Raw genomic sequence first — 72,089 nt, 5'->3', positions numbered from 1 at the left:
TGAACTTTTGAATAGTCTTGAACTTCAATGATCTGTGAAATGCTGGTTGTGTATCCTATGAATGTGAAATTTTGCACATTGATTCTAGACATATTGAAGTTTATTGTGGCTTTGGTTTGAGGTCTTTATCATGTACCAATTCTGTTTTAGGCTTGTGCTAAGTTGATGTAGCATTTGGTGCCTCATTTGAGCTTGTTTGTGCTTGCTTTGACTTGATGAATTTGATTACCATGCTTAAACTTGTCCAAATGCCTTGATTTTTGGTGTGTTGATCATGTGGTATGTTCTGTTTAGCCATGATTTTTCTTGAGATTAATTGAACCATTTTGGAATTAATGTGCATTTTTTCATTCTGTTGCTTCAATGTGCTTCCAACTTGCATGCCTTGCCTTATTTGGTTTATGAAATGAATTTGGTGAATGCTATTGACATGAGACCTTTTGGATTGTGTTCTTAATTGATTAAGGTTGATTCATGTTGAATTTCATGTTCTGTTTTGGATTATTTCTCCATCTTTGACCCTAGGCCTTGCCCTAGTGGTTTGTTGCTTATGTTTGAGCTTTGTTTTCAGGTTAAGAAGTACATGGCCATGATGGAATTGATTCACTTGCTTGAGCTGGATTATTTGGTTGATGTTGACTAATCTTGACTTGTTTTGTAGGTTGATGGTTAGCTCATTTAAGTTTGAGCTTGTGCCTTGCACATTGTTGCATTGCTTGTTTGACTATGTCTGTTGACTGTTGACTATTGGTTGTCTGTTTGACTTTTTGACTTGTATACTGATTGAGTTAGATTTTTTTTACAGGTACATAAGTTTCTTAAGTTCTTTTGAACTTGCTTTTGCTTTTGCTTGGTTGCTTAAGCATTAAGGTATAACTCTCTGACTTCATGTAGTCTGGAAGACCTGTCCTGTTACTTGGGCAGGCACCTGTCTGAAGCCCTCCTTAAGAGGCAATGCTTGTGTTTGTTTATCTTTGTGCCAAGCAGGAAAAGTCCTTTGATAAGGCAATTGGCAGATAAAAGAGATGTGCAATCCATCTCCTGCTATTCAGTGAGTCATCCACTTTGCTCACACACCTTGTGTTGATGCATTGTGGATATTAACCCAAGATCTTTGTTGTGTCAGTCATATGTGGATAGAAGAGTTCCAACTTTCTGAACTCCCACACTTTCATTTGTCTGAAGCTCTCCCAGGCCAGGGATAAGAGCTGTGAGGTTTTACCCTCACTTACCATTTCATCTGCTTCACCCTAACTCTCAATGTTAGGGTTAAGAGCTAACTACACCCGATTCCAGTTGGCTTGTGTTGCACAGCCTAACCTTGTGTGAGCCCACTTTGTTTGTATATAGTGTGTGCTAATTGTGTGTATGTTTGCTTTGCTTGTGCTGTTTAGGATAGCTTGCTGCCTGTGCAAGTTAGGTAGAAACCTCAACCTAGGACCATGGTGGATTACATGATAACTATTAGGCTCGAGTCAGTCTCCCTTCTAGTTTGTCATTTCCCAGTCTCTGGTTAGGAGAAAGTTTCTCCCCTGTTAAGGGGAACTACGTTGCCCTGATCCTCATACCAGATGAGGTACGTAGGCAGGAGGTCGTGCGAGATCTCTCCGGGCACCCTTTTTCTTTTTGTGTGTGTTTGCTTGACAGTTACTAGGCTCGAGTGCCAGACTCCTTAGTAACTTGTTTTGTTGGTTAACCTTTTTGTGTGTGTTAGGATATGGATGTAAGACCAGCGATTAGCAGTCCGTATCCCATTGGTGTTTGTTTGTATGGAGTCCGACGTAAGTCCAGCGATTGGCAGTTGGTTTCCTGTGTGTGTGTTGGTTCGGAGTCTGATGTAAGTCCAGCGATTGGCATTCGGTTTCCATGTTCGCCTGTTTGTGTGGAGTCTGACGTAAGCCCAGCGATTGGCAGTCGGTTTCCCGTGTGTTTTTTTCGGCGTGCGTGAGCCGAACTACGGTAGCTCTGATTCTCATTCCAGATGAGATAGGTAGGCATAGGATGCGATATCCTAGCGAGCCCGTTCCCTTCTTCTTCCACCTGTGTTGTTTCCAGTGTGTGTGTGCATTCTTTGAGCAGTGTTGAGCAACCTTATTCTTTCTTTTTGAGCGTGGATCCCGTCGAGTACGACGGATGCGTAGGGGTGCTAATACCTTCCCTTCGCATAACTGACTCCCGATCCCATCTCTCTTTGGTCGCGAGACCATGTCTTTTCCAGGTTTACTTCGAGCGTTTCCTTTCCCTCTTTTGGGATAAATAACGCACGGTGGCGGCTCTGTTTGTTTTGTTTTTGCCCACCGGTTGTTTTTCGCGGATGCGACAAATGCCTGAGTCAGCTATCCTGCTAGTGGAATACCAAATAAAATGAGAACACCGCGGCGATACCTGTTATGCAAGACATGTTAATGGATATGCAAATGCAATGACATGTTTATCAATTCCAAAAGGTATTCTACCCCTTGATTCCAGTCTCACATCAGATAAATAGTGTAAGAAGATCGAGTTGTGGATAAACTTCTGAGACCAAGATGCAATAAAGAAAAATCGTCATACAACTGAGTTCAAGGAAAAGGGCCTTAGCCAACAGTACATCAAAAGAGGGTCTCCACAACAAGCCTGTGGATCATCACTACAAAGCAACAAAGAAACACAACAAGTAAAAAGAGGAACAAAAATCAGGAATCAGCCTCCTGTATACAACCCATAAGGACTGCTCTTAACTTCAACCAGCAGTGCCACCGTGTCAGGATGATCTGGAGATTCTTTCAAACGTCGGATAAGAAAATTCCTCTTGTGAATAATCCCATCCAGTTCTTTGATGTGCTCTATGTAATAATCCCCATCATCCTCCCCGAATACCTCTTCAAGTCTAGATTTCTTCAAACCCGCCAGCACTTTGAGTTCTTCAATTTGCTCTTGAGCCTTGTCGAGTTGATCTGTCATGTAACCATTGGTTGTACGGGCACACAGGAGCTCATTGTTCTTCTCCTTCAGTAGAGTCTTCAACTTCTCCATCTGACCAGTTAGTTGGGCCACCATCTCGTCCTCTTTTGCCTTCCGAGAAGCTGAAAATGCATCACATTGTCCTTGCCACCCAGCTAACTTACCACGGGCATCTGTTAACTGCTGCTTGACTCGCCTCAACTCAGAACTGGATGACCCCAAGGCTTTGTCAGTTTTCCTGAAGAAGTTCACCTCCACAGCCAATTTCTTTTCCGCTTCCTCTTGCAATCTGACGGCTTCCCCCTTCTGATATTCTGCCTCATGGTATAGATGCATAAAGTCTTGCAACTTCGCACTCAACTCTGAGTTTTCAGTTTGAAGTTCCTCCATGGTATCCTTCAATTTGTCATACTCCTCTCGGCTCACCATTGTTGACTGCTCAGGAGTAGGTGGATACAAAGGTTCTTCAATAGGAAACGACAGACTAAACTCTTCGACTCTTCCCCGAAGCCAATCTTCATATTGAGGATAAGTCCTACAATCCCCCTTTCCAAGCACAGTCCTTCCTCTCTTGATTACCTTGAGCCAGGCCTCAGCTGCATTATGGGATACAGTCAGATCAGATGAAGAATGGAAAAACAGAGATTCTTCCACATCTTTTTCCAAAGGCGTAATTTTTAAAGCATACCCAAACTGTCTGACTGCTAGAGAAGGATTATAGTTGATTCCTCCTCTTCTTCCTACCAACGGCACATTCGGGAAGTTCCCGCAACTGTGAATAATATCCGCCTGAAGCAAGTTCCGGTCAGACCACCAAGAAATATCTTTAGCTCTTATCCCCATCAACCTCTTTGACCAACTCAACGAGTCCTTGAAATCAACGAACGCTCCCGACTTGGGTAGGTGAGAACTGAACCACTTATGAAACAAGGGTGCACAACAATTCACCAATCCTCCTTTTCTATTCTCATTCCTGTGATGCACTGAATGAAAGAAATCTCCCAGCAAGGTCGGCACTGGATTTCCCAACATGAAGAGGCGTATTGCGTCTACGTCCACAAATTTTGCAACATTAGGGAACAGGACAATCCCATATACACAAAGAGCCAACACAGCATTGAAACACCTCCAATCACCATCTTCAAGCTTCTTCCTGGCTTCTCCCACTAAGAAACTCAAATGAAAACCACTGACTCCTCCTTTCTGACACATATTAGACTCCAAGACTGATTTCCCCAAATATGTGGCTGAAGCAACCATGCTGAAATCAGGCAGAAACTTGAAACTGTAGAATAGCAACTGCGGCTTGATAGGAACTCTGAGAAAACTGGCAACCTCCTCCAAAGTAGGGACCAAAATATAATCCGGGAACGTAAAACACCTCAATGGAGGGTCATAGAACTGCAGCAATGTAAAGAGAGCATCGTGTTGATCTTTGGAGAGAACCGTAACGAAACTTAGAATCAACCCGTAATCCTTCTGGAATCCTTCTAGAGAATCATGATCCATTAACTTCATCAGCTGTTGAATAGGATCCAAACAAACCACAGGAAATTTGTAGGCGACATGTCTCTTTCTGCCAATATCCATCTTAGGAGAACCAGAAAACCCCAACTAGAATCAAGAAGAAGATATAAACCCCTAGAAATAGATAAACATGTGTTAAATGATATGAATTCAAAATAATGTGATGCAATGCAGTGACATGGGAATCGGAATTGCTGTATCTGCTTGAACAACTGTCAGGTTGCACTGTCTGAAGAGAAAACCACTGAGGAATATTTAAGAGATCAAAGCTCTGCTCTAACAAGAATACCAGAAAACCGGGTTGGTTGAAAGTTAAGGTTTCCTGAATTTTGCCCGCCCCTCACTGGTAGGTTCTAAGAAAAGAAGTTTGTCAGCTTCTAGCCCTTCAGTCGAGAATAATACGTTTACCGCTGAAGGTTTGGCATTATTACGAGACAAAAGACCTCCACTGACTCCCCTCAACAGGACATCCTAAAAGCAAGTTCCTAGCCTTGGGTCCTCGGGTTGAGCAGCGAAAATGCGCCCACCAGAGCTAACATAATCGCGTCTCGGAGGAGTGCCTCGACTGAGTCCTCGGGAAATGGTCACCAGAGTCAACGATTTCTAAAGGAACACCCTGTCGTTACGGAACACCCGTAGGACAGAATATATCCAAAAGAAACCTCATCTGGGTGTGGGTCTTCATGAACGACTTAACGTAGCAACATGCTACGCAAGCCTCATGACTATCCACTCCAAAACCTGTGTGTACGCTCAAGCCTGGGTAGTGGGCTTATCTCTCATAGAACAACCCATCCCAACAAACAACCAACCCCACAGATACAACAGATACAACAATCATATGTACACAATGCAATAAGATAAAGCAGATAAATGCTGAAAGTAAATAACTGTACAAAAGAATAAACACCCCACAAACAAGAAACTCACAAAAGCTAGGAGGGACTCGCATAGGGAAACCGGGTCCCCAGCAGAGTCGCCAGCTGTCGCAACATGCGAAAAAAACAACCGGCGAAAAAAGAACAGAAGAGTCGCCACCGTTCGTTATTTATCCCAAAGGAGGGAAAGGAAACGATCCAAGAAAACCTGAAGAAAGGAAAAGACAAGGTCTCGCAACCAAATCTAGGGCCCGGGAGTCAATTATGCAAAGGGAAGGTATTAGCACCCCTACGCATCCGTAGTACTCTATGGGATCCACTCTTGTTGTTCTAGTCTGAAGGGTGTAGGTATATCTAAAGTACTATCTGCTAAAAGAAGGTCGAAAGAAAATGATGACTCACAAGGATGTCGCATCCACTGCCTACGTATCTCATCTGAGTATGAGAATCGGAGTCTTCGTAGCTCGGCTACCTATGGGCGAAAGAGAAGTGTGCTCGATAAGACATCGTGTCTTATGCCTACGTATCTCATCTGGAATAAGAACCAGAGCAAAACGTAGTTCAGCTAACTAGGGGAACAAGGGTCTCGATTGCAACTAGGGCAAGAGAAAGGGAAGGTCTCGATCGCAACGAGGGCGAGAGAAAAGAATCGCAGCAAGGGCGAAAGCAAACAAGGATTACTTGTTAGTCGTCAGTCAAACTCGGCAAGACATCGCATCTCGTGCCTACGTATCTCATCTGAACATGAGAACCAGAGTTGTCGTAGTTCGGCTACATAGGGGTTAAGGATTGACATCTGAACATGGACTTACAAAAGAGGACACCAGCTATGTCAAAGGAAAGTGGGCAATGTGTTGAACGTCCTAGCAGTAGGCGTCGCAGCTCGCTGAATCGAGTCTTAGGCAGTTACCTCTTTGCAATAGAACGGATTGACATGCCACAAGATCGGAGACGCACTGAAGGTCTAAAAGTAGGGAAGCTCTGCCCTAGAGTTGTCATGCAATGTGGACCTATGTGTTAGGATTTACAGAGGGGAACATCTACCTAATATTAGCATGCAAAGAAAAAGGGAATTCTACCTATGTTATTGTCATACGGTGAACTGACTTTGGTGTTTTTGCTTTGGAAAGCAAATGTCGCGGATAGCAAGAGTCGCCACCGACTTTTCTTTTATCCAATAAGGAAAGGCGGAAAAGAACAGGAAAAACCTTGATTAGATTTTGGGTTCGGGAGGTACATTATACAAAGGGAAGGTGTTAGCACCCTTTGTATCCATGGTTATCCATGGGCTCTTAATTGCTTAATCACTTATGTTTTTTTTTCTTGTCCGAAAAAGTGTTTGAGAACTGTTTAGAAAATGTTTTGAAAGGAGAGCTTAACTTTGTAATGATTCTTGTACGAATGTATACAAAGTATTTATCTCGTTTAATTTTGAAAGCTGTTTAGAAAAATATAACTTGGTAATGATTCGAGTATGAATGTATACCAAGTGGTGATTTTCTAATAGATGTTTTGCAAAGTGTGAGGTGTGAAAAGTATTGTAAGTTGTGAGTCAGCATTTAAGAGTCGTACCTAACCAAGGTTTTTATAGGTATTTCCTATCCTTAGGAGGGTAAGACTGTCCTTACTATTGAGAAATAAGTAGTCTTATCCTTTGGATGTAAAGGGACATCGTAGGGTCATCGATTGGTCATTGGAGGCAACATTTGTAAGGATACCTTAGCATTCGAAGGGACAATCATCATGAACTCGTAGGCTACAACGAAGGGTCATCGAGGGACAAAACCATGTATTCGAAGGCAACATTCGAGGGACTATGATTTATCTTATAGGGACATGATGATTTAATCGAAGGGTCTTTGCTAAGTGTACCCTCACATTCGCGGGACATGACCGTAATACCGTAAGGCAACAAAGAGAGGGCCAAGATCATATATTCAAAGGCAACAATTTATAATCAGTTAAGTAATTAGGATGAATCTCCACAAGGGTATCCCATAAATAAAGTGGAATACCTAGCAACCTACCTTCTCCGGGAGTATGTGAGCCCTCACAAAATTCAGCAAACAGGTCAGAATACCAAATGGGGTGCGGTCAATAGTTGCACCGAACAAAGGAATCGCAGCAGTAATAATGTCAGGCAAATAATACATAGCTATGATAGAACATGTCAGATAAGCGCAGAACAGAACGGAAACAAAACAGCGACTGGCATGTTCGCTACTGCCTCGCCTAGCGAAGGCTTGGCGAACACTCGCTACATGTTCGCTTAGCGATGTGCTAGCGAACGGCTGCGGGTTTTGATTTTAATAACAGTACGATTTCAGCAAGCTCCAAACCCTATGGCATCCATTACAGAAATTATACGGTTAAACATTCAAGACATCCAAGCACACTTAAATCCACATGCAAAAACTAAGATATATTTATAAATTCAATCATTATGTCACATGTAAATTGGGAGCATAAAGCGGTAGTGGTAAGGCAAACCTGTTTGCAATTGAATTGCAACGTTGAATTGGCAGATCACTCTTAGGGTTGGTGTCGGGTTGAGTTGGGCGGAGGTAACCTTTGTGCAGATGAGTTTCCTTCGGGGTTTCCTTTAGGGTTGCTCTGAATTCTCTTGGTTAGCCTCCAGGGTTTGCTGTCTGTCTCCGTTTCTGTCCACCGTCTGTCTTCTGTCCCCTTTTTTCTGAATGAGGTCTTGGTATTTATAATAGTTTTTGTGACCTAATGGGCTCAGAATGAAGCCCAAAATTTCTGGTATTCGCAAGCTTCGCTAGGCGAGTGGTGCAGCGAAGAGCTCGCTAGGCGAAGGATTTTGCTCGCCTAGCGAGCAAGCCAGTTTAAGTCATTTTCCGGATTTGGCCACTTGTGTGCTGGGTCTTTATTCCTTTAAGATCAATGTCTTGAAAAATGAGTTGGAGTGCCTTGAAAAATGTCTTGCAAGATTAACGGGCAAATTTTGGGGTATGACAGTTATCATACAAAGGGTTCTACCTAATGGGTGCTACCTAAACGGAACAAGAGTCGACGGATGGAGCAAGGAGAGGAGCCACGGATGAGGGTAGATGGCGAGGCCTGAGGCAATCGACTTACAGGTAGATGGCGATGCCTGAGGCAATAGACTTACAAGAGGATGGTGATGCCTGAGGCAATCGACTTACAAGAGGATGGATGAATGTGTGCTGGTTCTGTTAAGTTTTGAAAATGATTACTCGATGTTGGATCAAGCATTTGATCTTGTTTTGAAATGATTATTGGATGTTCGTTTTAATTCTTGTATTAACAGATGAATAAAGAATGAAAAAACGGAGCATTAAACAATGCATGGGAAGTATGAACATGTTAAACAATCAAGCAATAATAAGCATGGATGAAAGAAACAAATGCAACAGGTAATAGATGAATCAGACAGATGAAAATATGCACAAGAAGGGCCATTGAAATAATTAAATCAGGAAATGAGGTAAGGATCAAATAAAATCAAGATAAAAGGCCTATAATACATGGCCTATGAGATGAACAAAGGAGGATCAAAAGATCTCTTCAATTGCCATAAGTAATCCCTAAGTCAAACATTGATCATAAAGAAATCAACTGAAAATTCAAGCCAATTTAATAAATATCAAATAAATAGCAAATTAATCAAGAAAATTATGAAAAATTAAACTAAGTAAGGTGGGGTCAGGACATCATCATCCCCCAAAAAGATTTCAAAAATAATGAAAATTAGTACATGAATTAATTGAAATAAAACATAAGTCAAACTAAAAGTCAACCAACAAAGCTAGGTTAAAAATAAATCAAGAATAAATTGAAAATGTGAAATAAAAATCCAAGAAAAAGTCAGGTTGACCATGGGCAGTGGTCAACCTTCATCCCAAAAATCAAAAGCTAAAAATTATTTTAAGTTATAAAAGTAAAATCAAGAATTTAATGTATGCTAAAATGGACCACTTAGAATGAATAAATTAAAATAAAATATTAATATTAAATAAATGCGAAAATAAAAATTAAATAAAATTAAATAAGGCATCAAAAAATATGGAAAATATTTTTGGGTATTTTTATGAACAAAGAAAATATTTTAAATTAATTAAAATCAAAACAGAAATAAAATGGGAATAAAAAAATGAGTATGAAAAGAGGGGAGAGGGTGCATTGGCATTTGTGGCTGAATTAGAAACAAGTTATACGCTGATGGGCCCTGAAAAGGGGGGCGCTAAAAGCAACAGCGAAGGGCCCATAATCCACAACAATCATTAAATCAAAGCGTGACACTAAATGAACATTTTATTTAAAAACAATCATGTGAACATGCATCAACCGGTCACCTTTATTTTAAAACACTAAAAGACAAAAACACACGGATGGACGAGATTAAAACAAAAGCAAGGGATCCAAGGGCCCTCAAGACGACACGTGATCATCTTCTTCATTGGGCCAGAAAAACCCTAGCCATGCTCATGCAAACGCAGAAAACCGTGGGTTTTTTCCAATTTCAACACCAAAATGCGACCACCATAGTGCATCAAAAAACACGAATGATTGGCTCTAGTATTGTACTGGTGCGTCAGCTTGTTGATGCGGTGTTTTCGCAAGTATACAAACGCGTCAGAGTAATATAAAAGATTGTCAAATCCACAGAGACCAAGTGTCAATCTATTGTTATCTATTGTTATGGTGTTTATCAAAGGCAATCAAAATAGGTGTTTTTAGAGTGTGCAATGAAATGTAAAGTATTGAATAAAGTTTAATTAATAAAGACAGGGTCGAATGTAATTCACATAATCAATTAATAATCCAAGTACTTGCTAATAGAACTACTTATGGGCAATGTTTCCTACTTTGAAAAGAACTAATTTAACGGGAACTGTCGCTTTCGCGTATTCAGAACAGAGTTGTACTCCCTAATCAAACCCTCTTATTGTCACTTATAAATAGGCGCGCATTGCGTTAGAGTAGTAAACCTATTTTTAAGAAATATAGTATCTTGACTAAGTTGAAAAGTATTATAACCTGGATTTCTTAACCAAAAGAGATTCTTACGAACCAAACTCTAAGCTTATAAACGCGTCCGAAAATTGTTTTAAAATCTCTTCTCTTCTTAAGTTAAAATCTCCTAATGAACTAAACAAAGCACTTTCGTTGTTTTTGAAATAGTTAAAAACAATTAAGTTTAGATAGACGTTGGACGGCTTTCGATCTTACCCAACGGAATTGAAGTGCGGGAAAACTTAAGTTGAAAGTTAAAATAGCCCTTAAGTGCTTCTACGAACAATTGTACGGATTATCGGTTCAATCACGATCCTTACATTCTAACCTTATAAATTTAGTTAGACATGGTAAAGTAAAAGTGCATTAATTTAAATAAAAGTAGTGTGAGTGCGGGAAGTAAATAAAAGTAGTGCGAGTGCGAGGAAATAAATAAAAGTAAAGCGAGTGCGAGGAAATAAATAAAAGTAAAGCGAGTGCGAGGAAACAAATAATTTAAAGCGAGTGCGAGGAAATAAATAATTTAAAGCGAGTGCGAGGAAATAAATAAAAGTAAAGCGAGTGCGAGGAAATAAATAATTTAAAGCGAGTGCGAGGAAATAAATAATTTAAAGCGAGTGCGGGGAAATAAATAAGATAAAGACAAGTAATAAAAACCTGCTCCAATCGGAGGGTTGAATAAATTGCAAAGCGGAAATGAAAATGGCGGCAGGATTAACTTCCTTCCAAAGTGCTCCAAACTCAATTACAGACTCGATCACAGACTTGATTACACAATTGTGGTAACACCCCAAGCGAAGCGATTACCACTTTAAAATACTGAATATATGCCTAAGTGAAACAAAGTTTGCTTCTAAGTTTGCCTCTGCTCTAAGTTTGGATGATTGAAAAAGTGATTTCGAGTTTCTATTTATAAGCAAGTAAAAAGATGGAAATGACAAGGATGCCCTTCAACTTGAAAATGGGAGGGAAAACTTTTCCTCTTGTGGCGCCCGCCACAAGGCCATGGCGCCCGCCACAAGGCCAATCTGAGGCGCCTTAGTGGAAGTAGTGGGGAACATGGCAGTTGAGGGAGGTTGAGCTTGGACACGTCATGGCAGGGTCTATGGTGCCAGCCATGGTGGAAGCCACAAGTACAAAATGCTGAATTTTAGGGTTTTTAGCTTTTTTTCGCTCCTTTTCTCGATCGGGGCTCTGATTAAAGTAAAAACCTGAAAACAAAGAAAAACATAGTAATAACACAACAAAATAACAATAAAACAACTAGAATGCATGTGAAATCGGAGTCGAAAATACGGTAAATTTCAGTGTTATCAAACTCTCCCACACTTAAACCTTTGCTTGTCCTCAAGCAAAATATTAAAAAGCTCATAAAAGAAAAATCTGGTGTAAACGAGTGCTTCAGGTAAAAATTCTAAGTTCAAGTCGGGATGCAGTGATAGGTACTAACTGAGTGAACTAAGGGTATCATGATGACACTAATCCGCAAATACGGACATAAACTTCATTCCTATATTAACCAACCCATATTATCCCACAATATCTAGGCCTGCCTCTTCATCTCTTTTTGTGTCCTTTTCATTCAGGCGCAATCACATTAAGCCCGTTATCCGTACATGCTTCATAGTAGAGTGGCATGTTAGTGATTATGATCTAAGCATGGGGTTTCTGGCACATAAATATGTGTAAACCCTTTTATTAGACCCAACTGTAGTTGTGGGGGATCGGATCGTAATCCGCCCTACCGAGTTCAGTGCCAGATACCTCTGAACCAACTAACAGTGGGTAAGTTTTTCTTTTTCTTTTTCTTTTTCTTTTTCTTTTTGTAGCAAATTTTTACAATTCTTTGGTTTAAATGACTTTGTGAGGGTCACCTATACCGGAGTTGCCTTTTTGCTTTCTTTTATTTTTTTTGTTTTGCTGGATCATTCACTTATTTGCATCGGTCCCCTACGTAGAGGATGCGTAGGCCGGAGCTGACTGTTGAGATAAACTATTGAGGACTTATACGGAAATGATGATTAAGGCCATGGTACATGGGGTTTCGGGAGTGGTTCCTATATTTACGAAGTCTATGGTGCTAAAATAATACTGATGTTTCGCAGAGTTCTCCCAAGTCACCGCATCCTTACTCAAAACATGTCTTTAAAACCTGAAAACTTTCGGAATAATACTGTTTTCTTTTGCAAAAAAAAATTGGTGGGGCTAAAGGTATGGGGAGAATAGATTGTACTAAAGATATACTATATTTGGTGACTCGTCAGACTCATGCATTATACTAAAAAGCAAAATAAACAACTAAAAGGAAAATAAAGAAAAGCAAGCTATATAAAAATAGCAAAGAAAAGCGATAAAGGAAAAACGAGAAAGGTAATAAAGAAAAGACGATAGAGTCTCCTCCCACACTTAAATCGAACATTGTCCCCAATGTTTCAAAATAAGATAAGGGAAGAGTTACCTGACAACCTATTGCTGACCACTGGTGCCTTCGCCATCCTGAGGTGGACGACGGGATCGGGTACTCGGCTCAATGCCCAGTGCCTCCATACATTGTTGATCGGGATAACGTGTGGGTGCCATAGGGCGCTGATATAGAGCAATGCAGCGCTCTCTCTGAGCATTATCTCTATAGGCCACGTGCATATCATCGAAATCCTGCATCCTGTAAAAGTTAAGAAAGTGATCCTGAAAATGCAAACCATTCAAATTTTTAGTCTCGAGCAAAATATGATAAAATAAAATAAAAATAAAATTAAATAAATGCGAAAAAGTAAAATGAAAGAAAAACCATGGGTTGCCTCCCACGCAGCGCTTGTTTAACGTCATTAGCTTGACGATTAGAATTTATACACCTGTAGTAGTAGGGATTGGTGGATCAGAGTGTGACTTGAGTAGTATGCTGGAATGTCTCCTCCTTCGTAGAGCTTCAGTCTTTGTCCATTTACAATGAATGGAATACAGGTTTCGTTCTTGATTTCTACGGCTCCGGATCTCAGAATCTTGGATACTTCGAAAGGACCAGTCCATCTTGAACGTAGCTTTCCCGGGAAGAGTCGTAACCTAGAGTTGAAAAGGAGAACAGGATCGCCTACTTTGAAGTTTTTCTTTACTATTCTTTTGTCGTGATAGGCTTTTGTCCTCTCTTTATATATTTTTGCATTCTCGTATGCCGATTGCCTAAGTTCTTCTAATTTATGAATGTCTAGGGTACGCTTTTCTCCAGTGGCAAGGTAGTCTAAATTCAAAGTTTTAATGGCCCAATAGGCTTTATGCTCTAATTCGAACGGTAAGTGACAGGATTTTCCATAGACTAGTTGGTAAGGGGTAGTTCCTATAGGGGTTTTGAAAGCGGTTCTATAGGCCCATAATGCTTCTTGAAGCTTCTGAGACCAGTCTCTCCTAGAAATAGAAACGGTTTTCTCTAGGATTTGTTTTATCTCCCTATTGGATACTTCTACTTGGCCACTAGTTTGTGGATGGTATGGTGTTGCTACTCTATGCCTAACTCCATATTTTCTTAAAAGTTTGTCAAGTTTTCTCGATATGAAGTGTGATCCTCCATCGCTTATGACTAAACGTGGTGTTCCAAATCTAGGGAATATATAGTTTTTAAATAGTTTGATTACTACCCTAGTGTCGTTCGTGGGTGTAGCTATAGCTTCAATCCACTTAGACACATAGTCTACAGCTACTAAGATGTACCTATTTCCTAAGGATGGTGGGAAAGGTCCCATGAAATCTATACCCCATACGTCAAAGAGTTATACTTCCTGAATGTTTCTTAGAGGCATTTCATCATGCCTTGAAATGTTTCCAGTGCGTTGGCATCTATCACATTTGACAATGCAAGCATAGACATCACGCCACATGGTAGGCCAGAATAGGCCAGCTTGAAGAATCTTGGTGTATGTCTTAGAGGTGCTCGCATGTCCACCATAAGGTGCAGAATGACAATGCTCGATAATACTATTTACCTCTTCTTCTAGAACGCAACGGCGAAAAATGCCATCTTTACCCCTTTTGAAAAGGAGCGGTTCGTCCCAATAGAAGTTTTTCACATCGTGGAAGAATTTCTTCTTGTGGTGGTAGTCAAGATCAGGGGGTACTATATTAGAAGCTAGGTAATTAACGAAGTCTGCATACCAAGGTATGTTACTTATTGCTAAGGAATTTTGGGGATGCTCGTGAGGGCTTAGGTTATCATCTTCAATGGTTTCTACTCTAGCTATCAGTCTATCATAGGCGAAATCATCATTTATGGGTACTAGTTCAGGTTTTAGATGTTCTAGCCTAGAAAGGTGATCGGCTACTACATTTTCAGTGCCTTTTTTTATCTCTTATATCTAAATCAAACTCTTGTAGTAATAGAATCCATCGGAGTAACCTGGGCTTGGCATCCTTTTTACTTAATAGGTAACGAATGGCAGCATGATCGGTGTAAACTATAATTTTTGCTCCTACTAGATAAGATCTAAATTTGTCTATAGCGAAAACTACAACGAGTAATTCTTTTTCAGTTGTTGCATAGTTAAGTTGGGCAGCATCTAGGGTTCTACTGGCATAATAAATGGCATGTAATTTTTTATCTTTCCTTTGTCCTAGAACGGCTCCAACTGCATCATCACTAGCATCGCACATTATCTCAAAAGGTTCCGACCAATCAGGCGGTTTCATAATAGGTGCAGAGATTAATGCTTGCTTTAAAATATTAAATGTGTCATTACATTTTTCATCAAAAATGAATTCAGCATCTTTCATTAAAAGTCCAGTTAAAGGTTTAGTTATTTTGGAGAAGTCCTTAATAAAACGCCGGTAGAATCCAGCGTGTCCAAGAAAGCTTCGGACTTCTCTGATGGTTTTTGGGGGTTTTAGGTTTTCTATAACTTCTATTTTAGCTCTATCTACCTCTATACCTTTCTCAGAAACTATATGTCCTAAAACTATTCCTTCGGTCACCATGAAATGACACTTTTCCCAGTTTAGCACGAGGTTCACCTCCACGCATCTCTCCAGTATTTTCTCAAGGTTAGCGAGACAATTGTGGAAATCAAATCTGCAAACCGAGAAATCATCCATAAACCCTTCCATGATACCATCTAGGTAATCTGCAAAGATTGACATCATGCAGCGTTGGAAAGTAGTTGGGGTATTACAGAGGCTGAATGGCATTCGTCTGTAGACAAAAGTTCCATAAGGGCATGTAAAGGTAGTTTTTTCTTGATCTTCGGGGTGGATAGGTATTTGGAAGAATCCAGAGTATCCATCTAGATAGCAGAAGTAAGAGTGTTTGGCCAGACACTCCAACATCTGATCTATAAATGGTAAAGGAAAATGATCCTTCCTGGTTGCTTTATTTAATTTTCTATAATCTATACACATCCGTCATCCTCCTTCTAAATGTTTTGCTATATGTTCGCCTTTATCGTTTTGCACGACTGTGATGCCTCCCTTTTTAGGTACTACATGCACAGGGCTCACCCACTTACTATCAGAGATCTGGTAGATTATACCTGCCTCAAGTAACTTAAGAACTTCCTTTTTAACAACATCACTCATTATAGGGTTTATTCGTCTCTGATGTTCCCTGGAGGGTTTTGAATCTTCTTCGAGCGAAATCTGATGCATGCAAACGGATGGGCTTATACCTTTCAGGTCAGAGATATTATATCCTAAGGCTGAGGGGTATCTTCGTAAAACGTCTAAAAGTTGGTTCGTTTCCTCTTGGCTCAAGGTAGCACTGACTATAACTGGACGGTTCATCTTTTCATCGAGGAACTCATATCTCAGGTTCTTAGGCAATTCCTTAAGTTCTAAGGTTGGTTTCTTAGGGCATGGCATAGGATCTGGGGTAAGGGATAAACATTCGTAAAGGTTATCATCGACGTAGGGTTTCTTAAAGTCATCATCTTCCTTTATGAGAGTTGATGGTAACTTAATTGTTTTTATAATTTCTTTTTGTTCTAATTCTCTAACACATTCATCAATGATATCTAAGGCATAACACGCGTCTCCCATCACAGGTGCCATAAGAAATTTCGAAAGTATAAATTCTATTTTCTCGTCACCTACCTCAAATGTCAACTTTCCTTTCTTGACATCTATTATGGCTCCTGCAGTCGATAAGAATGGTCTACCTAGAAGGATTGGTATATCATTGTCTTCTTTGATGTCCATGACAACAAAATCAGTAGGGATAAATAACTGACATATCCTAATAGGCACATCTTCTAAAATGCCTATTGGATATTTAACAGATCTATCGGCTAACTGAAGTGACATCTTAGTGGGCTGTAATTCTCCTAAGTTTAACCTCTCACAAACCGCTAAAGGCATTAAGTTCACACTAGCTCCTAGGTCTAGAAAAGCTTTTTCAATGACATGATTACCCAAAAGGCAAGGAATGGAGAAATTTCCAGGATCCTTATCTTTCTTTGCTAATTTGTCCTCGGAAATGGCATTACATTCCAAAGGCTTCGGATTGTCAAGTCTACGTTTGTTGGTAAGGATGTCTTTTAGAAACTTTGCATAAGAAGGTATTTGGGTGATGGCTTTTGTGAAAGGGATTTCTACATGAAGTTTTTCTATAACTTTAATAAATTTTTGATACTGTTTATTGATCTGGGTTTGTTTGAGTCTTTGCGGATATGGTATAGGTGGTTTATATGGCGGGGGTGGTACATAAGTTTTATCTTTAGGTTTTTCTCCTTTTTCTTGACCTTCCTGGTTTTCAGGTTCCTCTAGTTCCTTTACTTCGTCCGTGGGTTTGGTATATTCCTTAGAAGTTTTGGGTTCACTCAATCTCGGGTTTGGTGGCTCATCATAAGCGTTCCCACTTTGTAGGGTAATGGCATTGGCCTGTCCTCTCGGATTCTGTTGAGGTTGTCCAGGGAATTGTCCTCCAGGTGTAGTCTGGGGGGCTTGGTTTAAAGCTACCTGAGAGATATGGGTTTCAAGCATCTTAGTATGAGTAACTATTTGGTCAACCTTGGTTCCTAACTGAGTAATCAATTCGTTAACATGAATGTTTTGGTTCATGAACTCCTTGTTTTGTTGGGTTTGAGCAGTGATAAAATTTTCCATAATTTTCTCAAGGCTCGGCTTTGGTGGCACAGGTTGCATAGATTGATTTGATCTTGGGGCTTGATAACTAGGTCTTGGAGGTGCATTATTTTAGATTGGGTTATTGTTTTTATAGGAGAAGTTCGGGTGATTCCTCCATCCAGGGTTATAGGTATTCGAGTATGGGTTCCCTTGGGCGTAGTTCACTTGCTCATAGTGGGTTTCGTTTAATAGATTGCATTCTGCGGATTGGTGTCCTTTGGTTCCACATATCTCACAATCCAACGAAACTACGGCTACAGTATTCAGGTTTATGCACATATGCTCGACCTTGAGGGCTAATGCGTCCATTTTAGCTTGCATCATGTCTATAGAGCTTAGTTCATGCACTCCTCCTTGGGCTTCCTTTTTCTCTACTATCGCTCGTTCGACTCCCCATGATTTCTGGTTTTGAGCCATATCTTCAATGAGGGCACTAGCTTCTGGATAGGGTTTGTTCATCAGAGCACCGCCTGCGGCAGCGTCGATGGTCATCTTCGTGTTATAGTGAAGCCCATTATAGAAGGTTTGAATGATTAACCAATTTTCTAAACCATGATGTGGGCATGCTCGTAACAACTCTTTATATCTCTCCCAAGCTTCGAACAGCGATTCTCCTTGGTTTTGGGTAAATCTAGTTATATGGTTTCGAAGAACGGCGGTCTTACTCGGGGGAAAGTATCTAGCAAGAAAAACTCTTCTAAGGTTATCCCAAGTCATAATGGAATTGGGTGGAAGGGAATCTAACCATGATAGGGCTTTATCTCTGAGGGAAAAAGGGAATAATCTTAAACGTATTGCCTCAGGAGAAGCTCCATTGGTTTTAAAAGTGTCTGCTAATTGAAGAAATATTTTTAAATGTTGGTTTGGGTTCTTAGTAGCGAGACCTGCGAATTGTCTCTGTTGCACTAGTTGCAACAGGGATGGTTTAAGTTCAAAATTATTAGCTGGGATGGTTGGGTTTACTATACTAGAACTAGGTTCTTCATTTGATGGTTGAGCGAAATCTTTAAGAGGTCTTTGGTTTTGATCTTCGGCCATAGCTCTCTTAATTCTATGAAAGAATAAACGTGCGCGAGTGTAACGTTCAGGTTCCGCCAGAGGGTATATTAAGCTTAAACTTCCGGTGCTGCGAGTTCTTCGCATTGACCGGCGGGAAATAGCCTAAGTCTAAACGATATAACAACATGAAAATGAAATTTGACGAAATTGGTCCCCGGCAACGGCGCCAAAAACTTGATGCGGTGTTTTCGCAAGTATACGAACGCGTCAGAGTAATATAAAAGATTGTCAAATCCACAGAGACCAAGTGTCAATCTATTGTTATCTATTGTTATGGTGTTTATCAAAGGCAATCAAAATAGGTGTTTTTAGAGTGTGCAATGAAAAGTAAAGTATTGAATAAAGTTTAATTAATAAAGACAGGGTCGAATGTAATTCACATAATCAATTAATAATCCAAGTACTTGCTAATAGAACTACTTATGGGCAATGTTTCCTACTTTGAAAAGAACTAATTTAACGGGAACTGTCGCTTTCACGTATTCAGAACCGAGTTGTACTCCCTAATCAAACCCTCTTATTGTCACTTATAAAAAGGCGCGCATTGCGTTAGAGTAGTAAACCTATTTTTAAGAAATATAGTATCTTGACTAAGTTGAAAAGTATTATAACCTGGATTTCTTAACCAAAAGAGATTCTTACGAACCAGACTCTAAGCTTATAAACGCGTCCGAAAATAGTTTTAAAATCTCTTCTCTTCTTAAGTTAAAATCTCCTAATGAACTAAACAAAGCACTTTCGCTGTTTTTGAAATAGTTAAAAACAATTAAGTTTAGATAGACGTTGGACGGCTTTCGATCTTACCCAACGGAATTGATGTGCGGGAAAACTTAAGTTGAAAGTTAAAATAGCCCTTAAGTGCTTCTACGAACAATTGTACGGATTATCGGTTCAATCACGATCCTTACATTCTAACCTTATAAATTTAGTTAGACATGGTAAAGTAAAAGTGCATTAATTTAAATAAAAGTAGTGCGAGTGCGGGAAGTAAATAAAAGTAGTGCGAGTGCGAGGAAATAAATAAAAGTAAAGCGAGTGCGAGGAAATAAATAAAAGTAAAGCGAGTGCGAGGAAATAAATAATTTAAAGCGAGTGCGAGGAAATAAATAATTTAAAGCGAGTGCGAGGAAATAAATAAAAGTAAAGCGAGTGCGAGGAAATAAATAATTTAAAGCGAGTGCGAGGAAATAAATAATTTAAAGCGAGTGCGAGGAAATAAATAATTTAAAGCGAGTGCGAGGAAATAAATAATTTAAAGCGAGTGCGAGGAAATAAATAAGATAAAGACAAGTAATAAAAACCTGCTCCAATCGGAGGGTTGAGTAAATTGCAAAGCGGAAATGAAAATGGCGGCAAGATTAACTTCCTTCCAAAGTGCTCCAAACTCGATTACAGACTCGATCACAGACTTGATTACGCAATTGTGGTAACACCCCAATACGAAGCGATTACCACTTTAAAATACTGAATATATGCCTAAGTGAAACAAAGTTTGCTTCTAAGTTTGCCTCTGCTCTAAGTTTGGATGATTGAAAAAGTGATTTCGAGTTTCTATTTATAAGCAAGTAAAAAGATGGAAATGACAAGGATGCCCTTCAACTTGAAAATGGGAGGGAAAACTTTTCCTCTTGTGGCGCCCGCCACAAGGCCATGGCGCCCGCCAAAAGGCCATGGCGCCCGCCACAAGGCCAATCTGAGGCGCCTTAGTGGAAGTAGTGGGGAACGTGGCAGTTGAGGGAGGTTGAGCTTGGACACGTCATGGTAGGGTCTATGGCGCCAGCCATGGTGGAAGCCATAAGTACAAAATGCTGAATTTTAGGGTTTTTAGCTCTTTTTCGCTCCTTTTCTCGATCGGGGCTCTGATTAAAGTAAAAACCTGAAAACAAAGAAAAACATAGTAATAACACAACAAAATAACAATAAAACAACTAGAATGCATGTGAAATCGGAGTCGAAAATACGGTAAATTTCAGTTTATCACTTGTCTTCAAAATAAATGAAGAGCAAAGAGTTAGACCACTGATCAAGAGCTTAGAACAAAACCTGCTTATGCATATGATGCATGCAATGTTTGTGCATATGGTTTGTTTTTTATCAGAGGAATTTTATAGAGATCTATTCGCAAATATTTGAATATATTTAGCTTTTAAGACATATATATGGAATACTCATAGCAATAATATTTGGAAACTTTTTTACACCAAAGAAGTAGTACAATTTTGGTAACCAAATACAATACAAGAGAAAAGGAGAATGAACATCCTATGGAGCCCTAGAAACAATCGTCCAAAGCTTTCGAGATCGAAAGATAAGTTGCACGAAGCCTCTTCACCTCTCTCTCATAAGCTGCTTCCATATCGGCTTTCTCCTTGGCAAGCTGATCATACTTCCTCTTCCAAAATCTAGATGAGTGAGGAAGAAGATAAGTAACCACATCATCAGGCTCATCAATAACTTGATGCTCTAGAAATTCTATCACTACATCCATATCTTTGAGTTGTTGAAGAAGTTCCTCACGCTCACGAACCCATGCACGCGACCGGTCTTCGTCTCTTAACTCCTCTACTCCTTGGTTAGGAAGGGTTGAAGGCCCAACGATAACCATAGGGGTAAGTCTCAGATAATCGTACGGCATGCGATATTCAAGAGCTCTCTTCCTCACCCAAGAGGTGTAGGGTTCCAAAGCAATGCAATTCTTCGGACCAAGCTCATTCCTCCATTTCCTATGAACCTTGCGCCAGGCGCGGACCATCCTAAACTTCAAGTTCTTGGGATATTTACCCTCTTGAAAGAACACACCTTCCAACAAAATATTGTTAGGTTTATCCTTTAAGGGGAACCCAAGCTGATGGCGAGCCAAAACAGGGTTGTAGTTAATTCCACCACATGTACCAAGAAGAGGCACATTGGAGAATTCACCACAAGAATCAATAATCTGAACACCATCATAAACATGGTTATACCAAAAGATATCATCATTAATGAGAGACATAAGTCTCGTAGACCACCGTAGACATCCCTTGTTCTCCTTGAAGGCGAGCGTCTGAGGCAAGTGCGAAATAAACCACTTGTACAACAGAGGTAGACAACACACAATGTAACCACCACCCTTCGCATTCCTCATATGCAGGGAGAAATAAGTGTCACCCAACAGAGTCGGAACGGGATTAAGTGAAGAGAAAATCCTAATAGCATTCACATCCACAAAAATGTCGATATTGGGAAATAACACTAGCCCATAGATGAGAAGTACAAATATGGCTCCAAAGGCGTCCTCACTCATGGCCTTCCCAAACAAGGTAGCTTTGGCAATGAGACAATCAGATGGGAGACCTTGAATTCCACCTTTGGTAGTCATATGAGCAACAACATCAGATACATCTATGTGAAGCATGTCAGCAATCTCTTGAGAAGATGGAATCTTCTCCAAGCCACTAAACAACAACTGATCAAGAATAGGTACACCCACATGATAGGCATACTCCTCAAGTGTAGGCAAAAGCTGGAAATCCGGAAAAGTGAAGCATAGATACAGAGGATCGTAGAACTGCACCAACACACTCATCAGACCTTCATCCACCTTGGTAGAAAGAATAGACAGAAGCTTCCCATGGCGAGCTTTGAACTCCAAAGGCTCTAATACATAAGATGTCAAACTCCTTAACTCTTTCAAGTCGGGTTGTCTGAAACTATACTTCTTTGTATTCCTCCTTTGCTTATCCATGTCTGAAAATTTGCAAATAGACCTCTTAATTTCCTTGAAAATTTTCCTTGTTGATGATATAGATGTGAATGAATGCATGAATGCATGGATGCAACACTCACACTCAAGGATCAAGCAAGTCACTCCACACAAAGGTCACGGGATGACTCAAGTCACCGTCAATATCAATCATCCGTTTTGGTGGATTATGGTTTACACCTTATCAACACCCAAGTTCCATTGATATTGAGAATGTACGAGAACGGATCAACCGCGAATCACGAGTTTGTTGTAAGTCACGAGCATGGAGTCTCGGTTAAGAACCACCCAAAAGGGAGTGTACTATGGTTAAACCTGACAATCATATTCTAAAAAGGGTCCCCATAGTCATCATTGCATCTTTCGGATATTATCGGATAAACGACTACTCGTATTCCAAAAATATTCTCAAGAGAGACTCTTATGAGTGTAGTATCGCGTAACAATCGTATCAAATCTTACACTTGAACGACTTTCGCACCACGTCCTAAAATAGGCCAAGATGGGCTTGGTATCTAAGGTCCTTGGCTTCTAAGGTTTATATTGGGAAGAGTAATGCCTAACCACGACTACTCGTGTGACATTATTGATCCTAACAAGACCTCCACCAAGTGAATGGGCTTGCAAGTCAACTTGTTAAGGAATAACTCCACACAAGTCAACAAGACTATGCCATTATCCTATCATAAGTGCACTTGAGTTCGGGTATAGAACTCATCTCACAAGAAACCACCAAGCATACAAGCAATTAATATATCAAGCAATTCATAAATTACAACCAATACAGTCATCCCAAATTTTGCACAAAAATATGTCACCAATAAATATAAACATACAACACACATAAGCAAAAAGTAGGCTAAACCCACTAGGAAGAAAGATCTCCCCAGCAGAGTCGCCACTTTTCTGTAGCGGGGTATTCGTTACCTTTAGGTTTATTGACTAAACCAAAAGTAAACATACAATTTGAGTCGCTGCCGCACTTTTATTTGTCCAAAGGAAAGGCTAAAAAGCGAACAAAAGCTAAGTAAGAAATTTTATCAAATCAAAAATTAATAAAAATGTCAGAGATCTATGTAAGGGGGTTGGTTATGAAATGGGAAGGTTTTACGCACCCAAAACATCCTTAGTACTCTAAGGTGTCGCAGCCTAAAAAATATAGTATGCGAAAAAACAACCAGCGAGAAAGAAAAGACAGAAGAGTCGCCACCGTGGGTTATTTATCCCAAAGGAGGGAAAGGAAACGCTCGAAGTAAACCTGGAAAAAGGAAAGGAAAAGACAAGCTCTCGCAACCAAATCTTGGGTTCGGGAGTCGATTATGCGAAGGGAAGGTATTAGCACCCCTACGCATCTGTAGTACTCTACGGGATCCACTCTTGTTGTTCTTGTCTAGAGGGTGTGGGTTTATCTAATGTACTATTTACTAAAGGAGGGGTCAAAAGAAAATGACTCGCACGGATGTCACATCCACTGCATACGTATCTCATCTGAATATGAGAATCAGAGTCTTCGTAGCTCGGCTGACCTATTGGTTAAAGAGGAGTGTGCTCGCTAAGACATCGCGTCTTATGCCTACGTATCTCATCTGGAATGAGAATCTGAGCAAGTCGTAGTTCGGCTAACCTATTTGTTTGTTCTGTGTTTTTTTAGATGAACGACGTTACTACGCAATCTACCGGATGCTCGACCTTTGGAGACTTACTCGCCTGTAGTAGAAGGAGTTAACGTGTTCTTAGGAGAAGAAAAATCAATGAGTTTGTTTGTGTTTTAGGAATGCTCATGCAAAAAGGAAGTCCTAGACGGAGGAACCGTGCTACCTTAATTGACATGCAAACGAGAGACTATACGAAGCCTAGCAATCCTATGGGGAGACGACCACACCATACAAAACAAACATGCATAAAGTAAACACGCCAACAAGGGGGCTCAACATACATGGGTAGTGTAAGGGCAAACTGTCATACAACATACGATCATAGGTTTCGATGATGACAAATTACCACCATGGATGAATCGGCATTGTCGATTCCACCTCTACAAAACAAACGCAACATATCACCTATCATATCCTTTTCTATGCTCATCTAAACTGTTATATTTCATACAACATATATGGATAAAATGTGGTCATGACAAAATGCATGAAAACCACAAAAATATGAAATTTTGCAGATTTGCAGGGTTTGAGTCGACCGCAGGGGTCAGCGCATAACTTAGTGCATTTCCCACGGGTCAGCGCATAAAAGGCTTGAGTCGACCGCAGGGGTCAGCGCATGAACCACGGGTCAGCGCACGCCGACCTATGGTCGACGCATACTGTTGTGTTTTTCAGTCTGTCCAAAACTGCAGGCTATGCGTCGACGCATAGACCTGCTATGGTCGACCGTTCGTGCGCAAATTCAGTTTTTAAGTATTTCCCACTCTGTTTGAAAAGCTGTTAAGTGGGTTGGTTGGTTTGTTACTATAAATAGAAGTTTAGTTACTTGTATCAACTAACATTTTGATATTTTGATTCAAGTGTTCAAAGAACAAGAAAAAGTGAAATAGGTGTCCAAGATTCTTCATCTTCATCTTCAACTTCTCACAACACATCAATTACACACAACCATTTTTGAAGTGCTTTGTGATTGGTTAAAGGTGATAACGTTCGAAGCCGAGATTAGGTAATCCGGTTCGGGTTGAAGCTTGTGACAGGTTTTTTCTTGAATAAAACCTTTAGGGTTTTGTCCTCCAAGACTGGTTTGATTTTTGGGGGTTTTTGGACGAATTTCTTCATCAATTTTCAGTTGAGCGAAGGTGATTGAGAAGAGGAAGTCTTCATCAATCTAGTAGCGGATTCAGTGATATTGAAGGGAAGATTTCGGGTTCGATTTGTTGTAATTGAGATCAGCCGGGCCGAGGGTTTAAAGAACTGAGGGTTATTCAACAAAGGGGCTGGAATCGGAGGTCTATCAACAACAATTGAAGGACTTGATTCACCTTGAATCAAGGAACAAGGAGTGGAAGCAACATTCAACGTCTTGAGAATTCTGTTGTATATTTGCTTTGCAATCCTTGTATAAATTGTTATACTCAACAGGTGATATCTAGTAAAGCAATCTCAATTCTAGTTTTAGAATTGAGGGCAGACGTACCCCGAAGCGAGGACGATGGGGGAACTGCCTCATCAAATCTTTGCCTTCTCTATTTTTCAGATATTTGTTTTTTGGCTTAAAAATAAGTGATTTTTGTATAAGCACTTTTATCAAACCTTGATATTAATTGAGTAAGAAGTTAAAACTCTGTTTTTGAATCCAAAGTACAATAGGATATTGTACTAGACTAATTGGAATCACTTACTCAACATAAATATCACTTGGAGTGTTTTCGCACACCAAGTGTTTGATAATTTGCCTAAACCAAAATTATCTTAGTTGTGTATCTAGTTTGGTTTGCTCTTTGAATCATTGGAACTATGAATCCTAGCAAGTGAAACAAATCTTTGATAGTGTGACTAGTGTAGTGATTCTTATTCTACATTATCACTAATCCTTAGGCTTGACGCATATCTGGTTTTCCAATAACAGTTTGTTTTAGACTATATTTTCCTCGGCCGCTTCCGCACTTAAAACAAATTTTCAAAACCAATTTTTAATTGGTAGCGCCGACTCAAGTTTTAATTGGGATCTATTCAACCCCCCCCCCCCCCCTTCTAGATCCGTGCCATAGTCTAACAGGTAGGGCTTTAGTCAAGAGGGGTCATATCAACCTCGACAAATAAGCCATGGAAAGGTAATCAAATGGGCTCTTAACCACTGACATTGAACGTCAGGGTGAGCAGATCAAAAGGGTAATGAGGATAAGACCTCATAGCTCTTAACCCTGGACAGGATGAGCTCATGACAAAGCGTGGGGATTCAGAAAGGTGGAACCCTCTTCACTGACTGACCGCACAAAAGATCTTGGGCTTTTGTTCTGAAGCATCGACACGTAGTGCGAGCATAAAGAATGACACACTGAATAACGGGGGATTGACTACTAATCCCTTTTATCCGTCAATTGCCTCTTCATGGAGGTCTTTAGCACTGATGCCTCTTCTTGGAGGTCTTTGGGCACGAAAGTAAACACACAAAAACATTGCCTCCTATCGAGGTCTTCCAGCTAAGAAAGTGGTAAAATGCGGGAAAGATAAAGGGATCAAGAGATCTACCACACGGATAAAAATCTGAAGTAATAACAACTAAAGAAGCAAGAAACCCGGTGATCTCTCAAGCTAGCACCATCAAAGAAAGCAAGTCAGTAAAGTAATCGGAATAAATCTCCAAATGGTATCCCACAAATAAAATGGAATACCAAGCAAGTTATCTCTTCAAAAGTCATGTGAGCCCTCACAAAAACTCAACAAACAAATTAGAATAACAAGATGGGGTGCAATCAAGAGTTGCATCAAATAAGAATCAAAATGTAACCACATGAATCATGCCATTAAAGTTCACAAAAAAACTCACAAAAAGCAACCAGGGGTAGGAGGCCTAAACCTCTTGTCAAACAAATGCATCAAAAAGGGTATCAAAACTCAAAGTTAGGGGGCATGGATCCACACATCAAGACATGACATACATACTAAAACAGATGCCCGGATGCAATAGAAAACATGTCACAACAAACGCAAAACAGATTAGAGAGCAAACAAAAAAACAGCTATTGTCGCGATCGCTACTGCTTTGCCTAGCGAAGGCTTAGCGAAGCTTCGCTACAGGTTCGCTTAGCGAGGTGCTAGCGAATGCCTGCGGGTTCTGGGTTCTTCTCTGATAACAGTACGATTTCAGAAACCCCAAACTCTATGGTATCCATCTCAGCAACGAAGTGATTAAACATTCAAGGCACTATTCTACACATTCATGCACATCTAAAACCAAATGCAAAACCTAACGATACCCACTCTTCCAAATTCACCCATGATACCTCATACATTCAGAAAATTCAAATCGAAAGCATAGAGTAATGGAAATAGGGCAAACCTGATTAGAGAGATCGAATGAAATTGAATTGCCCGGTTGGGTTTGCAAAGCAATCTTAGGGTTTATATGAGATGGAATTGGTAGAGGTGATGTTACACCCCAAAATTTGCCCTCTATTTTTAACTCTAACCAATTTTTTGTTTCACATTCATTTGCATCATCTTCATAGCATAACATTTTTTCTGTCTTAATATTAGCCGGAATAATTTCTCGGAATTTACAAACAGACTGGTCAAATTAACCTTTTAACTGTGCCTAAAATTAGTCAACGAAAAAATGTCAAGTTTAAGCTTGCAAATGTCGGTAACATTAATCTGCGGTTCACGTGGTTTAATTTGACATGCTAAAAATATTTTTACGACTATTTTTGGTCATATGTTGATCAGTCTGAGCAGTTTAAACGGTCATAATTTTTATTTCAAAATCCGACCAAACGTTGTATTTTTCCGAGTCATTTATTTCGCGCTATTTATGTTGACGTGTTCATTTTATTTTTTCGAGCATTTTGGTGCCCGACTTTTCTTTTTTTTTGAGTCTATTTATTTTTATATTGGGTCTAGAATAAATAAATAGGTTAATTAGTTTTTATTTTAATTTTAACTATTTTAATTATTTAACTTTATTAAGTTTTTAATTTAATATTGGGTTTCAAAATAAACTTAGGCCCATTATCATTAACCTAATTTGTTCCTATATATATTTACTAGCATGACTGATAGAAAGAGGCCGAAAGACAGAACAAAAAAGAGAAACTGAGAGTGGCTGATATATACTATCGTACACACAGTTTGGTAATAGTTTATATATGATATATACTTTATCTATTTTGTTGATATATTTGATTATGTTTTCGGATTGGATCATGTCAATACGCCGTTTTCACATATACGTGTATGAGGCGTGACATTTGTGTTATCCGATCCAGTTGCGATGATCGCAATTTTGCGCTAGCAACGCCGTTGTTTTTTTGAATTCATTTTATATATATATATATATATATATATATATATATATATATATATATATATATATATATATATATATATATATATACATATATTTAGATCTGCACATTTTTTTCATAACTAACTACCCTGATTTTTCCTAAACCCTGACAATTTCGCCACAAACTCTAAATTTCAAACCTAAAACTTTAACCGTGTTGTTTCCTCTAAACTATAAACCTTTTCTTAAACCTTAACAAACCTTATTATTATTTCCTATTTTCGCTCATATTTATGTTATTCATACACTGTAACTGCTTCGCCCTTGTAATATTTTAAGTTTTAACTTGTAATATTTTCAGTTTTACTTTTCGCCATCTTTATTATGTAACTGCACCAAAGCGTTGTAATAATTAGGGTTTTATTTTCTGCCATTGATTTTCTGCCATTTTATTTTTCTGTCATTTATTTTTCTGCCATTTAAATTCCTGCCATTGATCCTATATTAACTGTGTGGTTTAGTAATGTAGGGCGTGAAAATCTACTAAATTAATTATTTAATATTTTTCTATAACCTTTATTTTTTTTTTTGTAAATAAATAATAAATACTAACTATTTTAATAACTTTTTTTTTATTACTTACTTATAATAATAAATCCTTATATATTTTGTAAATAAAATCTAATTGATCATTTTTCTAATTGAATAATAATAATAAACCTATTAATCTAATAATTTGATATTTTCTATAACCTTTATTTATTTTGTAAATAACAAACTTAATATTTTTCATATAACTCTTTTATTTTATAATTTGTACATTAATGTATTTTAAATTCTTTTATTATTACTAATTTATTTTAAACTCATATTTTTCTAACAACTTCTAAAAAAATCTAACTTGTTTAACCTAAAATAATTTCTTTTAAAATTCTAACCTTTTTATTATCACTTTATTATTATTGTTATTTTATTATTGCTTTATTACCATTGTTTATTTATTATTTTATTATTATTTGCTTTTATCTATTCTATTTTTGCTTCATTATTTTCCTTATTTTAATTTTGTTTTATTTATAATATTAGGAACAAATGTATAGGTTGTAAATTTATTCTTTCTCGCCTAATTATTATGTATCTGTCCCATAGCCATGTAATAGTTTAGGAATTTATTTTTCTTGCTTTTATTTTTGTAAATATTTATTGCGTGGTTAGTAATTTAGGGAGTGCAAAAAAACTAACTGTAAATAATTGAACTTAGAAAATTAAATTCAAGACAAATATCTGAAAAATAACACTCACACACGTCAGTCGATCTTTGATCGCCATCTGTACTTCCTAGGGTATTCCTCTTGGTTGCCTTCTTTAAATGGTCAAGTCCCTCGAAAATAGGGGTGTCTTAAGCAAAGTCCCTTCAAACAGAAAAATCATCAAGTCCCTATAAACTTAAAAGATCAAGTCCCTACGAGGTTGCCTACGATATAATGATCTTGTCCCTTCGGTAAATATGATGATAGTACCTACGAGTTGCTAAAGACACCCCTTATGTTGCCTTCATTGACCATACGATGACCCTACGCCCGTCCCTTAAACACATCCAAGGTAATGACTACCTATTCCTTAATAATAGGGACAGTCTTACCATTGAAAGAATATACGAGAACACGAAAGACTTAATCTAGGGTAGGTATCTCATAGTTACTTGCTCACACTTTTCAAAATTACTTTTACACCTCACAATTTCTAAACTAGGCTTTGTATACACCCATACGAGGGCCATTACAAAGTACTTAAAGAAATTTTTCTAATCACACACTACACTCTTGTAAACAAACAAAGTGAGCTAAGTAACTAAGAGCCCACGGATAACCATGGATATAAAGGGTGCTAATACCTTCCCTTTGTATAACCTACCCCCCGAACTCAAAATCTTTTTAAGGTCTTTCCTGTTCTTTTATGTCCTTTCCTTTTGGATAAAATAAAAGTCGGTGGCGACTCTTGCTATCCGCAACATTTAACTAAAGTCAGTTCTCCCACCGTGTTACAGGTGATCCTGTGCAAAGGAGTTTTTTTCTTCAGTGTCTATGGAGGCTGCTCTGAATTCTGTTAGCTCTTCTCTTCTGCTAGGGTTTTGTTCCACTGAAACTTTAGAATTTATAACCTGATTTTCATGGCTTGGTGGGCTCAAATGAGAGGTCCAAGTCCAAGATTCTTCTGTTATATTTTAAAATGTGTGCGCTTCGCCTAGCGAAGAATTTGCTCGCCTAGCGAGCATGACAATTCAGACTCGCTAGGCGAACCACGCTGCTCGCCTAGCGAGCATGACAGCTCATGAACAGACTTTTGCTCCTTCAAGATTAACGTTTTAAATGATGAATAGACCCCATTTGAACATGTTGGAAGTAACTCAAGTCATTCCCTTGTGTTGACTGATCGCCCAGATAGAACCCACAAAGTGTCTTGGATGATATTCAAGCTTCTTGGATCTAATTCCGATTGACATGATGGAATGCAATATGAAATGTTGCATGACCTAAAAATGAATGCATGAATGAGGGGGGGGCAAATTTGAGATGCTACATAAGGGAACCTCTTTTTGCAAATATGTGTTGTATGTTGGTATTTGTGAAAATATGTGCAAAAGATTGGGGGGATGAGAAAAGAATAGATTATATTTACAATTTTGTTGTTTGAATGGATGAACCCATTGCCTACGTACCATCATAAAGGTAGGATCAAAACCTCGTAGTTTGGGGTAAAAATCACAAAGATTGGTGAATTGATTTGATCAAAAGCCTTAAGGTCTTTTGTTATCAATGGGAGAAAACTCAACCTAAACCAACAATCCACCATGTGAGGGGTTAACCCTATAATAAGTATGGAAGACTTATAATCCAATCACTAAGGATAAGGTGAGATTCACATCAACCACTATGATAACTCAAACCTATGACTAATGTTTATGAAAAGGTTTCAATCAAGAGTGGCCATTGGAACCACAAAATCAACTTGAAGTGAGTTGTATTTACAAGTTAGATTTTTTTACAAAAATGAAGTCAAAGTTGGATTAAGATTCATTTACAATGAGCATTAATGAAAAAGGTTTTGAAAAGTCAAAGGCATAAGGCCTAGGTTTCTAATTTGAAACAAAGTCAAAGTTTGAAGAAAAAGATTTTGGCTTGGGTTAAAGTGAGGAGAAGAAGATAAGGGCTAGTCCTAAAGCATACAAAGATAAGAGAGAAGATAAAACCCTTGGAGTTCCTTTTTCTTGAAATCATAGAGATGATTCCAGATGCTCCTTTCTTTTGGACTTAGAAAACACAATCAAGCAATCAAACAATTTGGATTCAAGCTCCTAGGATCTCCATTTAGCTTGTCTCTCTTAACTTGGCTACTCATGACAATGGTCCTTCTTACTATCTCAAGATGGAATCCCTATCACACAAGAGCAAACATCAAAAAGTTCACAACACAATAAGAGGAATGGACAAAGAATAAGTTTTGGAAAGGAAGTCCTTTGAAGTCAACTTTGAGATTTAGCATTCTAAAGGCATGAGACCTAGTTGCTCTTCAACACATTTAGCATTCTAAAGGCATGAGGCCTAGTTGCTCTTGAAATCCTTTAAGCATAGGTATGTCCTAATTCTAAGTCCTTTCTCCTTTTTGTATTAGGTTCACACAAAACAAAAACAAAACAACCACAAGGCAACAATATATTTATACAATAATGAGCACAAATGAGCAAAAGGAAAATGGAATAAACATAAAATATATGCTCAAGTGAGCAAAATGAAAAGCAATATGAATAAGTGAGCAAGAAATAAAGTGCATTAAAGTAAAGGACAGGAAATTAAATGCTCAAATTAAAGTTAGTAATTAGTATGGTTATGTTAGTTTGTCATAAGACAATGTAGCGCTATGTTAAGCAATCGTAAGTGGACTAATATAGTAGTCACACCTATCTGAGGCCGGTCAATAAAATTATAGGCAAATAAACACAAGTTAGAGATCATGCCTAGTAAGCCAAGCTCCAAAAACTTGTCATGCCAAAAGAAAAGAGAAAGGCCTTGTATGGACTTTAGGTTTTTTGCTTGACCAAGAAGAAACCTATCTTGGACACAAAATAACTCACTTGATCTTGGATCAAGTTGAATTTGGTTTGGATCAAAGAATGTTAAACCTCTCATTTGTCAAGACCAACCATAAGACATTAACTCATTGGCCAAATTAAAAAAAAAAGATGAAATGAATGGAAAGAGAAATAAAGTATCAAACTCAATTGATCAAATGTGAACCAAGTCATCATCAACCAATGCTAAACAGAAGAGAAATGAAGATTACAAGTCAACAAGTCAAACATATTTTTTTGGTATTTTTTGAATTAAAAATAAATGCAAAATAAAATAAACAAAATATGGTCAAACCTTAAATTTAATTCAAATCAACTTCAACAAGTCCAATTAAATTCTCATAGGTCTAACATGGTCAAACAAGCTTTGACAAATTTTTTCAACAATTTTTGAAATCATAAACTATTTTAAAACAATTAAAAACAATGAAAAATAACACAATATGAATTAAAATCTCAAATAAATCTCAAATCAATTAAGAAATTGATGAGACTATTTTTCATTGACTTATCATCATCCATAGGTGTTAGGAAAATATTTTTGGATTTTTCAAATATCAAAAAGTATTTTAAAATGAATTAAAACTAATAAAAATCAATTAATTCACAAAAAATATTAAATGAAGTCACAAAAATAATAAAAAATCAGAATATGAAACTATATTTTTCAAGAAAATTTTTGGCATTGGTCTCATATTTTTGTGACTTCAAATAAAATATTTATGAATTTTTGAAAATACAACGAATTAAATGGAATTAATCAGAAAATAAGAAAAATAGAAAAAAACAACGCCCTCAGATGGTTTCATTAATTGACGTGTCAATGATCATGTGGTTCTAAGGCGCGGATACACGAAACACTTTAGTCAAGCGCGTTACACTTTGTATTAAAACAATTCAACATATGTTATGGCCAAGATTAAAATGTTTCATCATGATCCAAGGGCTATGAGGCTACCACGTGGGGATGGTGGTGAAAACCACCATCTTCTCCGGCGATCTAACCAGATCCGGCCACCACGCGCAGGAAATCAAATGGCAATGAAAATGAAAAATGAAGGCATCAAAATGAAGCTAAGGTGATGTACATCACCCCTGTAACCATGGATCATCCTCAAAGTTCCTATTTAGAGAGAAACATGAGCGTAAAGATCATGGTACATGAACTGGAATGGCACGATTTGCAAAATTAAAACCACCACTGGTCTGCCTCATGCATGAGGACTTCAAAAAACAGCACAAACCAAAGAAATTCACATTATATTGCTAGATCTAGATCAAGAAAGTTTGGTGTTCTACCTCTGAAATGAAGCTTCAAACAGCATGAATTCTCCAAGCTCTTGATCTACTTTGCCCTGGAAGTGTGATGGTGATGCAAGGTTAAGGAATTGAGCTTTGAAAATCAACTAATGATGTTGAAATTCAAGCTTGAAAAAGAGAATGAAAACTGAAAATTCCTTTAGTGAGGGTTTGGATTTCAATTCAGCAGCAATTCAGATCTCCACTTGGTTACCATTTGAATGAGAATGCACACTTATTTATAGTTGGAATGTGATGCAAGGCAATGCTTCCCTCGTGTGCATGAAGTTTGAACCCTCCTCTCATGGGCCTGTACAGGCGCATGTAAGGCCCAAGAATGAATAAAAATCCATGCTGAGATCAAATGGAAGTGAATTGGATGTGCACAAGGGACTGCACAAGCTTGCACACCAAGTTATAATGTGAAATGCAAAAATGAACATAAACATAAAGCTCTTCGAAACTCCCTCATGGAAAGTCCAAAAAAACAATGTGAGTAATGGTTGGAAAGCTCTTGAAATAAGGAACAAAAGTCATGTTAGGAAAAAATTCATTTGGCAATTGGAAATTTATGAAAACTGGCTGTGAAGGTTTGGGTACAAAACATGTCTAGATTCCCCTTTGAAAATTTTCACCAAAATCAAGCCTTTTCAAGCCCTTATGTTTCAATGATGCAAGCCTCAAATGGAAAAACCTCCAATATAAAAGTTGTATATCTCTTCAATATGATCAATTTAAACTTAAATTTTGCATCATTTGGATTTTTCATGATAAAGTTATGGGCACTTGAAGTTGGACATTTTTCAAATTCAATGACTTAGGTCCAAAGTGACCTATAATGTTTTGTATTATCACATGTATTTATTTTAGGATTATGAAATTTTGTCCAACATAACATTTGAAGTAGACATCTTAAGCTTTCCAATTCATTTGGTCTCACCTAAAAATCATAAAAATTAAGGAAGTTAGGTCCTTGCGAAGTTGACCCAAAATTAGGGTTTCAGTCAAAATGACCTATAATGTTTTGAAATGAATGATGACCTTCAAAGTTTCAAATGGATTTTTGATGAACATGAAAGTTGTTCATATGGTTATTAATAACATTATTGATCTTGGGGTCATATTCATTTTACAAACACATTAAAATTTGCATCTCAGTGATCTTCAGTTTAGTCAGATGACTTGACTGGTCAACTTCTCAAGGCCAAACTTCAAATCTTGATGAGTAAATGATTGAGGATCCTCAAATAAGCTCATATATGCATAAAATAATTAATTAAATAACTTCCCTTGATTGAATTTGATCATAGGTTGAGGTTGCTTCATAAGCAAGGCACAGTCAAAGCACAGTTGAATTAGGGTTTCCTTGGGAAACAATCCTCAAGCCCTTTGGGTTATCTTGATAAAATTGACAAATTTAGATACTTGGGAGGCATATATGATGATTAGGAGCTTTGTGGACCATTTTCATGCTTTTTCTCATCTTCATCTAGCCACTTCATTGAGCTTAGGAGCCTCCTAGGAGCATAGGAGCACATGATCACTTAAGCTTCAAAACAAAAAGAGTTAGTGACATATTTTTGTGCTTTTGGTTAGTAATCAAAATAAGAAAAACAATAATATACAATACAAGCATGCTTGGTGGTCTCAAACCACTCACGCAAGTCCCAACCCTAAGGTTAAGGAGCCAAACATGTTATGATCCTTGAGGCAATGCACTTATGCAATAACATGATGCCATGAGGGATCTTAGGGTCAAAATTAGGGTCATACGGGTAGATTATGAATGCACCATGGAAATGAATTGAATAATGCCATAAGGCATGAGTAATAAATAAGTATGCTCGCGGAGGATTCGAACCCTCGTACCTACATATTCTCATCGTGCAATGAGAAAATCAGAGCAATCGTAGTTCAGCCCATTAGGGCTGAAAACAAAGAGAGATTTGATTGATTGCCGAAAGGCAGATTGCTTAAGAAGCAGGAATGTGGTACTAGCCAAAGATGGTGATCAACCACAAGGACAAATGAGATATAGCCAGAGTATGGACTCCACGGGGAGATATAGATGAATGTCACAGTCTGAACTAACATAAAGGCAAGGAAACAGATTTCTAGAGTCTGAACCCAATAAGGGAAAAGGAGATATAATGCCAAATTCTAAACTTCAAGTCAATGTCAAAGGTTGCCAGAGTCTGAACTCCATGGGCAAGATGTATAAGCATGCCATAGTCTGAACTATATGAGGCAAAGAGACTGATCTGAAATCCAGAGTCTGAACTCCAAAAGGGCGAAAGAGTATGATGCCAAATTCTGAACTGTAAGGCAATAAAAGAGATAGCCAGAGTCTGAACTCAATAGGCTGGATGAATGAATGCCAAAGTCTGAACTGTAAGGCAGAATAATATGTCAAGGTTTGTACTGTATAGACGGATTCAGAATGGCCAGAGTCTGAACTCAATCAGGCGAGGATGCCAAGATTTGTATCTCATAGGCAAAGGATAAAGCCAAAGTTTGTACTCCATGGGATGAATGCCAAGGTCTGTACCTTATAGGAAGAGAATAGACATGCCATAGTCTGAACTGTATGGGCATAAACAAGGATTTCCAGAGTCTGAACTCAACGTGACAAGAATGTCAAGGTCTGCATCTTATGGACGAAGGATAAAGATTCCAAAGTCTGGACTGTATGGGCAGGATGCCAAGATTTGTACCTTATGGGCAAAGAATAAAGCAAGATTCTGTACTCCATACTCTGAAAGAAGTTGCCAAGGTCTGTACCTTGTAGGCAAGAAACAAAGCCAAAGTCTGTACTCCACAGGTTAAAAGAAGTTACCAAGTCTGCATCTTGAGGGCAAGTAACACAGTATGCCATAGTCTGAACTGATAGGCAATGCTTGAGGAAATTGATTGAGAAATGGGTATGTGACCCCAAGATAATGACCCCAAGAAATGTATGAACATTCAAGAGGAGGGTCTGATACTGAATCCAAGAATTGAGTAATGGTGCTTCACTGTTGAAGTGTTGAATGATTGGTGCTTGCTTGAAGAAGAAGACTTGTCAATTCTATGATTCAAATTGCACTAAAGTCTATGAACCAAGACGAATAACTTGAGCAACTGGGTCATTCGTCCCATACCCAAGAATATTCTAGACAAGGATAGGAATTATCCACTCTCATCATTCTTTATTTCTTAAGGCTCATAATGTGCAACTTGAATCAAAATTAACAAGTTGACAAGATGTCCTTTGTGTTAATCCTATTTATGTTGTATCATTTGTTGTAGAAGAAGACTCGACAATCATGTAATTCAAATTGTGTTAAAGTCTATGAATAGAGGTGAATACAATGAGCCACGAGCCAAACGTCCTACACCCAAAGATATCTAGAATGAGTGTAGGAAAGCTCCAGTTTCATCCCTTCTCTATTGGTTAAGGCTCGTGCCACAAACTTTGAATTATTATTGATGATTTGTCGGTGTGATCTTTTTCTCGTTGCACTAATTCTTTGTGAAGAGAGACTTGTCAATCATATGATTTGAATTGTGCTAAAGTCTACGAATAAGGTGAATACGATGAGCACTAGGTCATTTGTCTCATACCCAAAGATATTCAGAATGGGGGTAGGAGTTCTCCAGTCCCATTCCTTCTCTAGTGCTTAAGGCTCGTACTTCACACTTTGAATTATGATCGACAAATGTTGATACCTTTGTAGTGCTTGAGAAGTAGTTCACTTTGCTAGCTATGCTTGATTGATGTTGACTTGAAGTCTTGATTTTGCATTTGAACCTTGAGGTCTTGAGGTCCTGAGATTTAGCATATCCGCAATAACTTGAGCGTAATGAACTTTCCATATCAAGTGATCAAGGTTCTTTTGATCACTTGAAATATGCCTGGGGCTTACAACATGATTTCAAAGGATTTGGTTGACCAAAGTGTCCTTTGGTCAATGCTAACCGATGGGATTGGAAATAAGTTGAATTATGTATATTAATACACCTATTGACTTGATCAACTAAGTACAAATCAGACAATTCTACTTAAGGTCTTAAACTAAGGGAACACGCATAAGAAATCAAGATTTTAAGCCTAAAGGGAAAAATGGTCATATTCTAAAAAATTGAATTGAAATTCTAATTATAAAATATAACAATTTTAAACCTACCAATCTAATTATTCTAAAAATCTAGAGAATTATGTAATTCTAATTTCTAAATCTATTTATACTAATTAAAAAGGGATTTCTAGTTAGCCAAGGATTAGGTCTTAATCATCTTAATCAAAAATTTTAATGAATTTAGTTAACTAATCAAGATTATGAAATCTTAATTACTAATTAAACCTAATTATCGAATTATAATCTAATTATTGAATTATCTAATTAAACATGTAAACAAAGCAATCAACCTGAATGATGAGACAAAGGCCCAAATGCTGATTGATGTTGAAGGAACAATTGGGCCCAAAATGGCCCATAATTCCCTAAAGCGTAAGTCTAGAGCGGGGGGTTGCAGGAAAGAAGAAGAGGTAAATGGCTCAGTTGGGCAAAGGGCCTAAGGGAAGTTCGTTTGGGTGTTAGGCCCAAACCTAACCACATGCTCAAAACCAAAGAAAAGCCTCCGCTGAAGCCAAAATGGTGCTTCACTCAAAAAGGCTGACCATGCGAACCGAATACTCTCGTCGGAGAATGCGAGACAAAACAACATCACCGGGAAGCGCGAACCGAAATCGTCGCCAGAAAATGTCTTTGATCCCAAAACCGAAACTCCATGAGCAATCTGGAGTAATCATGGTCGAAACTGGAATTAGAGCTCACTCAGAAACCGCATCCATTATCGTCTTCATTACTCGCGTCCAAATGCTTCATCCAAAATCAAGGTCGTTTCCGCATCCAAGCTCGCTCAACATTCGTCTTCAACGAACCTACATCATTGTGGAATCGCGTCGGCGCCGTATTCGATTTGACTTGTCTTAATGCGAATCTGGTGATTCGCCAATGGCTCTATAATGGCAGATCGTGAACGCTCAGAGCAACATGAAGAAGCAAGCGCGAATGGTAGATATTGTTTGTCACGGTGGCTCTTTTGCTTCAGCTCTGATGATGACTCCACCTGTAAGATTTATTTCTCGCCTTTCTTTTTGCAATGTTCTGCTTCTCTTTCTTCAAAGTTCTTCACCTTATGATTTATCAGCGTGTGTTGTTGTGTTATTGTGCGAGGTTGTTGTCAGTGGCGGAGTCAGATAAAAAAAATTAGGATGGCCGCTAACGTAAATAAAGATTATAAATAAAATGTAAATAGTATTTTAAATAAAACATTAAAGTTAAAATAAATACAAAGTTAATTACTAAAAATTTAAATTACATGACTTAAAACTACCTTAAAGTAATGTTTTACGCGTTCCGAGTGACTTGAAATCGTCAATAATTGACTCCGAACTAATGCTTGCACTAATCTCCCTTTCAATATATACTGTCATGTTATCTCCAAGAAACCCATCATCCATCTTGTTTCTCAACTTAGTCTTAATAATTTTCATTGCTGAAAAAGACCTCTCAGTTGTGGTCGTAGAAACGGGAAGAGTCATGATAAGACGAATTATTCTATCAATCAAGAAGTAAGTTTCAGCCTGTCCAGATGCAACCAAACATGAACATAGTTCTTGAATAGTTGATAAATTATTCAAGTTTGATGCTTGACGAGCAACAAAAAGAAAATGTTGGAGTTGAAATTGCAAATTATTCTTCTCTTGATCACTAAAATCCATAGGATAATATTTTTCAACTAAAGAACAAATAGTATCAATGCTAAAAGCTTTATATCCATCCTTAGGAGACAAAGAACAAGAAAGAGTTAACAAATCCATTGCCTGCTCACTGAATCTGCTATTCAACTCTGTAACTGTTTTTCAATGGTAGTGAAAAAGATTTCAACTTTAAAGTAATGTTGAATTGTGACTTGATTCTCTTCAAGACGGGAGCTTCCAAATCTTGTTGCTGAATGAACATCATTAAGATCAGGAATCTCAATACCATGCTTTTCACAAAAAGATACCACTTTAGTAAACAATATATCTCAACCATTTTCTCTCAAACCTTGAATAAGATGTTTTGTTGAACGAACCAAGTTCATAGCATTAACTACATCTTGATTTTTTTTTGTAAGGCTTGCCAAAGCATATCTGTTATTCCCATGATTTCTTTCATCAAGTGCAAAATAAATATAAAATCAAATACCTTCAAGTAATTGTAACAACTATCTGCATCCCCACGTGTAGCATAACTCCCTCTATCTTTTGCAAAAAAAAATTAAACTAAACAAGTTGCTTCATACATGTTTATCAAGCTAGAAATTGAATCGTAATGTGATCCCCAACGAGTATCTCCAGCTCGTTTCAATGTACCAACATGATTTGCACCTTTACCAGTTACAATCTCATCAATCTCTAACAAATAAGCAATTTCTTCTAATTGGGCAGCTTGTAACTCATCATGACGCTTTGTAGAAGAACAAACAACATTCACAACAAAGATCAGCTTCTCAAAAAATTTATGAACAAGTTTGACTTCTCTTGATGATGTAACTAATGCAAGTTACAATCAATGAGAAAAACAATGAACATAGTATGTGTAACACCCTTCTAAAATACCCCAAATATTTAATTAAAAATAATAAACATATAACAATTCAGAGTAATTATGCCATTCAAGGGTGTCACACATAATATTCACACCATTCAACCATATAACGGTCATGCTCTTTTATTAATTCAAAACATAAACATTTGCATAAAACGCAACGGATAGAGATCTCCTCAATCATGTAAAACATGTAACATTCACATGTAAATTATTCAACAAGGTAAATATCCCATCCCGATGTTACATCTATCAGAGCACGACCCACTAAGGAGACTACACTAGACTCCAAGCATTCGCTTCTACTCAACTCATCTCTCGTTACCTGAAAAATAGTTGTAAGGGTGAGTTCCTCAATCAATATAATAAGCATTATAGAATATAATGTCATGTTAAGTAATTTAACACATTAATCACCCTAATCGCAACATACAATCAGTAACAGCACATCAGCTCAACATCATACTCAACACCAATATAAAGCACAAGTATAATCTCAAATCATACTCCATAACAACACAAACACACGTATAATATTGGAATACATCCATTCATATTATACGCCATACATACATTATGCAATGAGACTCCACACATGCGGTACCGACTATTCTTGAACATATAGTTCAAGCTCACCGATCCCTCCAGATACGGCTACTAAGCTCACTAGCCCCACTCATTTGAGACCTAGTGACTCACTCACTAATTCCTCACCATGGGAATTAGCTACAGCCCCGAAGGCTAGACTATGCACACTAATCATCTAGCATGCAAACATCAACAACAAACCCACAATGGTTCACTCACTAATTCCTCACCATGGGAATTAGCTACAGCCCCGAAGGCTATGCTATGCACGCTAATCATCTAGCAATGCAGCATCAACAACAATTCACAATGGACATATGCTCACACTCTAAGCCATACAACAGTCCATTCACAAATACATGCATAATATATACATTCATAGCATTATGCATATCATCATACATCATCAACACATGTATCAACACATCATTATCATGTCAATCAATTAAACACAGTATTAGCACACTCTACTAATACCTATACTGCTCAAAACGGCGGGAAATAATCCCTATTACATCATACGCCAACATAGGCCAACTCTCAATTATGTACACAACATTAAAAAGCCAATTTTTCCACTCTGCAACAGTGTTAACCGGCTAACGTCCTGGGTTAACCGGTTAACGCAGCACAACACGCTTCCTGTCCCAAAACTTAACAGTGTTAACCGGTTAACGCCCTGGGTTAACCGGTTAACGCAGGCAAAAACACATTTTCTGGCAAAACGCAACAGTGTTAACCGGTTAACGCCCTGGGTTAACCGGTTAACGCAGGCAAAACAGTACATTTTCACAATTCAAAACAGTGTTAACCGGTTAACACCCTGGGTTAACCGGTTAACGCAGACAAAACAGCAGTTCCTGCGCTAACACAAGGCAGAATGCAGAATTCTCCGCATTTTCCGCCGTTGGAGGACTTCCGGACCTCCGATTCCGATCCCGTAAGAAGCTATACGTTCGGAATTTCACAACTAACCCAAACACAGATCCAATTACAGTCTAAATACAATTTATCCAATATAATTCTTCAGTATCAACAATCCCAATTAGGGTCAAATTAACGGCTTATCACTACCCATCACATATTATCCCATAATACCCATTAATCGACGATAAACCCCCCTTACCTGAGTTAATCCGGCGAATCTCAAGCTCCAAGCTCTTCTCTTCTCCAACCTTCTTCCTCTTGCTCTGCCTCTTTGCCCTTTTCCTCTTTCACGATCGCTTCTCTGTTTTTCACGTAAAACCTTTTTACTCCAAATGGGCTCTTTTCCTTATTTCCAACATATATATATTTTCCAATAATAATAATAATCCAAAATAATAATAATAAAATTTCCAATTATTTAATTAAATTAATAAGTAAATTATTAACTCAATTTAAATAATTATTTTATTATTATCGGGGTGTTACAACTCTCCCCCACTAAAAGAGTTTTCGTCCTCGAAAACATACCTCAAGCGAACAACTCTGGGTAAGACTCCTTCATCTTACTCTCCAGTTCCCAAGTCACGTTGCCACCTGCTGGTCCTCCCCAAGCTACCTTCACCAAGGCAATCTCTTTACCCCGCAACTGCTTCAACTCTCGATCCTCGATTCTCATAGGTGATGTTTCAACAGTCAGGTTATCTCTCACCTGTACATCATCTACTTGGACTACATGCGACGGATCATGAATGTACCTCCTCAACTGAGACACATGAAAAACCTCATGCAAATTCGCAAGCGACGGCGGTAAAGCGACACGATAGGCTACCTCCCCTATCCTCTCCAAAATCTGATAAGGACCAATAAATCGAGGTGTCAACTTCTTCGACTTCAAAGCTCGACCAACACCAGTTATCGGAGTAACACGAAGAAACACATGATCTCCCTCTTGGAACTCAAGTGACTTCCTCCTCTTATCATGATAACTCTTCTGACGACTCTGAGCAATTCTCATCTTCTCCTGAATCATCTTAATCTTTTCCGTAGTCTGTTGAACAATCTCCGGTCCAACCACAGCGCTCTCACCGGACTCATACCAACATAACGGTGTCCGACATCTCCTACCATACAAAGCTTCAAACGGTGCCATACCAATGCTCGAATGAAAACTATTGTTGTAGGTAAACTCAATCAAAGGTAAATAACAATCCCAAACACCTCCCTTTTCCAAAACACAAGCCCTCAAAAGATCCTCTAATGACTGAATCGTCCTCTCAGTCTGACCATCGGTCTGTGGATGATATGCAGAACTCAATCTCAGCTTAGTTCCCAAAGCCCTCTGCAAACCTTCCCAAAACTTCGATGTAAATCTAGGATCTCTGTCCGAAACAATACTCGACGGAATACCATGCAAACTTACAATCTTCTCAATATACAACTCGGCTAATCTCTCTAACGGATAATCCATTCTGATCGGAATGAAATGAGCCGACTTTGTCAATCTGTCAACAATCACCCAAATAGCTTCAAAATTCTTATTTGTCCTCGGCAAACCAGAAACAAAATCCATACTGATACTATCCCACTTCCACTCTGGAATAGCCAACGGTTGCATTAGCCCAGACGGCTTCTGATGCTCAATCTTTGACTTCTGACAAGTCAAACAGGAATAAACAAAACTTGCAATTTCTCTTTTCATTCCCGGCCACCAAAATAACTTCTTCAAATCATGATACATCTTTGTAGCTCCAGGATGAATACTCAGGCCACTACGATGTCCTTCCTCTAGAATACTCTTCTTAAGTTCGGTAACGTCCGGAATACACACCCGATTACCAAATTTCAAAACACCATTCTCATCAACTCTGAATTCACCACCTTGGCCTTGATTCACTAAAGTCAACTTATCAACCAAAAACGCATCGGATTTCTGACCCTCTCTGATCTCATCCAGAATACCACTTGTTAACTTCAACATTCCCAATTTAACACTATTGTGAGTACTCTCACACACCAAACTCAAGTCCCTAAACTGCTCAATTAAATCCAATTCCTTAACCATTAACATAGACATATGCAATGATTTCCGACTCAATGCATCAGCCACTACGTTTGCTTTACCCGGATGGTAATTCAAACCAAAGTCATAATCCTTCAGAAATTCTAACCATCTCCTCTGTCTCATATTCAGTTCTTTCTGATCAAACAAATACTTTAAACTTTTATGGTCACTGAAAACTTCAAATCTTGACCCGTACAAGTAATGCCTCCATAACTTCAGAACAAATACCACAGCTGCCAACTCTAAATCATGTGTCGGGTAGTTCCTCTCATGAACCCTCAGTTGTCTCGAAGCATAAGCTATAACCTGCTTATTCTGCATCAACACACCACCCAAGCCCAACAATGAAGCATCACAGTAAACCTCAAATGATTCCGACGAACTCGGTAATATCAGAATAGGAGCAGTAGTCAACCTTCTCTTTAACTCTTGGAAACCTTCTTCACATTTTGAGTCCCAAACAAACGCTTGCCCCTTTCTAGTCAACATTGTCAACGGTAACGCCAACTTAGAAAATCCCTCAATGAACTTCCTATAATAACCAGCCAATCCAAGAAAACTTCGAATCTCAGCAACAGACTTCGGAGTTTCCCACTTAGACACCGCTTCTATCTTAGAAGGATCAACAGCAACACCACCTCTTGAAATCACATGACCAAGAAAACTAACCTCTTCTAACCAAAATTCACATTTAGAGAGCTTAGCAAACAACTTCTTTTCTCGTAGAACTTCTAAAACCACTCTCAAATGCTCAGCATGCTCTTCTTCAGATTTCGAATACACCAAAATGTCATCAATAAACACCACAACAAACTTATCTAGGTACGGATGGAAAATCCTATTCATATACTCCATAAATACTCCAGGCGCATTAGTCACACCAAAAGGCATTACAGAATACTCATAATGTCCATACCTTGTTCTAAAAGCAGTCTTCTGAATATCCTCAGTTTTCACACGTATCTGATGATACCCAGATCTCAAATCTATCTTACTGAACACACTCGCACCAACCAACTGATCCATCAAATCATCAATCCTCGGCAAAGGATACCGATTCTTGATCGTCACTTTATTCAGTTGCCTGTAGTCCACACACAACCTCATAGTACCTTCTTTCTTCTTAACCAACAACACTGGTGCACCCCACGGTGACACACTCGGACGAATAAATTTCTTATCCAACAGATCTTCCAACTGACTCTTCAATTCAGTTAACTCAACAGCAGACATACGGTACGGAGCCATCGATATCGGTCTAGTACCAGGTACCAAATCAATCGAGAACTCAACTTCACGTTCTGGCGGCAATTCATTCACTTCTTCTGGAAACACATCAGGAAAATCACACACCACAGCTAGATCGCCAATCACCAGTTTATCTTTAGCCTCCAGAGTCGCTAACAGCATAAACAACTCTGCCCCATCTGCTACTTCCTCATTCACCTGCCTTGCTGATAGAAACAAACTCTTTCCTTCTTCAATCTCAGGAAATATCACAGTCTTATCAAAACAGTTAATAGAAACTCGGTTAAACACCAACCAGTTCATTCCCAAGATAACATCAATCTGCACTAGGGGAAGACACACAAGGTCTATCCCAAAGTCTCTACCAAAAATACTCAAAGGACAACTCAAGCAAACTGAAGTAGTAGTCACTGAACCCTTCGCAGGAGTATCAATCACCATACTTCTAAGCATCTCAGATATCTCTAACTTAAGTTTCACAGCACAATCCAAAGATATAAAGGAATGAGTAGCACCGGTGTCAATAATAGCTACAAGAGGAAAGCCATTAATATAACACGTACCTCGGATCAAACGATCATCTGCAGAAGTCTCAGAACCCGATAAAGCAAAGACCTTGCCTCCTGACTGATTCTCCTTCTTCGGCTTAGGACACTGTGGACTGATATGACCCAACTCTCCACAGTTGAAACAAGTTACAGTCTTCAACCGACACTCTGCAGCCAAATGACCACATTTTCCACACTTGAAACACTTCATCTCAGCACTGGTACACTCATGGACACGATGTCCAGCCCGACCACATCTATAACACTTAACAGGGGCACTAGAGTCTCCCCCACTAGGCCTCTTCATCCCACTCTGCTTCTGGAAACCTTTGCCAGCTGCATACGGTTTTCCACGGTCATTCTGATTCTTGCCTTTCCTATCAACCCTTTGCTGATAGCTCTCTGCTCTGGCTTTGGAATCCTGTTCAAAAATCCTGCAACAGTCAACCAAGTCAGAAAACACTCTGATCCGCTGGTATCCAATAGCCTGTTTGATCTCAGGACGCAACCCGTTCTCAAACTTCACACATTTCGAAAATTCTCCAGCAGCCTCATTATAGGGAGTATAATACTTTGACAGCTCTGTGAACTTAGCAGCATACTCGGTAACAGACTGATTGCCCTGCTTCAATTCCAAGAACTCTATCTCTTTCTTTCCTCTGACATCCTCTGGAAAATACTTCCTCAGAAATCTCTCCCTGAACACAGCCCAAGTGATCTCAGCATTCCCAGCAGATTCCAACTCAGTGCGGGTAGCAACCCACCAATCATCAGCTTCTTCTGACAGCATATGCGTACCGAACCTGACCTTCTGGTTATCGGCACACTCAGTCACTCGGAAGATCCTCTCGATCTCCTTCAACCACTTCTGAGCACCATCTGGATCGTATGCTCCCTTGAACATTGGAGGATTGTTCTTCTGGAACTCACTCAGTTGACGAGCAGCTCCCATTCCCACAACATTCGGATTCCCTCCAAGTACTCCAGCTAGCATACCCAGAGCCTCAGCAATCGCAGCATCATCTCTACCTCTTCCAGCCATCTCTATTCTGAAACCCAAACAAACTAAAACAATAAGTACTGATAGGGTTACACAACACCTATCCCGTACAGGGGAAACAGAATAATTACGACTCGACTCGACCGACCAGGCTCTGATACCACTAATGTAACACCCTTCTAAAATACCCCAAATATTTAATTAAAAATAATAAACATATAACAATTCAGAGTAATTATGCCATTCAAGGGTGTCACACATAATATTCACACCATTCAACCATATAACGGTCATGCTCTTTTATTAATTCAAAACATAAACATTTGCATAAAACGCAACGGATAGAGATCTCCTCAATCATGTAAAACATGTAACATTCACATGTAAATTATTCAACAAGGTAAATATCCCATCCCGATGTTACATCTATCAGAGCACGACCCACTAAGGAGACTACACTAGACTCCAAGCATTCGCTTCTACTCAACTCATCTCTCGTTACCTGAAAAATAGTTGTAAGGGTGAGTTCCTCAATCAATATAATAAGCATTATAGAATATAATGTCATGTTAAGTAATTTAACACATTAATCACCCTAATCGCAACATACAATCAGTAACAGCACATCAGCTCAACATCATACTCAACACCAATATAAAGCACAAGTATAATCTCAAATCATACTCCATAACAACACAAACACACGTATAATATTGGAATACATCCATTCATATTATACGCCATACATACATTATGCAATGAGACTCCACACATGCGGTACCGACTATTCTTGAACATATAGTTCAAGCTCACCGATCCCTCCAGATACGGCTACTAAGCTCACTAGCCCCACTCATTTGAGACCTAGTGACTCACTCACTAATTCCTCACCATGGGAATTAGCTACAGCCCCGAAGGCTAGACTATGCACACTAATCATCTAGCATGCAAACATCAACAACAAACCCACAATGGTTCACTCACTAATTCCTCACCATGGGAATTAGCTACAGCCCCGAAGGCTATGCTATGCACGCTAATCATCTAGCAATGCAACATCAACAACAATTCACAATGGACATATGCTCACACTCTAAGCCATACAACAGTCCATTCACAAATACATGCATAATATATACATTCATAGCATTATGCATATCATCATACATCATCAACACATGTATCAACACATCATTATCATGTCAATCAATTAAACACAGTATTAGCACACTCTACTAATACCTATACTGCTCAAAACAGCGGGAAATAATCCCTATTACATCATACGCCAACATAGGCCAACTCTCAATTATGTACACAACATTAAAAAGCCAATTTTTCCACTCTGCAACAGTGTTAACCGGCTAACGTCCTGGGTTAACCGGTTAACGCAGCACAACACGCTTCCTGTCCCAAAACTTAACAGTGTTAACCGGTTAACGCCCTGGGTTAACCGGTTAACGCAGGCAAAAACACATTTTCTGGCAAAACGCAACAGTGTTAACCGGTTAACGCCCTGGGTTAACCGGTTAACGCAGGCAAAACAGTACATTTTCACAATTCAAAACAGTGTTAACCGGTTAACACCCTGGGTTAACCGGTTAACGCAGACAAAACAGCAGTTCCTGCGCTAACACAAGGCAGAATGCAGAATTCTCCGCATTTTCCGCCGTTGGAGGACTTCCGGACCTCCGATTCCGATCCCGTAAGAAGCTATACGTTCGGAATTTCACAACTAACCCAAACACAGATCCAATTACAGTCTAAATACAATTTATCCAATATAATTCTTCAGTATCAACAATCCCAATTAGGGTCAAATTAACGGCTTATCACTACCCATCACATATTATCCCATAATACCCATTAATCGACGATAAACCCCCCTTACCTGAGTTAATCCGGCGAATCTCAAGCTCCAAGCTCTTCTCTTCTCCAACCTTCTTCCTCTTGCTCTGCCTCTTTGCCCTTTTCCTCTTTCACGATCGCTTCTCTGTTTTTCACGTAAAACCTTTTTACTCCAAATGGGCTCTTTTCCTTATTTCCAACATATATATATTTTCCAATAATAATAATAATCCAAAATAATAATAATAAAATTTCCAATTATTTAATTAAATTAATAAGTAAATTATTAACTCAATTTAAATAATTATTTTATTATTATCGGGGTGTTACAGTATGCATAAGGACAATCCTTCATAAAGAGGGCTTGTAAACCATTTCATTCTCCTCTCATATTGCTAGCACCATCATACCCTTGGCCACGAATATTAGAAACATCAAGGTTATGTCGAGAAAGTATATCACATATTGCTTCCTTAAGAGTTAAAGATGTGGTGGCTTTAACATGTGCCACATCAAAAAATCTCTCTTGTATTAAACCAACTTTATCAACAAATCTTAATACAAGAGCCATTTGTTCCTTTTTTGACTCATCATAAGCTTGTAGTGTTAACCAACGAACAGTGTCAATTGAAGTCTTGAGTCGTAACCGATTATTCATTCTTTGACTTGAACTTTGCACTTGAATAACATTTCTGATATGACCATCTTGATTCAACAAGTCTTGACAAGCTTTCATTGCATTGTTGTGTGGTGAGCAAGGATCCTTCCCTATGTGTTTAAGAAAGGAACAATGTTTTCCATTCCTAACTTTCTTCCAATTTCTAAAATTCATAGAAATAAAGACAAGTGATCCGGGACGTCCACTTAGTTTTTTGCTAAAAAGGTAACATGGTAACCAATATGCGGCATCTTCAGATGGTGAATATTCTAACCATGATGGAAATATGTTAAACCGAGTATGTTGAAATCTTCTCGGATGATCCTCGTTACCGGACAAAGGATAGTTTTCTAAATGAATTTGATATGGACCCCATTTTAGATAAGCTCTTCGTATTGCATCCACTTGATTTAGTGGATATTGCCAAATCGGAGGACGCTTTCCAGGATCGCGTTCCAAAGAATTTTCAAAACCATGATGCTTTTCAATTGTTGGATTCTCAAAAACTATTTCAGATTCGGATGTCGGGATTATAATTTCTTAATTTCTCTCTTCTCTTTCAATTTCACATGCTTTCCTTTTCAAAAAAGAATCAATTTTCCTATTATTCATCTTTACTCTTCCTATAATATCATATCAGATCCAAAAATCAATTTAGAGAACATAAAAATTAAAACAGAAAAAAATTAATAAACTTAATTAATCAACTTTAATTCGTTTTCAAATACCCGTAACTTTACTATTAGAAATTAGCAGCAACAATGATTAAATAAACCTTATTACAGTGTATGACTATATTTGTAAATTACAGTGTTATGAATTGGCTTAATAAATCTCATATAGATTATTTTAACACATTAAGAAAGAAGAACCCTAAAAATCTCAAAAACATAAATCAAGCAATCATTTTAATTCGTTACTTTTTATAAAAGAAGAATGAATAAAGTTTTTTATCTGTTAGATGTCGATGACTTTAATCTGTTCTGATTCTGGTGCCGATAGCAAACTCATATGAGAAAGAAAGGAAAGGTATGAACTTTTTACTTTATCTATATTTTAACCTAACTTTGAATGAAAAAGAAAAAATAAAAATTAATTTTAATTTAAAATAAGAATGTTTTAGTAATTTAATATATATGAATTAAAAAAAAATTGAGGGGTGGCCGTGACCTTCCCACGTCCCCCTCAGTTCCGCCACTGGTTATTGTGCAATTGATTTGCGCCGCAGAAGATGAATTTGGGATGTGAGGTGAAATAGAAGATGAAGATGAAGCAGTAAGATGATGAAGGTGAGCCAAGAAGATGAAGATGAGTGAAGAGTGAAGAATGAAGAATAAAGAATGAAGAAGAACCCCCAAAATGAAGATAGAATCAAGAGGTAAATATATATGATTCTCTTTTTCTGTTACGATTCGGTTACAAATGAAACTCAAACTCAAGTGAAATTAGAATCAAATTGATAGTTAGTTAGGAATGAAAGTGAAATGAATTTCTCAATGAAAGTGAACTTGAAATTAGGTTTAATTTCTGTTTGAGTTAGGTGATTCTGTTAGGCCTTTCACAGTTGGTTGAAGTTATGGTTAAGTTAGTTGCAATTGTGAAATCCAAATGACATTCTTCTCAAATTCATAAATCAGTTAGAAATTCACATTCTGTTAATCTTTTTTCAAGTTTAATTAACTGTTACTATGTGGATTTGTTATATTAATGTGTTAATGGTTAGTTATTATAAGGATACGGTTAGTTGTTATCATCGGTATTGGATTCAGTTAGAACTAAGCTTCTGTTATGTTAGTTTTTAGTCATCATGTTCTGTTAGTTATAGGTTAGAGAAAATTAGTAAAGTTAAAACTTTGGGAGTTAAGTTCTGTTAGCTTTTTGTTAAGTCAATAAATGCTAGTTTGCTGTTAGTGATAGTTTCCAATCCAAATGAAAAATGAAGTTTAGAAATCTTTTGGATTGAAACTGATATTATCTTTTATTTATTGATTTTTTATGCCCGGCTGTGTTAGTCATGGTGGTCTGAGGATAAATTGGAAATAAGTACTGAGGTCTGAATGGGATGGCGATGTCGGTAAATTTGATGATTCTGCCACTGCAGGGACTTGCTCCAGGGTAATTATGCAGGATGCACCTTAAGGGTAAGTTTCAAACTTGTTGAATTAGTTCATGTCATGGATCATTTTGTTTGAGTTAATTGGAAGTTTTGTTGAGTTAGTAATTAGGGAAATATTAGGAATCTATTAGGGAGATAATTGGATATGCTATTGAAATGAAAAATGTCGTTGATTTCCATCCTGTTAATTCTGTTTGTTAGTAATTGAATTAGATTGAAATGGCTTAGGTTTGCTAAATGGAAGTTATGGACTTCTGTTTCAGTTACCGCTGGAAAAATTCAAAGTCAGTTTCAGAAATTGTTATGGTGTGTTATGAATTGTTGAATGTTGTAGGAATGTTTTCATGAATTCTAAAATGTGAATTTTGTTGGTGTTTTGATTTGTTTGATTAATTAAAACGGAATATTAACGGTAATTGAGTTTGGAAAATGAGTTTCGAATGGCTACTGTGAGTTGTTATGTTAAAATATTAATGCACATGATCACTGTTTTATGCTTGATATGAATATGTGCTTATGACGGTTGAAAAGAATGCAGTTAGGGCTTTGCTAAACTCTTGTTATCTATTGTGAAATATTGCAGGAAAGCTAGTTTGCCAATTGACTAACTTATCTTGCTAACTGTTGATGTCACAGGATGGATGTATGTTATGGCTTGGCGAATCGGTTTAGATTGGGCTAACACCAAGTCACAAACTTGCAGGAAGTTAGCAGCAAAAGCCTCATGTTGGGCAACATGCTTGTTAGGCTGTCATGACAACAATCTCGGATGTGGCTGCCACACGATCGAAGCTTTGTAGCATGTTTAAGGCCTTGCTCGAGTTGGACAAGGATGCAGCAAGGGATCACCAAGATGAACGAGGATTTCTCCATCATTTCAATTAGTGTAATACATAACGTGATGCTTGTAATTAAACCCTCATTTGGGTCAATCAAATGTAATACATCATAATATGATTAATTTTAACATGGTGGATCCAAACATAATTCAAGTGCAATTATTGTATCATGTATGAAGTATTGATGTGTATGCAAAGGATCTCATGATTTAGGCCTAGAAGGAAAAATTTATGATTTGTTGACTTTGGTCAATTGGTTGACCAAAAGGTCAACAGTTGACCAAAGTCAACCTAGGTAAAAAAAGGGGAATTCACCGATCAAAGTCAATGATGAATTAAAGATGAAATTTAATGGTCCAAAATGAATGACCGAACTTTATAAATCAAACTGTCTCATGACTTGAACTGAAAAACATCATTTGGCATTAATAACCATGTCATGTCGTGAGATAATTTGTATTGACGACCAGCAACTCCTAAAACCGAACATCAACCATCCTTGATCATCTGCATCTCATTGAACAAAATGAAATAAGAGGCATGGTTGAATCAAGAATCAAGGCCAAATATCCTTATGAGACACAAACCAATGGACCACCAGATCAATGCTTTAGTACCATCGTGAACTGAGAATCAAGGAACATGGGCCTATGCATTTGAAAACATATGAGACCTAAGTCAAAGGCTTATGACATGTTAAGTAGCACTCATATGTGAATGCTTGATCCAAAACCTGAATCAAATGAAATCTTAACCATGTAGACATATGGATTAACTGAATGATCCCATGATTGCATGGGGTATTTGGTGATAGATAATACATGATGCGATGGTCCAATACCTCCCCCTAATGAATTGGGGTTTCAAGTCAAGCAAGAGGTCATGTGCACGAGGATAGGCATCATGGGTTTAGAAGAAATCTCAAACCAGGTGGCCTCCTAAAATTAGGGTTTACAATCCAAAATATGAGCAAGACTCCAATACTCAGGCAAACCTTAGTCTGAACCAATACGCAACTTTGAATCTATTCATGCTTGGATTAACATGAATGGATGTATATGAATGAAACATGAATATGTGCAGATGAATCTCAAGTCATAGGTCAGATGAATAGTGAAAAGGAGATGGCAAAATTTGGGGTACGACAACTCCCCCCATTTAATCATCTTAGACCTGGATGGTCGAATTGCGAGAGCTTTTCGGATATTCAAGATATGAGTGGATTAAATATTGAAGTATTCGAAAATTTTCTCGTTGAGAACGGTCGTATGCGATAGTTCTCTTCACCCCCACCATCCAAACAAGTTATCATCTCCCTCGAAATGATCTTCTGATCATTTCCCCTAAGTTCCAAGCTTTGATTACTCAGTATTTAGAATTTAATTTTTGAACTAGGTCAACTGTGTTCATCATAATTGTGGTGAAATACTCCCCACTCAGAGCCAATCAATGGCTCATGAGTGGGGATGATGTTTTGTTGTTGATCATACAAGTTATATCGATGCTTGAATCTGATTGAAAACTTGTTTGATTTTGAGTGGTTGAAGGTTGAAGACGATCATTTCGCGCATTTTTTGAATTTGAATCAAAGCCTGTGACTGATTGGTTAGCGCGCGAATCCTTTTTAAACATTGTTTTGTTATTTTATTGTTTCAGTGTGTTTCTTATCACCGCCAAGCTTGTGTCCCAATGGGAGAGGGGGTTGATACCTCCATGACCCCAAGGTCAGGGCCTAGCGTGTGCAAATTCTCATTTATATTTTCACTTCTATTATTTTTAACCATTTATTTTCTCATTTTCTTTCCATTTTGATTTATTTTTTTACACTCATTTATTTTACTATTCTAAAAATATTTTGAACATAGACTAGTGTTATTTTTGTCTCTAATATTTGCTTTTATTTTTATTTCAAGTCATTTGAGTTATTTTAGGTAGACTTGTGAAGTTTTGAACTTATGGACTAATGAAATCTACTTAGATCATGACTTGTTTGGTAAGGGTTGACTAAAACCTTCTATACTTCAAACCTACCATTGGATGATCAAGTTTTCATTCGCGGTACTTTGAAGCATGGATAGGTTGTCACTACTTCAAATAACTTGGTCATTTGACTTGTGGATGAAGTCTTACTTGTGCACTTATTAACTCTTGATTTCATCTGATGCATTATGTTTTCTTTTGGTTTATACTAACCCACTAACATTATACTCATTAATTTATATCATATACTAACCCTTTATTAACTTGTAAATATTTTGCCTTAATCTTATAACTTGTTAACTTAATAAATCAATCAATCATAACTTTCAGCTTTGGGTTGTATAGTTTTTCTTTTGTCAATCTATTGATAAATGGACTTGAGGCTGAATAACTTTCTTTGTTACAAATCTATGGTAAGTTGATCCATTGGTCACCTTTCATACTTTGTATCAATGATAAGTTATCCCTTGATGTGCCATATTTTGAATCTATTGACCAAAGGATAAATAATCCTTAAGTGTTGCTTCGTTGTTCATAATCCTAACTCAACCTAACTTCTCTAACTTTGATTATTATTAACCTTTTGTTATTATTAGCATTGTTATGTTCATTGTCATTTACTTTTATGTCATTTACATTTAAGTACTCATCATTACTATCATTGTATAAACTTCATCACGCATGTTTATTATCTTGCCTTTACCTTATTGTCATCATACACCTAAAAACAACAAAAACATGATAAAATTATAAGACCAAAAACAATCCACTTCACTTAATCCACTTGGACTTAGAGGATCTCATCCTGGGACCTTTGCTTGGAGGCCTTTTCCATTACTCTTTTGTGATACTTTATTTCAAACTTTGGGTTTCATCTGTATTTACATACCTGTTGTAAGAATGGCATCATGGCACCACCTTAGGGGGACATGTTTGTAAGACCATTATCCTTTATTTAGCTTAGGTCACTTATGCACACACAAAGCTTTCTCTTCGGCTACCTTACAATGAGACCCTTTACTTTCTTGTTGGTTGCTTTGCATTCATGTTGCATAAGCCAAACTTCATAATCAAGCAAACAAACCCATGATCCAACGTCAAACGGATTTTTCTTAATCAATTTCAAAACACTTAATAACTACGATTATTATTGTGCGCCACGAGTCTTAAGTGGTAGAGAATGAGTGAGAATGAAGCATTCCTATCCTCACTCTGATTATTTTGGGACGCAAGACGCTTGACTTGTTGTCTATAACATTCACCTCCGGCCATAGACTTTAGCACAATCTAATCACAAACATTATTTTCGTAAACCCTTGTTCAAGGTAAAATCAACACAACTCATCAAACCTAATTTTTGTGCCTTGGGGCACCCATCCCGAAACCCCTTTTCTCAAAGGTAAAATCAATCCAACACAAACATTTTCTACTCCGAACTAATGAGCTCTGATTCCTCATCCCCGATGAGTGATACGCAGGCACAAGGGTCACAATCCTTGGTGAGCATTATAATAAAAAACCAAAACCCCTCTCTTTCACACACATTCTTTTGAAAATAAAACAATAACAAGATAAATCCCCGTATACGTAAACAACCCAAATGGTTCCCATGGGCGTAAGGGGTTTTAATACCTTCCCCTTGCGTAATTGACTTTCGAATCCAAATCTCAGTTATGATACTGATTCCTTATCTCTTTCTAGCGCTTCCTGTGCGCGTATCTTTTCTGAGGGTTTTATCGACTATTTCCCCTCGCCTCTCCGATAGAGGTCCACAAATAAAATTCAGTGGTGACTCTTCTGTTTTACCTCTTCTCTCCCCGTTTGAGTAGAGGCATCCTTTAGTTCAGTCCCGGTTTCGTTATCATGAAACCCCGGTAGCGACAAGGTATCATTCCCTCGTTAGAATATCTTGATTATATCATAAAAAATTATGCTTCATTGATTCAGAGAATCTCATTTATCTGTTTGAGATACTGCTTCATTTATCTGAAGAATCTCACTTATTTCTTAAGATACTACTCTAAGTATCCTCGAAGAGTCTTAGATACGATTGAGGTATGATTCCCTTGTTGGAATATCATGATTATATCATATAAGATGTTGCTTTGTTGATTCCGATAATCTCATTTATCTGTTTGAGATACTGCTTTATTTATATGAAGAATCTCATTTGTTGCTTGAGATACTGCTCTAAGTATCCTCGAAGAGTCTTAGATACGATTGAGGTATCATTCCCCTTGTTTGGAATATTTCAATTAGATCATATAAGATGTTGTTTTGTTGATTCAAAGAATCTCATTTATCTGTTTGAGACATTGTTTCATTTATTCGAAGAATCTCATTTGTGTGGAATACTACTTCATTAAGTTGAATAATCTCATTAACTTTGTTTGAGATACTGCTCTAAATATCCTCGGAGAATCTTAGATACGATTGAGGTATCATTCCCTTGTTGGAATATCTCAATTATATCATATAAGGTATTACTTCGTTGATCCTCAGGGAATCTCGTGTGTTTTGTTCAAGACATTGTTCTACTAATTTTCAAAAAATCTTAGAAACGATTGAGATTTCATTATATCTTTGGAAGGTCTCGATTATATTATCCAAGATACTGTTATGACGATTCTCAGAGAGTCTTGAATATTTCATTTACTTTCTGGTAACTATATACTTCACTATATTTCTCACTGCATTTGCTTTTAGCATTTCATCCTTGCATCTCAAAGGATAAAATTCGAGGGCTTTTCATATTTAATCATCTTCCACAATGAATATACGAAGACCGTTGTCATTCATACCTTTTGGTTCAAGGTAATTAAATAGGGGCAACTGTCATACCCTAATTTTTTCCGGGCCATTTTAAAACTTTCATACATTCGAATTTATTTTCAGTTTGCATCATCTGTATAGCATAACCTACATTTCAACGTGAATAACGCCAAAAATATTGGCCATAATAAATTTTCGGACATACAGACAAACCAATTGAATCATTTCTCAAATAAATGTAAAATCAACGAGTAAAATATTTTGAAATCGAGCTTCCAGACATCAATATTGTTAATCTACGGTTCGCGAAGTTTAATCTGATGTGCTCATTATATTTTTCGACTACTTTTTCAATCACATTTGATCAGCATCTTCCTGCTTAACCGGTCAAAATTTATTTCAAAATCTGATCAAAACTTGTATGTTTCCGAAAGGTTTATTTCGTGCTGATCATTTTAATACATTCGTTTATTTTTTTGAACATATTCACGCCAAAGTTTTATTCATTTTTATTCGTTTTATTTTTATCCCTTTGTATCGATTGAAATAATTAAATAGAATTTACCATACTTTTAATTTGATGGCATTTTTGTTTATTTTGAAGTATATGAATTTTATTATACTTATTTGATTTTTAACTCACTTTTGTACTAGAATACTTAGAGGTTTAAAATTGATTTTTTTTATTTAAATATAGAAAAGAAAGAACGTGTAAGGATGAGAATCATTAACAGATAGCATCCTTATCCACACCCTATTCTCCCAACGGTTTCTCTCTCTCCCTCAAAATTTTGATAAAAAAAGGTTGGCAGTATAAGGGATCTCTCTTCCACTCACAAAAGGCCACACACCCTCGCATGGAAGGAGAACGGTTCACTAAAATCCAAACTCATACACGTTTTCTCTTTCTGATTATTGTGGTTTTGATTTGAAAATAACATGGAGAGGCCATTCAGGTGATGCCACACGGTCTTTTACCATTGGCCAAGTTTTCAATTTCAATTTTAATAAGAGTTGTTATAAAAGGTGAGGACACATTTTTTTTGGGATCTGGTCTTTTTTCGCCACACACAAAACAACACTAATCCTCTCAAAAAATGAAAGAAAACATAAAATTCCATTCTTCTTCACTCATTTTTGGTCACTGATCCCACCCCATCTTCAATGGGTTTTTTTCTGCCATGCCCTACTATTGAAAATTATTTTCCTATATGTTTCATTCTGAAAATTATTTCCCAATCTACCCCTTTCCCAGTTAGGGTTCGTCACTTGAAGTGACAAGGGGATGAAGATATTTTTTTCGCTGTGTGAGCTCGTCACTTGAAGTGACGAGGAGATGAAGCATTTTGTTTTTTTTATTTTTTAATATTTTAAATAGTTTATTAAATACTAATAATAATTAATATAATTGGTTTTTAATTATTAATTCTATATTTAATTAATATAATTGATTTAATTAAAAATAATAATAATTTTTTTATAAAAAAATATTTAAAATAAATAGTAAATAATTATAGTTTTTCATTTTATTTTATTTTATGTAAATTTTCTGTTATCTATATACTTAAATATTTCAAATTTAAAAATATCTATTAATTTTTATTTGTTTATTTAGAATCAATCTAAAGTCATAAACATTATTTTTTTAATTTATTATAAAAAAAGTTATTTCTAAATTATATAGTTAATTTGAATTTTTTTGTTTTTTTTAGTATCTTTATGAGTTGAGAAAATATCCTTCAAATTTTAATAATTTATTGACTATTCATTTAATACTATAACTCCAATATCTTTAATACATGAATCATTTGAAATAATGATATTAAATATATACTACATGATTAGCAATTAAAGAATTTAAACCAAAATCATTTCAAATAATCTGCATAACTTATATTTAACATTGAATGTAATTTATTTATTTATTTTCTTCTTAAAATAAAAAAAATAAAATGCTTCATCTCCTCGTCACTTCAAGTGACGAGCTCACACAGCGAAAAAACTATAGTTTTTCATGATAATAAAAAAATTGTGATATTATTATTTTTGAAATATTAATAATAAAAATGAATAATTTTTAGAATATTAATAATAGAAATAATTGGTTTTTTTAAGAATTACAATGGAAGAAATACATTTTATTGATATAATGGAGTATTTAATAAAATATTTTATTTTATTTTATGTAAATTTTCTGTTATCTATATACTTAAATATTTCAAATTTAAAAATATCTATTAATTTTTATTTGTTTATTTAGAATCAATCTAAAGTCATAAACATTATTTTTTTAATTTATTATAAAAAAAGTTATTTCTAAATTATATAGTTAATTTGAATTTTTTTGTTTTTTTAGTATCTTTATGAGTTGAGAAAATATCCTTCAAATTTTAATAATTCATTGACTATTCATTTAATACTATAACTACAATATTTTTAATACATGAATCATTTGAAATAATGATATTAAATATATACTACATGATTAGCAATTAAGGAATTTAAACCAAAATCATTTCAAATAATCTGCATAACTTATATTTAACATTGAATGTAATTTATTTATTTATTTTCTTCTTAAAATAAAAAAAACAAAATGCTTCATCTCCTCGTCACTTCAAGTGACGAGCTCACACAGCGAAAAAACAAATATAATTTTTTTATAAAAAAATATTTAAAATAAATAGTAAATAATTATAGTTTTTCATGATAATAAAAAAATTGTGATATTATTATTTTTGAAATGTTAATAATAAAAATGAATAATTTTTAGAATATTAATAATAGAAATAATTGGTTTTTTTAAGAATTACAATGGAAGAAATACATTTTATTGATATAATGGAGTATTTAATAAAGTATTTTATTTTATTTTATGTAAATTTTCTGTTATCTATATACTTAAATATTTCAAATTTAAAAATATCTATTAATTTTTATTTGTTTATTTAGAATCAATCTAAAGTCATAAACATTATTTTTTTAATTTATTATAAAAAAAGTTATTTCTAAATTATATAGTTAATTTAAATTTTTTTGTTTTTTTAGTATCTTTATGAGTTGAGAAAATATCCTTCAAATTTTAATAATTCATTGACTATTCATTTAATACTATAACTCCAATATTTTTAATACATGAATCATTTGAAATAATGATATTAAATATATACTACATGATTAGCAATTAAGGAATTTAAATCAAAATCATTTCAAATAATCTGCATAACTTATATTTAATATTGAATGTAATTTATATATTTATTTTCTTCTTAAAATAAAAAAAACAAAATGCTTCATCTCCTCGTCACTTCAAATGACGAGCTCACACAGCGAAAAAAATATCTTCATCCCCTCGTCACTTCAAGTGACGAGTCCTAACTGGAAAAGGGGGTAGATTGGGAAATAATTTTCAGAATTGGACATATAGAAAAATAATTTTGAATAGTAGGGCATTTGAAGCAAAAACTCCATCTTCAATACTTCTTCTTCCTCAACGTCTTCGACGCCACTCACCCACCAACAAACTCCGGCGACCACTAATAGTTGAACCACCAGATTCCGCCCTTTACCCCCATCAATCCACTCTCGCCTTCAAACCCCAATCTACCCTTTTCTGTTTTTTTTCGATTTATAGATCCGATAAATCATCTTCATTAATCCACCACCGCCAACACAACCTTCAACCACCCTTCACCGCGCCTCACCCACCAACAAACTCCAACGACCACCACCATTTCTTCACTTCCGAACTTCCGATCTGCAACCTCACCACCGTGGTAACCTTTTATCACTCAAAATCATTTCATCTTTTTCAAACATCTCTGATTCATCTTATCCACGCCGCCCACCATGTGTTCTAGAAAACGCGATGCAATGTTTCACAAACCAGCCAGTTGCACTGCAACTCAACAACAATCCTACAACAACCATGCCGTCGTGCTTTTTCCGGCAAGCCAACTCACGACTCCGCTCACGTCATCACCATTATTCCGTCCACTTCACCGTGTAACAACGACTACACCTTCGGAACCTCACTCTCCTTTTTTCTCCTACTGCAACATATAACATTGCATCATCTTCAACTCTCCATACGGCATCAATGGAGCCGCCTCGGAGTCGAGCAGCAACATTATCCTTCATGAGGCGTAACACAAAACACTTTAGGTTTAATCAATTATTTTACTGGTGTCACTTGTTGGAACGTAAAGATAATCTAATTTTGGGTTTGGAGCTAAAGGGTATGAAGCTTACCGATCCGTAGTTGGATTCCATATTTGGTAACATTGGTTTTATTTGGTAATGATGTTTCAGGTTCAATTACAAATACTCTTGTGAATTATTCATATTTGAATAAGTTGATGTTATCTAACAATCACTTAATAGTAGAATACCTCAGGAAATTGTTAGTTTAACTAGGCCTCATAAGTTTTCTATTGCTAATAATTAATTTAGTGAAAATATTCCATCATTTTTCAATGGTTCTGATAAGGATGATTTTGATGGGAATAGTGATTCATATGGTGGGCCATTTGGTTCAAAGTTTGGTAATATGAGTAGGAAGAATATTGTTGATGTTGGTGTTTTCGTGTAACAAGTTCTTTGTTGTTGGCTTTTGTCTTATGGCAGTGGTATCATATTACAAAGAAGATAAAAGAGGCCGGTGTAAAGAGAGAGAGATACGGTTAAACCTTCCACGTTTTCAAAAGTTGAAAAAATTGGAGTTTGAAAACTCAATTATTTTAGATTTATTGTGAATAAAAATAATAGGGATCAGTTCCCCATGTTTTGTTTAATTATTATTATTTTTTAATCAAATATTTATTAGGGTTAGAATATGTGGGTTAATTGGGCCATTTAGCATTTGGTTTAGTGCTATTTTACTTCATTTGTGTTCTAAATTGGATTTTTAATCCATGTATTCGACAATTTTATGTCGATATACAGTCAAAATTTTAATATGTTAACAAAATATTTTCACCATGTTATAATCTTGCGTGTGACATTAATCATATGTCATTTCGTACAAACTAGTTTATGAGCACATTGTGATTTACTTACTTCAATCACTTGTAATTAAATTAATTAATTAATCGAGATTTATTTAAATAAGTTAATTTTAATAATTAATTTTAATTATCTTGAATATTTGATTTAAATCAAACAATTTTGATAATTACTTTTGATTATATTAAATAAGTGATTTACTCGTATTTCAATTAATTAACTTTGTGAATTAGAAATTAATCGATTTATTTCACTATCATCTCGACAATCATTTTCGAATTACAAATCAATTTTATAATCACTTCTACATCACATCATTTCAAAACTATTTCATCATCGATTCAAAACCATATCAAACTAATTTCAAAGAAATTTTGATTCTCGATTCAATGTCGAGCCCATTTTCAAATACTCTTGTAAGCCGATTGCTCTTAGCATCGCTATCAACCTCACATAGTTTACTTTTGGGCTTCCTTGCAATGAGACTTGTGATACACGTACACTTACATGCTTGCATTTGTTCAATCGATTTTAGCTTTATATATTTCATTATCTCACACCTCTATTAGACAAGTATACTCTTAATTCATCCGCAAACGCAAATTCAAAACTTCGATTCAACATCGAGTATCTTATCCAAATCAAATTAAAATACATAATCATGAATAAACACCATTTCACTAAAGATGAAAAAGGGAGATGGTTTTGAGCCTTAAACTCCTCTCCTCGATTGTTTGAGTACGAGTTCACTTACTCAGTTAGTCAAACAATTGTAATTTCTCTTAAAAAACTTTTAAACCAATTAAATCAAATCATTTTTGGTAATAATCTAAACAAAAAGGGAGATGGTCTAGAGCATTCAATTCATCTCCTCAAATGCTTGGATATGAGTTACCTTACTCAGTCATTCGAACATTTGTCGTTTATCTAAAATATATCAACCGTACACAGACTTATTTTCATGATAATTCAGATGAAAAAAATGGTCTAAAGCCTTCTATTTTCTTTTCTGAATATTTGGATACGAGTTGGCTTACTCGTTCATCCGAGTATTTGTCATCCATTTAAAATACCTTAACTATTATCAAACTCTTTTATAATTAAGGATGAAAAAGGATATGGTCTAGAGCATTTGATTCCTCTCCTCGACTATTTGGATATGAGTTTCCTTACTCGACTATCCGAGTAATCGTCATTCAAATGAAACTTCCAACATATTTATCCAACTTATCAAAACTCTTTTAAAAAAGAACATTGTTCAATCCCTTCTAACGCGCATAACAAGTTAGTGCTTAAGCCTCCGCCGAGAGTAGACAAATCAATGTTTAGCCTTTAGAATGCCATCTAAATAGTTGTTCATTAAAAAACACCAACAAACCGTAGTTCCTAGAACTACGAATGTTCTAATTTCCAAATTGCACTATAAAGATAGGTAGGCACCAGATTGCGAGATCTTGGCGAGCATACTAATAAAAGACCTCTCTTTTCTCATTCCGAGGTTTTCTTTCATTTCTCTTTTCAATCATTTATTCACTCGAAGAAAAAAATGTTAGATAACATTCAAATCCCAAATTAGGCTAAAAGGTTCCCGTTGAGTACAACGGATGTGAGGGGTGCTAATATCTTTCCCTTGCCTAATCGACTCCTGGACCTGAATATGGTTGCGATGACCATTATTCTATTTTTAAAGGTTTTACCGATATTTTTCTATTTCTTGATAGGAATAAATAAAGTTTAGTGGCGACTCTGTTTGAACTATTTTTCCGCGACCATCATGAGGAATCATATTTTTCGAGATGCGACATGGTTCTCTCCATTTATAGAATAGGAAGGCCAACTTTGCTCGTTAGTAGGAAGAATCAGTTTCTTCCTTAGGAGAGTGGCACACACTGACCCTTATAGGGACACATGATCTACCACATAATAATTCAGTTGTCCTCTAAGAGTTATGAAATTGGGTCGGGCGACATATCCATAGGTGTGATGGGTTGGATCAGGTGATCCATGATCTGCCAAGTAGGATCACCACGCCTGCCTGATTGTCCAATGGTCCTTATAGGATATTTATTGGGTTAACTGAGTTATCGTCTCCTAGGTCTCAATTAAAGTAATGCCAATCCATTTTGTGATATCACTTTTTAAATTTATTTTAAAAATATTTTAATAATTATTGATTTCGTATAATTTAGTTGAATATATGTTCTGTAAATATATTTTATAATTTTCAATGCATAAATACTAATTGACAAAATTATATCAAAGATCCTTTAAGTCATTTTTTTTCTAACTGGTTGGTCCTTTAAGTTTTTTTTAACATTATGGTCTTTTATGATGATTTCTACATCATTTTTTTCATATTTTGAATATTAAAAATATGTAATTGTTGTATTTTTGGTTGCATTTCATCATTTTATATCACTCAAAATAATTGCATCTATAATTAGTAAATTCACTATGTTAAAAAATGATAACGGCCCATACATTTGATATTTAAAAGACCAAATTATTAAAAAAACTTAAATGACTAACTTATTAAAAAAACATAAATAATCTCTAGTGTAATTTTCTCATATTAATTTTAATTTCTTTTAACATATTTATCCTATATCCTAATTCAATTGACAAAAGAAAAATAGACACTCAACAAAAGTAAAATTCACATTTTATTTTTGTCGGATAAGAGAATCTATATTTCTCTTTTAAAATGATTGTCTTTCAAATTTTTGCATACAAATTAAGAAATATAAGAAAGTTGTCAAACAAGATAAGAAACTTTAAAACTAAATTACATTTTGGTATTTTTATTTATTTTAAATGGACAAAATTAATCACTCTATTTTAAATTCAAACAATTTTGATTTTCTCTCACACATACACTTGTATACTTAAAATTCAAACTGTAGCTCTAGTCTACGGTCAAATGAATGAACCCCCCGGAGCTCGTATGAGAGTTGGTTTAACTGCCCTAACTATGGCAGAATATTTCCGAGATGTTAATGAGCAGGACGTCTTTCTATTTATCGACAATATCTTCCGTTTTTTCCAAGCCGGATCCGAAGTATCCGCCTTATTGGGCCGAATGCCTTCCGCTGTGGGTTATCAACCTACCATGGGTACTTAAATGGGTACTTTCATATATATATATATATATATATATATATATATATATATATATATATATATATATATATATATATATATATATATATATATATATATATATATATATATATATATATATATATATATATATATATATATATATATATATATATATATATATATATATATATATATATATATATATATATATATATATATATATATATAATGGCGAAACTGAGGGGGGACGTGGGAAGGCCACGGCCACCCTTCAACTTTTTATTTTTTTTAATTCATATATATTAAATTACTAAAACATCCTTATTTTAAATTAAAATTAATTTTTATTTTTTCTTTTTCATTCAAAGTTAGGTTAAAATACAGATAAGGTAAAAAGCTCATACCTTTCCTTTCTTTCTCATATGGGTTTGCTACCGACACCGGAACCGGAACAGATTACAGTGATCGGCATCTAACAGGTAAAAAACTTTATTCATTCTTCTTTTATAAAAAGTAACAAATTAAAGTGATTGCTTTATTTGTGTTTTTGAGATATTTAGGGTTCTTCTTTCTTGATGTGTTAAAATAATCTATATGAGGTTTATTAAGTCAATTCATAACACTGTAATTTACAAATATAGTTATACACTGTAATAAGGTTTATTTAATCATTGTTGCTGCTAATTTCTAATAGTGAAGTTACCGGTATTTAAAAATGGATTAAAGTTGATTAATTAAGTTTAGTAATTTTTTTCTCTTTTAATTTTTATGTTCTCTAAATTGATTTTTGGATCTGATATGATATTATAGGAAGAGTAAAGATGAATAATAGGAAAATTGATTCTTTTTTCAAAAGGAAAGCATGTGAAACTGAAAGAGAAGAGAGAGATGAAGAAATTATAATCCCGACATCCGAATCTGAAACAGTTCTTGAGAATCCAACAATTGAAGAGCATCATGGTTTTGAAAATTCTTTGGAACGCGATCCTGGAAAGCGTCCTCTGATTTGGCAATATCCACAAAATCAAGTGAATGCAATACGAAGAGCTTATCTAAAATGGGGTCTATATCAAATTCATTTAGATAACTATCCTTTGTCCGGTAACGAGGATCATCCGAGAAGGTTTCAACATACTCGGTTTAGCATATTTCCATCATGGTTAGAATATTCACCATCTAAAGATGTCGCATATTGCTTACCATGTTACCTTTTTAGCAAAAAACTAAGTGGACGTCCCGGATCACTTGTCTTTATTTCTATCGGTTTTAGAAATTGGAAGAAAATTAGGAATGGAAAACATTGTTCCTTTCTTAAACACATAGGGAAGGATCCTTGCTCACCACACAACAATGCAATGAAAGCTTGTCAAGACTTGTTGAATCAAGATGGTCATATTAGAAATGTTATTCAAGTGCAAAGTTCAAGTCAAAGAATGAATAACCGATTACGACTCAAGACTTCAATTGACATTGTTCGTTGGTTAACACTACAAGCTTGTACTTTTAGGGGTCACGACGAAAGTAGCAAATCAAGAAATCAAGGTAACTTTCTTGAGTTATTGAAACTTTTAGCATCCTACAATGATGAAGTTGCAAAAGTTGTGTTGGAAAATGCTCCATAAAATTGCAAGTATACTTCACATCAAATTCAAAAAGAGCTCTTGCAAATTCTTTCTAGTAGGGTGAAAAAGAGTATTCGTGAGGAAATTGGTGATTCCAAATTTTGTATTGTTGTTGATGAAGCTCGTGATGAGTCAAAAAAGGAACAAATGGTTCTTGTATTAAGATTTGTTGATAAAGTTGGTTTAATACAAGAGAGATTTTTTGATGTGACACATGTTAAAGACACCACATCTTTAACTCTTAAGGAAGCAATATGTGATATACTTTCTCGACATAACCTTGATGTTTCTAACATTCGTGGCCAAGGGTATGATGGTGCTAGCAATATGAGAGGAGAATGGAATGGTTTACAAGTCCTCTTTATGAAGGATTGTCCTTATGCATACTATGTTCATTGTTTTGCTCATCGATTGCAACTTGCATTAGTTACATCATCAAGAGAAGTCAAACATGTTCATAAATTTTTTGAGAAGCTGATCTTTGTTGTGAATGTTGTTTGTTCTTCTACAAAGCGTCATGATGAGTTACAAGCTACCCAATTAGAAGAAATTGCTTATTTGTTAGAGATTGATAAGATTGTAACTGGTAAAGGTGCAAATCAAGTTGGTACATTGAAACGAGCTAGAGATACTCGTTGGGGATCACATTACGATTCAATTTCTAGCTTGATAAACATGTATGAAGCAACTTGTTTAGTTTTTTAAAAAATTGCAAAAGATAGAGGGAGTTATGCTACATGTGGGGATGCAGATAGTTGTTATAATTACTTGAAGGCATTTGATTTTATATTTATTTTGCACTTGATGAAAGAAATCATGGGAATAACAGATATGCTTTGTCAAGCCTTACAAAAAAAATCAAGATGTAGTTAATGCTATGAACTTTGTTCGTTCAACAAAACATCTTATTCAAGGTTTGAGAGAAAATGGTTGGGATATATTGTTTACTAAAGTGATATCTTTTTGTGAAAAGCATGGTATTGAGATTTCTGATCTTAATGATGTTCATTCAACAACAAGATTTGGACGCTCCCATCTTGAAGAGAATCAAGTCACAATTCAACATTACTTTAAAGTTGAAATCTTTTTCACTACCATTGACAAACAGTTATAAGAGTTGAATAGAAAATTCAGTGAACAGACAATGAATTTGTTAACTCTTTCTTGTTCTTTATCTCCTAAGGATGGATATAAAGCTTTTAGCATTGATACTATTTGTTCTTTAGTTGAAAAATATTATCCTATGGATTTTAGTGATCAAGAGAAGAATAATTTGCAATTTCAACTCCAACATTTTCTATTTGTTGCTCGTCAAGCATCAAACTTGAATAATTTATCAACTATTCAAGAACTATGTTCATGTTTGGTTGCATCTGGACAGACTGAAAATTACTTCTTGATTGATAGACTAATTCGTCTTATCATGACTCTTCCCGTTTCTACGACCACAACTGAGAGGTCTTTTTCAGCAATGAAAATTATTAAGACTAAGTTGAGAAACAAGATGGATGATGGGTTTCTTGGAGATAGCATGACAGTATATATTGAAAGGGAGATTAGTGCAAGCATTAGTTCGGAGTCAATTATTGACGATTTCAAGTCACTAGAAACGCGTAAAGCATTACTTTAAGGTAGTTTTAAATCATGTAATTTAAATTTTTAGTAATTAACTTTGTATTTATTTTAACTTTAATGTTTTATTTAAAATACTATTTACATTTTATTTATAATCTTTAAAATACTATTAATGTTTTATTTAAAATACTATTTATTTTAGCTTTGTATTTATATATATATATATATATATATATATATATATATATATATATATATATATATATATATATATATATATATATATATATATATATATATATATATATATATATATATATATATATATATATATATATATATATATATATATATATATATATATATATATATATATATATATATATATGTTTGTAAACAATTATTAATAAAATATGTATATTAGAAAATATTGATTGTCAATGCAAATAAAAATGAGATGAAAACCAAAAGATGCCTGGATTTAAAATAAGGGAAGTAATTCCGTTAATCCACAAAAATAGTAATTAAGTCAAATTTTTATTAAATTAGTCTCCTAGTTCTATCAATTTATAAATATAGAATAAAATAATGCTTTGAAACTAATATATTAGTAATATGATAAATAAAAAAAGTCTACTTTGAAAAGTGAAAACAACATTTCTTTTAAAACATTTTTTTCCTAAAATAGTACTGTTCATAAATCTGAGAGAAGATATTTTAGATTTAATATAAATATATTTTAATATCTGAATTGTATTTAAACCATTAATATGTATACAAAAGTGGTAAGCATTAATTCCTTAATTCTTCAGGTTAAATACAAATAAATATTTTTCTAAAAAAAATGTTAATTCGAATTTACACATTTATTTAAAAAAGATAATGCAAAAATGCAAATATCGGTGATTTGATAAATGTTGATGTATAAGATGATAAAGATGAACAATGAATTATAAAGAAAATAGAGAGTAATAATAAAGTTTTACAACTCAAAACAATTATATAAAAAGATAAACATATATTACAGAAGAAATAATAGTATTAATATTCACACCACTCACTTATTTAAATATAAATAAAATTTAATAAAATATTAAAATATCCTCTAACAAATTTTATCAACAAATTTATAAAAATATAAATTACTTATTATAATAATAAGACCTTAATTCTAAAGACCATGACAAATACAAATAATGTCACACAATAAACCACCCTACAAACAAACCCTTCACACTTATTATACCTAAAAAAGCAAATCATATAAATCATTACTCGCCTAGATTTTATAAATAATATATAATTTATTATAAAAAATGTAATAATTGTGGGATGAAAATGATAAATTAGGAAGGGTTTTATAAAATTATCTTTTATTAATGGTATTAGAAAGACAAATTAACATAATTAAAAGAGAGAATAATAAATATTAAAAGATATAATAGAAAAAATAACATTAATGATTCATTGATATTATAAAACGACTTATATTATGATAGTATAAAAGACAAAAAGAAAAACTTATAATAAAACACAAAGTATAAAAGAAAACATTAAAATTTGAGAATAACTTCTCTGTCCACCTCAAAATTAGTTATTGTTTCTTCAACCAATCAATTAACGTCATATCATTTTATTATATTTAATTATTTATTTTATATTTTAAATTTTGAAGATTTGTAATACAATTTATTCTATGGGTAATTCAATCCAACTTTTTGAGGTGGATAGATAAGAATTCATATTAAAATTTATAGAAGAGTTATGCTATAAATGTCAATTGTGGTTCTTTAATTCAGGTAGCTGTGAGTAGATGATACCTGATGTATACTAAAAAAAATACATTAAATTTTATTGCACCAAAGTTTGAGTGGTCTCCCCATTGTCTAAATCAGGTAACTCAGGACTAACAGAAAACTTGATCCATTTCTTTCTCTCCACAAATTTGAGACAAGGTTGCATCACAAGACCAATCACCATAGCAATGAGACTTATAACCATCACTTTAACGGTAGAAAAAGCCAACACAAAACCAATCAATATTGTTGGAGGAATACACATAACAATTGCTCCAACTTTTCCTCCTGGCACCTTAAAAGGCCTTACAGCATTTGGTTTCTTAATCTTCAACAAAATGAAAGCAATAAACTCAAGAATCATCCCAAAACAATACAAGAAATTCTCAGCAGCCACAATTTCTTCAAAACTAAGCCACGACAATAAAATCACACCGGACGCAGAAAAAAGTATTCCTACAATCGGCGTGCCATAGCGCGACCTTTTAATAAAAAAGGCAGGCAACATCCCCCTCTCCGCCATACCTAATAGCTGAAATGAGTCGCTACTCATTTCAGCAACAAACATTCCCATATTTGACACAGCTGCCGCCGCTTGGAGCCACCATCTCAGCCAAACTCCTCCGATAATCTTAGCAATATCAGAGAAATATCCGTCACTCCAAACCGCACGATCCACGGGAACCGCGCCGGTGCCAATTAAAAGAGGAAACACATACCCCAGAACAACCAAAATCAAAGCATAAAACAAACCTTTAGGAAGCGTTTTCTTTGGATTTTCAACTTCCCCAACAAGAGTACTAATAGAATCCCAATAGTTAAGACTCCAAAAAAGAGTATTCAAATACAAATTCCAATCCAAATCATGCATATCCACTTCAACCCATCTTGAAGGTTCCAGCTTAGGAATTGAAATAAACCCCATAACAATAAAAGGGATCAACGAGAATATCCCCAAAAAAACCGCAACAAAACCAACAATAGTTAAACCTCTATAATTCAACAAAGTTAGAATTATAGTAAGACCCCATGTAGCCAAAACTCTAGGTAAACCACTGGCAACAGCAGGAATAGCTGATTTGAGATAATCAAGAAACAAAACAGGGTACAAAGCATTATCTATGACACCACTAAGCCATTTCATCCAACCTTGCTGGAAGCCCCAATAAGGTCCTAAAGCTGATGAAACCCAAACAACATAGCCACTGTTTTCAGGAAACATTGTACCCATTTCAGCAGTGATGAGAGCTTCAGGGATACTCCAAATGATTGGGAAAATAATGAAACCGAGGAGAGTTAATAGAGGACCAGCTGCTTGTACTGCATCCTCTGAACCAAAGGGTCCTCCTGAAACTTCGTAGAAGATGATGAAGATTAGAGGTAGGATTGAAATTTTTTTGATTTGGTTTGTTCTTGTGGTGGTGGTAGGTAATTCAGTCACTGCCATTGTAGGAAGATGATAGATAGATACCTTAATGGATCATAAGCTTGACTTTTATAAGCTCTGTTTCTTCATTTTTAACTTCTTTTTTAAAATAATAATTTAGTTTAGGACTGACCCCACTCCATGCCTCAGTTTTGAATAGTCAAACTCATCGTCCATAACTTATAATTTATGATAAATTGCATAAGTTTGTAGAAATTTGTATTTTTAGTCGCATGAAGCAAAAACTGAAAAAATGAATATTTTTTAACAAAATTATAAGATATTTAATTGCAGAGAGACGCGAATTCAAATATGTAATATTTTATTTATTTAATTTTAAAAAATGAAATTCTAACCATTAAAATAATAAATAATTAAATATTTTTATGATATCAATTAATAATGTATGAATCAATGTCAATTTAAATTCACTTAATTGATAATCCTGAGAAAAAAAATGTTTTACTAAAAAAAATTAAGATGAGTTGATTTTGAGCCGTCAACAAAACCATTTTTTAAATATAATTATTTTTTAATTTAAATATTATAATAATCAATTTTCTAAAATAATTATTAAAATAATTATTTTTTTAACTCATGTGTCAGTTGAACTGACGCATCCAATAACCATTTAAAGGAGGCGTCATTGGAGCTGACACATGCTTCCAATGGCATTGCACTTAGGTGTCATGGTAGTTGGTGCATGCATGTGTGGTTT

The 72,089-nt window shown here is 36.0% G+C and overlaps 1 protein-coding gene, 1 long non-coding RNA gene and 1 other non-coding gene across 3 annotated transcripts; 2 read left to right on the top strand and 1 right to left on the bottom strand.

The window, feature by feature from the left end:
* The first annotated feature begins 17,994 nt into the window (after positions 1–17,994).
* LOC127088800 (small nucleolar RNA R71) lies at positions 17,995–18,101 on the top strand. The gene has a single exon (XR_007790617.1). It is a non-coding gene; the product is annotated as a small nucleolar RNA R71 (small nucleolar RNA).
* A 32,169-nt stretch (positions 18,102–50,270) lies between these two features.
* Positions 50,271–52,272, top strand: LOC127085339 (uncharacterized). Its single transcript, XR_007789097.1, has 3 exons — positions 50,271–50,517; positions 51,152–51,280; positions 51,892–52,272. It is a non-coding gene; the product is annotated as an uncharacterized LOC127085339 (long non-coding RNA).
* A 17,581-nt stretch (positions 52,273–69,853) lies between these two features.
* LOC127085338 (probable polyamine transporter At1g31830) lies at positions 69,854–71,441 on the bottom strand. Its single transcript, XM_051025861.1, has one exon. It carries the CDS (start codon positions 71,390–71,392, stop codon positions 70,001–70,003), a length of 1,392 nt encoding a protein of 463 aa, XP_050881818.1. The 5' UTR covers positions 71,393–71,441; the 3' UTR covers positions 69,854–70,000.
* Positions 71,442–72,089: the final 648 nt, after the last annotated feature.

The sequence above is a fragment of the Lathyrus oleraceus genome, chromosome 5 (assembly GCF_024323335.1).
Source record: "Lathyrus oleraceus cultivar Zhongwan6 chromosome 5, CAAS_Psat_ZW6_1.0, whole genome shotgun sequence".
Lineage (NCBI taxonomy): Eukaryota > Viridiplantae > Streptophyta > Magnoliopsida > Fabales > Fabaceae > Lathyrus > Lathyrus oleraceus.
Note: the sequence above shows the minus strand (reverse complement) of the source record. Positions and strands in the feature narration are given on the sequence as shown.

What these genes read in the sequence shown, in the direction of transcription:
- LOC127085338 (XM_051025861.1), bottom strand. Translation starts at nt 71,392, where the DNA reads ATGGCAGTGACTGAATTACCTACCACCACCACAAGAACAAACCAAATC.